Below are 64446 nucleotides of genomic sequence, written 5' to 3'. Positions count from 1 at the left end.
GTGGACCCCGCGCTGCCCTTTCCCAGGACATCCAGCTCAGCCTAGCCCATGTTGGGTTTCTTAGAGCCGGAGGCTGCCCTGGCGCCTCCCCTGCTCCCCCTCCTCACCCAGTGGGCCCAGCCTCTGAAGTGCCAGGCACTCCGCATACATTATCTCACTTAGTGTCACAGCTCCCTGCGTGCAGGCGCTATTCACGTGTACAGCGATCATCATGTTTATTCCATGGCGGCTGAGCCTCCCGTGCTATCGCGCCGTTTTTAGATGAGGAAACCGAGGAGCGGATGGGGTCAGGGGTGGCGTTGGTGTGTGGCCACCCACGGTCAGCACCCCTTTGGTAGCCGCGGGCTCAGTCAGGCCTGCAGGCAGAGCCGGTGCCTCAACGAGCTGCAGATCTCCAGACAGGCCTTGCGGCGCTCATCACAGTCGGGACCCAGCACGTCTAGCTTGCACACCTGCCGATTGACCTGTGCCGACCACACTCAGCCTGTGCCCAGGACTACCGGGTCCCCCAGCGCCCAGCCTGGCACCCAGTGCATTGTAAGGCCTAAAGTTTCAAATGTTGCCTTCACATCTTTGGATCTCACAGCCCCGTTGGTTTCCCCTGCTCTTGTCAGCTGTAACCCTCCACCCAGCAGGGAAGGCCCCCCCATCCCGCTAGTTCCCCCACCAGCCAGACCAGCCACACTCCACCCCAGTTCTCATCCTGAGGGGCTTCAGTTCCCTGCCAGCCTGTGAAATTATTCAAACTAGTACCCCACCCCATTACTACAAAGCCTGCGTCTACAGCCCCTGCTGGTTCCCTATGCTCCCCAGGGAAACACTGAGTGGCCTGAATGGCCTGAGGTGTCCTCCTCCTCCAGCTGTGAGTATATGTGGTTAATAACTGCTGTCCGTCTCACTGTCCAGGGCCAGGTGTTGTGTGTTTAACCATCTCATACTATTGAGTGTATCCCTCCCTCTGCAATGGGGTGAATAGGAGGTGATCAGAACACCAGGGCTGAAAAGAAGGATGAATCCAGCTCCTCTCCCCAGGCGACCCCCCACCCCCAACTCACCTCAGTCATCAGCTCCAGGAGGTCTCCCCTGGGGTCAGCTCTGAGGACCTCCACCAGCGTCTGGATAAAGTCTGAGCCCTTCTCATCCCGAAAGGCTACACAGCCCAGGCCAGGGGACCAGGGCCAGAGTGTCAGACTCAGGCCCCTGCCAGCTGCCTTCCAATCCCCAGGGGCCTATTGTTGGTGGAAGTGGGGGCAAGCACACAGGACCCCAACAGTCAGGCAAGAGAATGGGGCAGGGAGCAGGAACTTCTCGCTTCTGGATCAAATTGTTGCTTAATGTTTGTGTAGTGATTATACAATGGATTCAATATCGAAGAAACATTTACTGTGAACCTACTACGTGCCAGGCACTGGCCAGGGCCCTGAGGCAGACAGAACTGTCCTGTCCTCATGGAACTTATAGCCTAGAGGAAAGGATGCAGGTACGGTGCTTAGCAGAGCCAGCCCTCAATATGTGCTCACCATCGTTACTATTATCATAAATAATATACATGGAAGGAAGTCGGCTTAACTGCAACGAGGCTGGTGCCCCTGCACCCCAACAGCCAAGCCCCAGATGCCCCTAAAGCCACTTCAGATCTCTGGCCAGGAGGCTAGGCCCTGTGTAATGGGCTTTGTGAAGACCCATCCCCTTACCTTCAGTGGCTGCGTAGACCATCAAGATGTCTGCTTTGTTAGGGCTCCCTGGAGTGGGGCCCCTGGAGAAGCTGCCTGCAAGAGGGACCAATGCCTTTTACCCAGCGTCCTGGGACTCCACCAGCCCCAAGGGTCTCCTCCAGTCTTGCTCAAGGGCACACAGGGTAGTAGAAAGAGTGCAGAGCAGGAAAGACAGATCAAGTTTCAAATCTCAGCCCTGCTGCTTCTTACCAGCTGTGTGACCTCGGAAAAGCTATTCCAGCTTCCTGTCTCCAGGGTTGTTTTGGGTTCAAGTAGGGGAAGAAACTCTCGATTTTCAAAGGCCTTTGCCATTTAAGGTTTTCCTTCCCATCTTCTTGGCGAAGAGAGGAAGGAGGTGGCAGCAGGATCCCAGCTCAGAGCCCCGGAAGTGCTCTCCAGACAGCTCCCCCCACCAGCTCCGCTCAAGCCCAGGCTCCCTGAGGTAGGTAGACCCACCTAGCATATCAGCATAGATGTGGAGGACATCGGTCGGGGAGGGGGTGGCTGGTGGTGCCCGCAGCCAGTGCCACAACCAGGGGAGAGTGTGCGTCCCACGCCAGCGTCCCTGTGCCCTGCGGAAGGAGGGAACAGTCAGGTCCTTTCACTCAGGAGACACCTGGGGGTGCTTCCAGGGCTCTAGCCCCCAGCCCCCAGAGCTCCTGGGCAGGCTGCCAGGCTGGAAACATTCAGAGCACCGAATGACAGGTGCTGAGGGTGAAGTGCTCAAGTTCATGGACATGACCCCTAGGAGAGGCTGGGAGAGTGGGTGGGGAAAGGGCAGGGCTCACTCAGGCTTCTTGGAGGAGGTGGACAGCAAGTCCTGGGAGGCTGAGGGCTGGGTGAGGAGAGCCAGGGCTGCAGGAGGTGGGCTGGAGGGCAGGACCCAGCCAAGCCTCCAGGGCGGGCCCCAGGCCCTGCTCACCCCACGGCAAACCTGAAGCAGGAAGATCTTGGGGCCGCCCCACAGGGCCCTACAGCAGCTCAGCTCCTGCACCAGCGCCTCTGGCTGCACCTCTTACCTATCAGCCCCCAGTAGCTGCCCCTGAGGCCCCCCGTGGGCCATCAGGGCCACAAGGGCACAGCTCACAGGGCCCCTGCAGGCATCCAGCCACTCCCAGAAATGGGCCATCTCCTCCTGGAAAGCCTGGGGGTGAGGATGAGATCAGGCCTGGGCCACAGTCACGGCCTCCCTAGCATCTGGTGGCCCTCTCTCTGGGTGGTTTCTCTAACCCCCTGCCACACTACCTCCCACCTCCTTCCAGCCTCAGGCCTGGGGAGCAAATCCTTTTACTTTCTTTCTTTCTTTTTTTTTCAATTAAAAAAATTTTTTTTTGGCCGTGCCGCATGGCATGTGGGATCCTAGTTCCCTGACCAGGTTTCAGACCCGTGCCACCTGTATTAGCAGGCAGATTCTTAACCAGTGGGCCACCAGGGAAGTCCCACAAGTTCTTTTTCTAACCCCCCTGTTGCATGGCCTCATTGGAGGTGACGTGGGTCCAGCCTCCTGCAGCTGGTTCTCTGGCCCCCGTGGAGAAGCTGCACCAAAAAGTTAAGAGCTGTGAGGGGAGGGCAGTGAGCTGACAGGTGTCTGGGAAGGAACCTGAGACCCTCCCAGGAAAAGCCTGAGGGTCCAGCCAGGGCCTTGAGCAGGGGAGAGGAGAAATGGCCAGTGTGGGGGGCTTCAGGGTCCCTGGAGACTGTGCTTCCAGAGGCAGGGAAGTGGGTTCTGGATGCGTGCAGCAGGGAGGATGGAGGCTAGACTTGGGGGTGCACTTCCTGCCCACGATTGGTAAGAGGCTAAGGAGAGAGTTCCCAGGGTCCTGGTGGGGGATGCGCTTCCTCAGAGCACCACCGGAAGTTCTGGGCTTCCCCTCACCTGGGCTGTAGGGTCTGTCTTCAGGGTGGTCTCGAAGCCCAGGGCCTGGCACAGGCCCCCAGCGCCTCCACATCGTGTTGGGCCCCAGGCCGGTCCTGGATCACGGCCATGAGGGGGGCGCCCCTGGCCCCAGACAGGTCATACTGAGCGCTGGGGCTGGGTTTTGGCTACAGACGGGATTAAGGTGGATTCAAAGTGGTCTGAGGACCTCCCAGCTCCTCGCCTCCCCGCCTCAGGTCTCCCGAGCCTCTCTCCCAGTCGAAACTGTTGCCACAAAAAAGCAAACATGTATTAAAAAATAAAATAAACCATGATAAATGTCAAAAAAAAAAAAAAAAGAAACTGCTGCCACATGGTTGGACCCCAGCCCTGTCCCCCTCATCTCGGGCCCCCAGAGCTCCACGTCCCCTAGGCACAGTGCCCCCTTCAAGGAGCTCCCAAAGACTGGGCAGTAGGTAGCCCCTGAGGACTCTTCAGCTGTCCAGCAGAAGACCTGGTTGGGGGTAGGTCCCGAGGACTCCTCAGGCAGCCGCTCCGTGCGGGTGCTGTTATGGGGGAGCAGGACCTGGCTCCAGGGAACCTGGCTTGGCCAGGCTCCTGGCTACCACAGTCTCTTTGGTAAGAGACTGGTTTGACGCAGGTGGGGGTGTGTTAGAGACCCTAACCAGACCCTAACTCTGCCAGACACTAACCCTGCCAGAATGGAGGGAGGAGGAGACAGACGAAAGAAAGGGAGGGCCCGAGGGGGGTCCTAGTTCAGGCTGAACGTCACAGGATTCCCAGGACGTGGATGGCCTCAGGTAGACAGTGGCTGCACCATTAGCCATGCTGCTCCCCGGGGCCCAGGGGTCAGCGTGCACAGAGATGGGGAGCTCCCAGAGCGGGTCAGGGCCTGTCCGGGAAGGCTCGCAGGGTGGGCACCGCCTGGGGAGGCCAGGGAGAACTGTGGAGCAGAGCTGGGGCCCATTCTCACCTCCAGTGACCGCCCAACTGCCCACTGAGACCTTTGGGCCTCGGGACCAGACCTGAATCATCTCCAAACCTGGACCCCAGGGACCCACAGTCTGATGAGACAGTCACTGCCAGGTAAGTGTGAACAGGGGTGGATGGGAATACAAGTGTCAACCCAGGGATGGTGAGGGGCACGGCTGACGCCTGGAAGGGTCTGTGTGAGGCTAGGTCGAGAGGGAGGGATGCCAAGCAGAGGGAGCAGCCTGGGCAAAGGCACGGAGCTGAGAAGATTCTGCAACGTGTGGGGGACCCTGAGTGGGTTGTGAGGACGGGCGTGGGTGGGGGTGGGAGGCGAGGCTTTGAAGCTGACACCCATTGCAGACAACACGGCCTTATGTTGTGGAATGAATGGGTGGGGGTAATGGGTTCAAGACAACACAGCAGAGCCACAGCCCCCCTCCTGGACGCCCCTTGTGGGCCTTCACCTCGTCAGCAGCTGCAGCAGCGACCAGTGCCTTGGCCTCTCCCTGAGTCCCGTCCTATCACCTCTGTTTATGAGCTGAGCTGGACCCTGTCCTCTGCCCTGGAACCCTGCGTTCTGGGCCCTACGACCCCAGGCCCTGCTCTGTTCCCTGGCTCCAGCGGGCTGCTTCCTGGCTGGCACTAACACGCCCCCACCTGCACCAGGAGCCTGTGTCCAATCCTATTCTTAGCTCCTGGCCCACCTGCTATCTGATCTCGTTACACCCCAGTGTCTCCCTTCTGAGCCAGCCACCAGCACCAAAAAAATTTGTGCACGGCTCCCGCCACCCATCACCCCTACTCATTCAGGGCACCCACACGCGTGTGTGCGCGTGCGCACACACACACACAGAGCAACTGCCAGCCCGAAGGCATGGGGAGCAGTGAAGGGCGTCACCCCAGAGGTAGAAACCCCGGGCTGGACTCAGCTGTCCAGTGAGACCCCGGCGGCTTCATCTGGGAAATGGGGTCTGTCCAGTGACCTCAGGATGAAGCCCGGGTTAAATGGGGGGCAGAGAGGCTGGCACACACACACTGCGGGACAAAACATCTTGTCTCAGCCCGCCCCCACCGCCTCTCATGTGGCCCCTGAGGCCACCACCTGGTGAATCAGAAAGGACTCGGTGGGGTAGAAGGTGCTCTCAGCACGTGCCCACCAGCTCCACAGGGCCCAGCCTGGGGACAGGGAGGGGAGGGTCAGATGTGAAGGGCTGGGTGGGGATGGGGCATGGCCCATTTTGACTCAGCAGCACTCTCTCCCTAAGGGATTTGAGCACAGGGTCCAGCTTAGCGCTCCAGATCCTCTACGGGCAGCACGAGCCACCACCCTGACCAGTCACGGACTCTGAGCCTGGTTCCTCATTTCATCAAAGGGAGAGAGGGAGTGGCCTCGTAAAGACCCCACTCCCAGTCAGCTCCCTCACTCTCCTGCTGAGTAGGGAAGGGTGCCACCAGCTGTCCCATCCTGAGCTGTCCTCAGACTAGGGCAGGCACTAGCTGACAGGATGAAGGACCCAAGGCTCATGGCAGCCCTTGGGGCCCAGGTGACCTGGAAGCCAAGAATGTGGCTCCACCTGATGACCATCCAGCATCACGTGCCACTAGGACCACCAGGCCAGGAGGCCCAGGGGTACGAATTCCAGGTCCCCCCCAACCCCCAGCAGCCACCTAAAGAACAAGAACAGCCTGGAGGAAGTTTTCATGTTTATTCAACCTTTCTGCTGCCCTTTGAGGCCAGCTGGGCCAGCTCCTTGGGAGGGCCTGTGGTCTGTCCCTGTGAATGCCCTTCTGCAGGGAATACAGCGCCTCAGGAGTTAGTGACAAGGTGCTGATGGAGTGCTAGTGTTAAGTACCATAAACCCCGAGACTCCAGGAGACTGGGGAGCAGTGGGGGCAGCGGGCCTCCGCTGGCCCTGTTCTTGGTCTGCACAGTTGGCCTCTGTCCCCGGAGCCAGACTGGTGGAGGGTGACTCTTGGGAGCTCAGCTGGGGGCGAGCTGGCTGAGGGCAGAGGCAGGCAGCTTGCATGCTGCTGGGACAGGGCAGAGCGGTCAATGTCTGGAAATGGGAAGGGGTGGAGGCCAGAAAGCCCCTGTGGCCGCACCCAGGACCCAGGTCCTCATGGGTGTGGGCTGACTGACCCTCCCAGAGCCCAGCAGCACCCTGAGGCTTAGCCTTCACCCCCGTGGGAAGGCACAGGATGGCAGGAGAGAAGGCCCAGCCCATGGACCCAGCCGAGAAGGCCGGGAACAGAGAGCGATGGGGCCAAGCAAGGCTGACGGGGTTCTGGGATGGAGACCCCAGGCGTGCCCGAGTCCTCATACATCCCTGTGCCCCAGCTTCTCCCCTGTGCTCATGCCACCAGCCTGGAATGTGCCGGGGCTCCAGGAAACCAGGGAGCAAGAAAAACCCCAGAGCAGTTAGGGATATGGCCATGAGGTTACAGGGGATTCCATGCCTGGGGGGGCGTTGGCCAGGTCCCCAGGCGGGCAGGGCTGATGGGTTCTGCGCGTGGGGGACCCTGCAGTCCTGCCGGCAGCAGAGATGGTGGACTGGGCCGGGTGGGGACCCCGCCTGGGCCGCCCTTCCGGCCCTCACCCCACAGGCTGGGCCATCTTGGCGTGCAGGCTCTGGTGGGCGATGAGGTGGGCGCGCTGCTTGAAGCTCTTGTCGCACTCGCCGCAGCCGAAGGGCCGCTCGCCCGTGTGCACGCGCCGGTGGTCCAGCAGGTAGGAGCGCAGCGAGAAGCTCTTGCCGCAGTCACTGCAGCCGAAAGGCTTCTCGCCCGTGTGGATGCGCTGGTGGTCGGCCAGGTAGGCACTGCGGCTGAAGCTCTTGCCGCACTCGGAGCAGGAGAAGGGCTTCTGGCCCGTGTGCACGCCCTGGTGGCGCACCAGGTCCGAGGAGCTGCGGAAGCTCTTGTCGCACTCCTGGCACTTGTGCGGCTTCTCGCCCGTGTGCGTGCGCTGGTGGCGCGCCAGGTCGGAGCCCCAGCGGAAGCGCTTGCCGCACTGGCCGCAGCTGTGCGGCTTCTCGGCCGCCAGGTCCCGGAACTGCCGCCGGCGCGTGGGCGGCCGCCCCCGCCGCGCCCCCGCCGCCCGCCCCCGGGGCGCCCCCGGCCGGGCCTCGGCCTCCTCCAGCCTCCAGGACACGGTCACGTCGCCAGCAGCCTGGCCCGGGAGCGCCGTCACCACCTCCTCCAGCCGGGATCTCTCGCTGTGGCTCGTGAGTCCCAAACCTGCAAGCGGGGAGGAGGTGGCCTCTTCAGTGCCACGCGGTTCCAGGGACAGAGCTGAGGGGAGGCAGAAACGAGGCTCCCGGCCAGCGCCTGGGGCTCAGGTTCAGACAGCCCTGGGCTCCAGCAAACTCCAGCCTCAGCTTCCTCCTCCATGGAATGGGGACATGAGAAAACGACGACAGAGAAACCGTTCAGAGTAAGCGGCAAGGGGCTTGCTGGGCGTCTCCAGCAGAGGCACTTACTAACTACAGGCCTAACCAATCTACGCCCCCTTCCCACACTGCGATCCAATGTCCCACCCCAAGCCCTGGCTATTCAAACTCCAAAACTGCATAGATTGAGGTCATCTGTAAATGATCCCAACCCTCACCATTTGTTATCAGCAACCAAGGAACCACAGGGCTCAGCTAACATGGTTCCTCTCGCTACACGAGCTCTTGTCCTCTCAGCTCAAGAACAAATGGAAGTGGATCGGGAGGGATCTTAGCTGGTCCCACTGGGTTCCGCGGATTAAATGAGATGATCCCCAAACAGTGCTTAGGAAGGCCCTGACCTGGAGAGAAACCCAGCAGCGTGGCCTCTAGTGAGCAGGTGTCTGTCTGCGCCTCTTCACCGGGCAGGCTGAGGGGGCCTCACAACCACGTTTGCACGAAGTCCCAGCTCCGTCCCTTCAGTGTCCTTCAACCTCTCTGAGTCTCAGGTCCCTCGTCTATAAATGTGCACACGCTTTCATGCAGTGGGTTGTGAGGATCCCATGAGAAAATGCCTGTACCCGTGCTCAGCACAGTCCTGGCATGTTGCCCATGCCATCACAGGCAGAGAAAAGTGAACACCAGCACAAACGAAACCTCCAGGGGCTCTTAAAGAGATTCAGGGAAAGCCCTCTTTGGAGCCAGCTAAGCAAGGACTTGGGAGGAAGACTGAGGATTTCAGAAGGGTGTGCAGGGGTGGGGCCTGCCTGGGCCCACCCGCTGCTGCTGGGACTCCAAGGAGGCGAGAGCCTCCAGCTCAAAAGAGCCAAGGACCCCTAGGCCCCTCGCTGTGCCCACTGCTTACCCAGGGCAACGTTCTGGGAGTTCTCCCTTTTTATGTCCCAGAAGAGATCCCTCTGAGCAGGGTCCAGGGACCCCCATTCTTCCCGGGAGAAATAGAAGGGAATGTCTCCAAATGTCACAGGTCCCTGGAATGAGGTGAGAAAACCCAGTTCAAGGCTGCCCTGCTCAGGACTCCCCAGGCAGTCATGGGCAGAGACAGGAAGGGGGATGGGAAACAGGACAGGTCCGGGCCAGAAAGGATGGATGGAAGAGGCCTTGGTGAGAAGGCAAGACCCATTACAGGGACTCATCAGCATCAGAGGGGACAAAGGGACTGGTAACTCACCCCAGAGGCAAAGCAGGTATCTGTCGTCTCTCTGGTGCTCCCCTCTTTAAGAAGAGCCGGAAGCTGGGCTGCAGGGAAAGAATGGAGCCTCAAAGAGGCCAGCCCAGGCCGGGAGTGAGATCTCACACACTCTCCTTCACACACACACGTACACCTTGCCTTCTCAGAACAGAAATACCCTACTTGCTCCCTTGAGGGCAACGCCCAGGAAAGACCCAGGCCCCTGTCCAGCCACTCTGCCACCTTCAAGCTTACTCACCACCATGGCTGTGCTGCTCCCAGGGTACAGGTGGCCGGCTTCGTGTCCCTGCCTTCCGGGGAGGCCCCTGGGCCTGAGATCCCTGGACTGCAGCCTCAGGTTCCGCCCCCTCTGAGGGCATGTCCTGTGCAGGAACCACAACATGCTCATCAGCACCAAGACCAGATGGGGGAGACAGAGATTAACCCCTGGGAAGGAGACACGGGACACATCCCTCAGGAGGCTGGGTGTGGGGAAGAAGGTCAACACAGGGCCCCAGAAAAGACCAGATGAGAATGTGACACCAGGCAGTGCTATGTGCCCAGGGACACTCCCCGACCAAGCGTGAGGCAAGAACCAGCCCCCAAAGGCCAGAATCAAAGAGCCACTTAGCAAGGGGCCGTGGGGGGAGACCTTCCTGTCAAGGGCAGAACCCCACACCCCCGCCACACATTAGCATCTCCCCAGACGCTTCCAGTGTCAAGGACCCAACACCCCACAAGACAGCAGGGTTCACAGGGACAGCTCTACCTTCTCACACCCCCTTTGGTGCTCTCACTATGCACATCACTGTATCCCCAGGGCCTGGCCTAGAGCAGAACACAAATAAACGTTTGCAGAACCTGTGGAGCTAAAACCTGCCTTCCTGGAGCATGCCCACTTTGGTCCTGCTGCTGCCCTCCAAAGCCACCAAAAAGAAACCAGATTCACTTGGACAGTGTCTTTCAGAAAGGCCACACATTATGACAAGCTCCTGTGGACGCTCCCTCTGGCTCTCCATGTCCTCCCCCACCCCCAACCCCCGTCCCGCCCCCTGGAGGACTCATCTCTATAGAGATGGCCACCTCTCCTCAGTCCAGGTGCCATCCAGGTGCCCCTGGATGTGGGAGGGGCCCCTCACCTGTGGCCAAGCTTTCACTGGCTGCTTTTGCAGGTCCTCCACCAAGGCAACAGCTTCCTCGCCACTCCCCGGGCATCGTTCGCATACCCAGCCCTGGACGCCCACGGGCAGCACGCTCAGGAACTGCTCCAGCACCAGCAGCTCCAGGATCTGCTCCTTGGTGCGCAGCTCGGGCCGCAGCCAGCGGCAGCAGAGCTCCCAGAGCTGGCTGAAGGCCTCGTGGGGTCCGCCCGCATCCCCGTAGCAGAACTGCCGAAAGCGCTGGCGGCACGCCTCTGAATCCCTGCTGTCCTCTTGCTGGGCAGCATCCTGCTCCCAGGAGGAATCTTCTACCTTCACGATCAGAAGCCCTTCTCCCTCCCCAGGGGCCTGGTCCTGAGGCTCTGGGGGGGCTGCCATTCCCCTGGCCTAAGGCTCAGGGCTGGTCAGCCTCAACCTGGGCCTTCAATCTCCCAGAGGGATCCCCAGTGGCAGCTTGGTTGGCATCTGGACAGGCACTCCTGGGGAAAGAGCAGAATAGCAGGAGGGGGGCGGTACATGAGCAATCACCAGCCTTGAGGGACATCCAGGGACTCCAGCTCCCGTTCTTCCTGGCCTTGAAGGCTATTTTAGGCTCTCCTATAAAGCCTTGCTCACATGACTCTCTCCTACCAATACAGATCCGCGGCTCCTTATCCTCAGCTCCAAAATCCAAAACTCCCAGGTTTTCACCACCTGGTCTACTGACATGAGATGAGCATATTTATAACCTCCATTTATCTCACTTAATGTAAATGTTCATATGTTCTATGGGAGAAATATTAACGTATTTGTTCAGTTTGTAAAAATCTATCAAGCTGTACTTCTGATGTATATTTCTGTATATTATTCTTCAATTTAAAAAAATTCTTTTTAACTGGGAATTCCTGGCGGTCCAGTGGTTAGGACTCCGCGCTTTCACTGCTAGGGCCCGGGTTCGATCCCTGGGTGGGGAACTAAGATCTCGCAAGCCGTGCAGTGCGGCCAAAAAAAAAAAAAAAGTTTTTTTTTAAACTAATGTTTTGATTACTGAGTGTTGTACCAGATTGAGCTGGCAGCGTTATTTAATATACAATATATGTACTGTATTTTTCTCAAATTTTGGCTCCTAGTGTGTCAGCAAAGGGCTCACAGACACCATCCTGAGCCATTTATCCAGATACACATGAACGTGAGACATAGTTATACCTTACTGCTTCTCTTCACAACAGTCCTGAAAGGTGTGTATTTTGGAGTATTTTTAATTGCTTTTTGTTTCAACAAAAAAAGTGATACAAACCATTGTAATAAAAGAGGGGGGTTAGACAATACAGAAATACATAAAAGAGACACTCTCCCTTCCACACTGCAGCTGCACCCCCATTAACAGTGTGACATATGACCTTCCAAATCTTTCCCTGTTCATTTACTGGAAATATATCCATAGAAACCGGGGGGAAAGTGCTTTGTGCGTGTTTTTACACAAATCAGGTCTTACCGCAATACTATTTTGTCATTTGCTTTTCTACCCAACAATGCTGCTTCAGCCGCTCTAGGAGATTCCGCGGTATGGATGTACTCGTTTCTTAATGAATACCCACCCGAGTGAGGCATTCAGGTTGTTTCCAATTCTTTTCTACTACACACTAAGCACTTTATTTACTTTATTCTGAAAGGTACGTTCTCCATGCTCATCCTCCAGTGACCGAGGAGAAGGCTCCGCTCGGACAGAGCCAGGGACTCACCAGGGTCGCTCAGTAGGACTCGGCAGTCGGGAACGCGGACCCGGCCAGAGCCCCGCGCTCGGTCCCAGCAGCCTTGCCTGAGCGGAGATGAGAGGCGGAGGGGCGGGCAGCGGGTGCGGCGCCCCAGGCTTCGCCCCTTCACCTCCCTGAGGTGCGCGCCTCCTTCGGCCTCTGCCTCCGGGCGCCGGCCCCGGCCGCCCGGAGCCCTACGTTCGACCTCGGAGCCAGGCGGGCCGCGTCGCCTGTCCCGCCCCCCCGGACTCACACCGCCCACAGCCGCCCAGGCGTTCCCAGTTTCCGCCTCCAGGTTTCGGTGCCGGAAATTCGCGCGGGGCTCGCCGGGAAACGACACGGCGCATGCGCCGAGACAAGCACGCCCGACTACTCTCCCCAGGAGGCCGTTCGCCTACTATACCGGCCTTCTCCCTGACGGATGACCAATGAACGGTGAGAATTTCCAGGGATGGCCAATCAGAAGGCAGTGACGTCATGCGCGTCAACACCCGTGCCCCCAGGCTGAGGTCTGCCCCTAGGTTCGCGCTTTCTCCCTCTCGCCTTGTCTTTCAGTGTTCTGTGATCCTCTGGCCCGTGAAGGGTGAAAAGGAAAAGCCAAGGCTGGCCTGCTGGGTAGAGACGTCGCCGGGCCCAGCTACGAGTGGATTGCCTGCTCCGCCGCAAGGGATGCTCGGGCGTGGACTCTTCCTTCCGTCCCCTGCTCTTTCCGCTACACAGTGGGTCGAGAGCTGAGGGGGCCGTGGTCCAGGAGCTGGAACTCAGCCTTGGGAGACTCGTTTATAGCTTTTGGGGTCCCGCACCCACCCAAGTAGTCTTTAGCCGCTTCTAGCAGGGCGCGGAGCTTGCTGGGAAATGCAGTCCAGTGAGGGGCGGGGACCCTCCTGCGGCGATCCTCTGTTCCCGAGGGTCGACTAGGGTCTCTCAGCAGGACGCGGCCGTCGGGGACGCTGACCCCCGACCAGCAGATTTGACTGAAGGACAGCGGGGCTCTCCAGGCTGGGGAGAATCTAAAGCAGGCGGGCCGCGTCGGGGAAGCTCTATGCATTTGGACCTGCTCCCACCCTCTTCTTACTCCCCTTGGAGATATGAGGCTCCAGATCTTTTTCTGAAATAGAAAATCCTTTCTTGTGGTTGTTGTTGTTGTTTGATTATGCAAGTATTGCATCCTTAGTGTAGGAAAGAAAAAGTACGGAAAATTTTAAAGGCATCCATATCCACAAAGCTAGCTTCCTCACTCAGCTCACATGGCACTCCCTCAAAGTGGTTTTTCCCTAACCCTATGTAAACAGCACCCGGCCCCCCCTGCCATGCCTCTGCCCTGCCTTATTTTTCTTCCTAACTTTTATCACTACCTGACATATTTGTATATTTGCCCTCCACTACTCGACTATAATTTTCATGATATCAGACTGTTTTCACTGCCCTACCTCCAGAGCTTAAATACTGTGCCTGGCACAATATTTGTTGAAAAACTGATGGTTAAAATAACTGAAAGTTAAAAATATCCCTAATAAGGCCATTCAGAAATAAGCACTATTAATATTTTAGTCTTAAGTTCTACATCTATGATTATTTCTAAGGTAAATCTGGAATCATTCTATTTAATGAATTTTTGTTGGCTCAGAAGTCTATCAAAGAGGACTTCCCTGGTGGCGCAGTGGTTAAGAGTCCGCCTGCCAATGCAGGGGACACGGACGGGTTCGAGCCCTGGTCCGGGAAGATCCCACATGCTGCGGAACAACTAAGCCGGTGCACCACAACTACTGAGCCTGCGCTCTAGAGCCCGCGAGCCACAACTACTGAAGCCCGCGCACCTAGAGCCCATGCTCCGCAACAAGAGAAGCCACCTCGGTGAGAAGCCCATGCACCGCAACGAAGAGCAGCCTACACTCGACACAACTAGAGGAAGCCCGCGCCCAAAGATCCAACGCAGCCAAAAATAAATAAATAAATAAAAATTCATCTCAGATAACCGTAATGCCTTGTGGAGACACAAAATATTAAAAAAAAAAAAAAAAAGTCTATCAAAGATATGTTTCCAAATCAGCATCTATAAATAAAATCCATCTGTTGTGCAAGCTGCATAGTATTCCAAAGCATGGAAGTTCCATATTCCATTTCAAGTCCCTTACTCTTGGATATTTAGATTGTTTCCATTTTTCCATTTGCAGATGTTTACTACGTACACCTTCCTGCATTTGCTTGAACTACTTGCGGGAAGGGATGAGCCCAGGCTGTTCTAAGAAGACCGCTGAAGTGGATGCTACTGGGCTCCCTCTCCTCCCCTTACTGGCCCCAGTGGAAAACTACACAAGGAAGAAGGAACTTGAAAGTCCCTATTTCCAGTGTGCCCTTACATTGTTCTTCACCCTGTACTGACAAAGATTAACATCAAGTTGGCTTGCAAAGGAGAAACGTCCATGGGATCCGGCTCCATTACCACAAAGCAGGACAAAAAGGGTGTATTGGGGGTTTGAGGGACAATAAATTAATAACTAGCACACCTACCATATGTTCTATTGGGCATTGCTGATGGATGATAAATAATTTGTATATAATTATATTGAAATTGACCACCTTATTGTACTTTCCTTTCCTTCTGATAGTTCATTTTTCTATGATGTAAAAAGGGAAAATTTTCTTTCCAGAAAATTTATATTCATTTCCAGAATTTATACTCATTATTTTCTTAGTCTTATAGCATTGTCTAGAACTCCCTAAATATCTTGGGACTTCCCTGGTGGCACAGTGGATAGGACTCCGTGCTCCCAATGCAGGGGCCCCGGGATCGATCCCTGGTCAGGGAACTAGATCCCACATGCATGCTGCAACTGGGAGTTCGCATGCCACAACTAAGGAGCCAGTGAGCCACAACTGAGGAGCCCTGCAGCCGCAACTAAGGAGCCCATGTGCTGCAACTAAGGAGCCAGTGAGCCACAACTAAGACCCGGTGCAACCAAGTAAATAAATAAATAAACAAACAAACAAAAACCCTGGACCTGAGCCCCACCTTCCAGCTCTCTGGTTGAATGACTTTGGACAAGTTATTGGACTTCTTGGTCTGTTTCCTCCTCTATAAAACTGAGATGAAACCCACTGCTCAGACTTGTAGAGCGTTGAGGAAACATATATATGGTGCTTGGCCCCACGCCTGATAGGGCAGCTGCCACTGGCAGCTATTATTACTATTTTCAGTCCACTGTCCTGTTCAAGACATTTCATCCCTTATTGGCTGGGAGCTAACCGGAGCTGCGACTGCCCTGCTGGCCCTGTGATCTGCAGAGACAGGTGGGGTCCCAACAGCCTCCCTTGACGTCCTCAAGGTCATTTGGTGTCTGAATGTAATTGTGAGAGCTGAGCTGCAAACCTCGGACAATAAGCAAGCTGAGCCCACCTCTCCCCGGGGGGAAAAAAAAACGTAGAGAATGAGAAGCTTCAGAGCTAAAAAACCAGAAGGCCAGGAGTAAAACAGCCAGGCAGGGGCAGATAGGGCAAATTATAAAGGATATGTGCAAAGAGCCCAAGGAGGTGAGAAGTAGGAGAGGGAGCTGGCAGCAGCCTCAGGAAGGACCAGGAGGGGCAGGGTCCCTGGTAAGTGAGAAATCCTCACTGGATTACAGCTGGGTCCCCAGGGACGAAGGTGAAAACGTCCAGTCACAAAATGCAGGCCCCAGTGCCTGAGACAGGAGACAGGGAAGGCAGGAGGCACTGAGCATGAATTCCCATGCTGGCTCGGCCCTCCTCCCGGGTCCCAAAGAGAAGAGCCCAGGGAGGGTCCAGAGCTCAGTGGGCAATGCCTGGGACAAGTGACCACAGCAGCAGACCACCCCACCGGGTCCACAGTTTCAGAAGTGGCCAGCTGACTTCAGGTTTGGAAACCTCTGTGCTCAGAAGCCTTTGCTATAGGCTCCGGAATGGGTCCAAGCCAGGTGAAGGCTGGGGAGGAAGGTGCCCAAGCCCCCAGAGGGATGACATAGGGATGGCTGAGTGAGGAGACACTGGGTTGACCCCGGAACCCCCACTTCCCCCGCCAAGTCCGGGGTCAGCCTCCAGGGCCCCACGAGACAGAGCTATAGGCTGTCGCTCGAATTCCAAGGCCTTTAATTTGCAGTGAGCATGCCTGCTCCTCACCCGAGCTCCTCCCGTGTTGCCGCGCCCCACCCCCATGCCAGCACCTCCCCAACTCCCTTCCTGGGCCTCCCAGGTCACACCCCCGCAGCAGCTGCCCCCGTTCCAATCCCCCTCCTTCCCTGTCTCCGGGCCGGCCCCTGTCTCTCAGCCTCCTAGGTGGGGGCCGGAGGGGGCGCCGCCAGAGCCCCGGCTGCCCCCAGCATCAGCATGGCCAGGGCCTTGGGCCCCGCCGTGTGGATCTTCTCGTGCCGGTGCAGGTTGGAGCGCCGGCTGAAGCTCTTGCCGCACAGGGGGCAGGAGTAGGGCCGGACGCCGCGGTGGGTGCGCTGGTGGGCGGTGAGGTGGGAGCTGTGGCTGAAGCTCTTGCCGCAGTCGAGGCAGTGGTAGGGCTTCTCGCCGGTGTGCATGCGGTTGTGGGCGATGAGGTTGGAGCGCTGGCTGAAGCACTTGCCGCACTCGGGGCACGGGTAGGGCTTGACCCCGGTGTGTGTGCGCTGGTGGGTGACCAGGGCTGAGCTCTGCGTGAAGCACTTGCCGCAGATGGGGCATTTGTGCGGCTTGGCGCCTGTGTGGGTGCCCTGGTGGGTGACCAAGTCTGAGCGGCGGGTGAAGCGCTTGGCGCAGCGGTCGCACACGTAGGGCTTCTCACCCGTGTGGATGCGCTGGTGCTGGATCAGCGTCGAGTGGTGGCTAAAGCTCTTCCAGCAGGACGGGCAGGTGTAGGGCTTCTCGCCAGTGTGGATGATCTGGTGCTGGATGAGGTGCGAGCTGCGGCCGAAGCGCTTGCCACAGTCCGTGCAGGCGTAGGGCTTCTCGCCCGTGTGCGTGCGCCGGTGCGTCACCAAGTGCGAGTGCCAGCTGAAGGCCTTGCCGCACTGCTCGCACTTGTAGGTCTTCTTGCCGGCGTCGCCGTCAGGGGCCAGGCCCGCCTCGCTGCTCTCAGTGGCGGTCGTCTCCCCCTCTCTGGGTTGCTCTGGGAAGCGGCCCTCCTGGGCTTTCGGGATGCCGATGTCAGGCGGGGCTGGTTCCGACTGTGCCTCCTCCGCGGGACCCGGCTGCACATCGTCCTTGGCTGGCCCTGAGCTCTGGCCGCCGACTGCTCGCTGCCCACACCGTGGGGCGTCCCCCTGGGCTCTCCCCACCCTGCTTTTGAAGGACTTCATATCCCCAAAGGCTCCCAGGGACGGGGCTAGCTCCTCCTTGCCCACCTCCACGGCTCCTGGATAAAGAGGGATTCCAGCAAGGCAGAGGCTTTCATGAGGGCCCCGGGGGAATTGTGGAGCTAGAAATTAGGGCAAGGACCTGCTGGGAACCCTGGAAGCAAGAGCCACCCTCCACACAGGAGGGAGGGCTGGTGGCCCTGCCCCAGGAGGGGCTGTGTGTCTGCACCCCACAGGAAACAGCCCGCACTGACATGGGGCACCTGGGAGTGACAGCCACGACCCTACTGCCCCGCCCACCTGTCACCTCTGCACGCACCTCTCTTCTCCTCCTCCTCATCTCCCATCTGCTGGCAGGATCCCGAGGCCTCGCCCTTGCCCTGCACTTGAGAGGCCCAGAAAGGCCTGCTGAAGGGAAACCCTGCTTGGGAAGAGATGCTGTGCTCAGTCAGGGCCTTTCGGGCTGCACAGCAAGGAGAAACCACCCTCCACCTCCCCGGAGAGGTGATGGAGCAAAAGAAGAGGGGGTGCAGCTCTGCAAACACGGGGCAAAACCAAGTGAGCTCAACAGTCACTGGGGGCAGATGGCCATGCCCTCTCAGGATGCACACTCCGGGGCAACCTCCAGGCACACTCTTCTCAGGGCTGGGCCAGGTCAGCTGCTGGCCACCTCTATGTCACACTGTCCCCAGCAGTGAGTCCAGCAATGTCAGAAACCAGATGCAGTCTTCCTATCCTGCACCTGCACCTTCCCAGGATCACAGGCAAAAAGGGCTCCTGGGGGAGGGGCAGTGGGCAAAGAGAGGCCAAGTGGGAGGGCCTGCGATAAGAGGGCCAGGGACACTGACCACCCAGAAGTCAAAGACCAAAGGCCCATTTGCCAAGTACCCCAGGGTGAGGGCCTGGGAATTCTGGTCAAGTCAGGAAGAGAGCAGAGGGGCCCTGGCCTCCATGCCCTGATCCAAGCCCCATGGGAGGGAAGGAATGTTTGGACCAACTGGGTGGTTTAGGGCATTCGTGAGGCCTGCCATGGGGCTGTGGAGTGGATGCTGGTTCCCTCTGATCTCCCAGGACTTGCCTGGACCTGCTGGCCTGGGCCCCGGAGAGTGCTAACAATGGGTGGTGAGCAAACCAGAGATAATTAAAGGTGTGAGCACAGCAGCTGCTGTGATCCTGGGGCCCACCAGGGACAGCAGGGGTCTTGGCCCGCCATCAAAGTCAGAGGGTGGAATTACCAAGACCCTGGCTCCACCTGGACTAGCAGGTGTGCAAGAGACGTGCACTGACAGACAAACAGACTGAATGACCGAACGAACAACAATGAATGAATGAATGCTGATTTTTCCATAAGCCCTCATAAAAGTCTGCCGTGAAAACTAGAGCCTGAAACTGAGGAATCAAAGCCCTGGGACTTTACTGCTTACCATGAGAAAAACCAAGGGAGCCAAGGCCCCTCTGAGAAGAGGACACGGCCTTGGGGTGGATGTGACAGCTCAGAGTCAAAGGCCTGGAGCGATTAGCTGGCACTGCTCCCCATCCTCTGCGCTAGCAGCCCGGCCCAGAGCCAGGCTTTCTGCTCAGATACCTCTGAAGCTGGGCTTGGAAGGGGGGGAACTACTGGAATAAGCTAGGGAAGAACTGGAGAGAAGCACAGTCTCTAGGTCGGCACCGTCCAGCACAGCAGCCGCTAGCCACGTGTGGCTATTTCAATTCAAATCTGAGATGCTGATTAAAATGAGATAAAACAAAAAACTCAGTTGCCCTAGCTGCATTTCTAGGGGTAAATAGCCACATATGGCTCATGGCTACCATATCAGCACCGACCAGAACACATCCATCACTAGGAAGCTTCTATAGTACAGCGAGGTCTGGATGAACCACAAGAGGGGGTTCAAGCCCTGGAAAGGGAGGAGGAGGTGATGGCAGATGGCCCCACCGCTGACTTCCCAGGGCCTCAGGAAGCAGCACCCCAGCACGAGTGAGCCCTTACCCAAGGACAGCCCGTTCCTCTTCTGCAGGACATCCCTGTAGAAGCTCTGCTGTGTGTGGTCCAGCCGCCCCCACTCCTCCCGGGAGAGGTACACAGCCACGTCCTCAAAGGTCACTGGCATCTGAAACAACACGAAATGCCCACTCTCCAGGACACGCCAGGACGTGGTGGAGGGGCACGGTGGTGCCAGGACAAGGGCAAAACCCCGACTCCCATCCTGCTGACTCAAGTGAGGCTGGCCCTCGGGTGTGATGGTGAAGCAGGACAGTTGCCCAAGGAAGGCTTTTGGGGGCAAGAACAAAGCGCTTGTGTACAGCAGGAGACAAGAGACAAAAACAAGGATCCTTCTGTTCGGCACCACTGCCAAAGCTCAGGATCTCCAGTCCCCACCCTCAGGTCCAGCGCTCAGATCCGGAGGACGATTCAGAGACGCTGTCCCTCCACGTCCTTCGGCTCCAGCTCTGGATGGGGACACTCACCTGGGACCAGGCAGTGAGGAGCGCCGTGGCCATCCGCCGTTCTCTGGTCCTCCCCTCGTGAGAGAGCACAGGGATCTGGGGGGAGGGGAGGGCTGAGAGAGGAGAGAGGTCCTCAGGGCGGCCACCTCGTCCCGCTTGGCCCTCCCACTCCCCACACTGAGCTCATGCCAGGCCCACCAGGGACACCCACGGTGCCTCCAACTCCACCCCCGACCTGATCCAAGAAGAGGGTCAGTGGGCTCTGAGGGGCGGCCTCCAATGGGCAGGTGGGGCAGACATCAGGGTCTCCCCACCCGGGCTGAGCGTCTACCTGGGAAAGTGCCTCTCTCCACATCCCCATCCTCACCTCCGCCAGGCAGGAAATGCGCTTTCTCCTTAGAGCCCTGGCTTAGGGGCACCCAGCCCCGTGCTCCTTGAGCTCTGGCCTCCTGTGATGCCCCCTCAGGGTGCGGCTCTTCTGGCTCCATCTTGATGTGGGGTGACCCCTGAGCGGCTCCCAACGGCACTGTCCCCTCCGACTCGGAAAGCATTTCTTGACAAGAATGCCCATGACCTGGAGTCTAGAAATAACAGCCCCATCAGCACTGGGACAGAGAATGGGAGACACAGCAGAACTCCACGCTCGGGGACCTGCAGAAGCAGACACCGAGGGTGGCAGAACGCACACCCAGATGCAAGGCTGGCCCTGCTTCCGTCTCCGTCCCTAAGACCTGCACATCCGTGGTTCACCCCTGTGAGGCCGGACAGTGAGGGAAGGAGGGGAGGCTCATTGAGGCCCTGCTGGGTGCCCACAGGGCAGATGCCTCTTCCCAATTCGAGCCTCACACCTCCCACAGGAGTGTGGATTGTTATTCTTTAATATATGAGGAAACCGAGTGTAGTTGGCTGGGTTGAATAGTGTACCCTCAAAATTCATGTCTACTCGGAACCTCAGAATGTGACCTTATTTGGAAAAAAGGTCTTTGCAGATGTAGTTACGGATCTTGAGATGAAATAATCCTGGATTCAGGTTGGGCCCTGAATCCAATGACTGGTGTCCATATAAGAGGAGAGGACACAGGGGCTTCCCTGGCAGTCCAGTGGTTAGGACTCCCGCTTTCACTGCCGAGGGCCCAGGTTCTATCCCTGGTCGGGGAACTAGGATCCCACAAGCCACGCGGCAGCCAGAAAAAAAGAGGAGAGGACACAGAAACAGAGGAGAAGCCATGTGAAGATGGAAGCAGAGGCTGGAGTGATGCTGTCACAAGCCAAGGGACACCTGGAGCCACCAGAAGCTGAGAGGCAGGAAGGATCCTCCCCTAGAGCCTTGGGAGGGGGCCCTGCCGACCCCTTGATTTTGGGGTTCTGGCCTCCAAAGTGTGAGAGAATAAATGCCGGTTGTTTTAAGCCACCCAGTTTGTGGTCCTTTGTTACAGCAGACACAGGAAACTCACACACCCAGGCTCTGAGATCAGACAATGGCCCAAGGTCATAGAGCTTGGAGTGACTCGGCCAGGACTTGAACTCAAGTGTATAGGACTCACAAGTCACCCCAGTCACTCACAAGTTACTCACAAGTAACTTCTTGAAAGTGACAGGAAGACATGTGGCCTTGGGCCATTTCAGTCCTAACTCAATTGGTCAGAGCTGTCGGCAGTTTCTGATTTGGAAAAAATAAGTCCAAGCATACCTCTAACCGTGCTGAGGACTTGCACCCACCTAGGTCTGATGGAAGGGAAACTCCTCTCAGGCTCACCCCCTTTAGCACTGTCCCCCACAATGGGACTGCCAGGGTCCTCCCTCCCCTCTTCATAGCAGCCTCTGCCCCAGCCCTCTGGGAGGTGAGGAGCAAGCTTCTGAGTCAGGCTACTGGGGCTGGAATGAAGAACCACCGCTTACCAGTCTTTCAGTGCTGAGCAGAGCAGAGCACTGGGAAAGTCACTTCCCTTGCACCGGCCAGCCTTCTGCTGGGAACTCAAGCCTATCCCTCCACCTCCCCACCCACCTCAGTATATAAGACCCTCAGGCCAGGAGTCAAAGTTCCTGGGAGCCACACAGGCCAGGCGGCCTCCAGGACTCAGCTGCTCTGCCTCCACACAGATAATACGTGAGAAAGAGCTCTCCACTCCAGAAAGTTCTGGATAAACAAAGAGCAGTGCTGGTAATTATTATTATTACTCTACTGTGTGAGCTGACAGAATCCAACATCAGCAGAGAATGTTGTGGACACGTGAGGCCCACTGGGTGTTACAAAGGCATTATGGAAGCGAAACTAAACTGCGGTAAAAATTCTTTGTGCTTCTATGGTATGAAAACAGAACTGACACTTGATTTGTACTTGAACTTACAGCCACTGGAAACCCTAGCTGAGGATTTCCAGGTTTCTCTGACCTAGGTTCTAGTTGCTGTGGGTGGTGGTGTTTTATATGTTACAATAATGAGCACCTACGGGCTGATGAGCTGCTCACGGAGGCCTCTCGTGCCTATTATCTTCTCCGAGCCTCCCAACCACCTGGCAAGAAAGGTGGGAATGGCAGGCACATGATCCGCATTTTATAGATGACACACCTGGTTCCCAGAGGCCAAGGGACCTGCCCAAGGTCGCACATCCCGCTGCAGCTGACTCATGTTCCCCCAGTCCCAAGCTTGGTGACCCTGGTCTCCCCGCAAGTCGTATCTACACACACACAGGCAACAGGTACAGGAAGGGCTATGTGCTCAGACCCAGAGAGAGAGGAGATGCAGGCCCAGGCAGAGGGGAGTAGAGGGTAGACTGAGGCTTGCCCATATACTCTGAGCACTGTTCAGAGAGCAAACCCCACCCACAGGACCCCTGTGCAGCCCCCTTACTATCTCGTGTAGCCTTTGGTCTACTGACTACCGAATTCACCAGGCAAAGCAAAGCAGTCCCATAGAAGTCGATTCCCAGGTGGAAGGTATTTCCCATCATACCACCTTCTCTTCAACATCCGCCCACCGCATCTACCAGCCCTGCTCCCACGGTGAGTCTAACTCCTCCACTGGTCCAAATGCCCTGCCTTGAAAATCCCCTTCCACTCCAGTTCCTTCCAGTGCATGCCTCCCTCACCCAGCACCCCATCCATACCTCTTGGGCTCTCTCCTTGTCCTGGGTAGCACGGATGCCTCCGCCATCCGCAGACATTTTCTGTCTCAGAGCTACAAAGCTCAGCTGAGTCGTTTCTTGGTCTTGTTGACCAAGTCCCCTCCAGCTTCTGGCCAGGAGCCTAGAGGAGCAGAAGGAAATCAGCCAGTGTCTCCTGGACATCCCTGAAGCCCCCCAAATTCCCACGCCGGACCAGATCCATCCCTGGTCCCAATCAGAAATAAAGCCTCCGAGACGCCCTCCAACGGTCTCACTCTCTATGCTGTTTTTTGGTCCCTCTCTTTGACAGAATGCTATTTTGTATTATCCCGTTTATCGTTGTAGCAAGAATCTCAGAGCAACTGGGTTAAGGAAAACCGGGGTGACTTGAAATCTGAATCTCCTGTCATCAGGAGCCGAAAGGCCTGCAGAGATCCTACGAAACAGGTGCCGAGTAGGGCCCCGCCCACCACAGCCAGCTCCGCGGAGGACACACACACACACACACACACACACACACACACCCTGCACACACCCTGCGTTCGACCTGACTCGGTCCCGCCTGGGATCCAGAAATTGAGCTGCCCGCTCTCAGTAGCCCTCCCTGCGGCTGCAACCACCCGCCCGGGCCGGGTGTCCATTCTGCTCACGGTCCCGCACAGATGCTGTCCCTCCTCTTTCCGAACCCGGGTCCAGGCCTCCTCTCCCTGCCAGCCCGTAGCCTTCCACCTTTGACCCCGTCCCCTCCTGCCAGCTGGCCACCCGCGCGGGTCTCGGGATCCAGGAGCCCTCCCAGCCCCCCTCTCACCGAGGTGGAGGCGGAGGGGTCACCTCGGGCGGCGGAGCCCCCTCCCCCGGGGAAGGGAGTCTCCGCAGCCTGCACCGGGCGCGGGGAGCCGGGTGGAGACTGGGATTAGGGACAACAGGAAGTCCCTCCCAGATCCCGTTCCCCGCGCAGCTGCAGCCCTACAGCGTTCCCAGCTTGGAGGGTTCCGGGTCTGGGGTCCCGAGGCCGGCTGCACCTGCTCTCGGCCGGGAGGTGACTCCCAGATCCGCGTTGCCGGCTCACGATCGCTTTACCTGGTACGTACTCGTGACACCAGCCAAGCAGGGGCGCCAAAGTGGGAAAATATATTTTGTGTAAGGATTTTGATATTTGACGTTTCAAATTGCAGCTGTCGTTACAGGACGAAGGACACTTTGCCGAGTGGAGGGACATGGTGGTCCTTTTCAGTACACAGAGCTTCTGAAAGTCTTATGCGTGTCTCCGTGGAGACGTCCCTGGATTTCATTTAAGGCTCCCAGACCGGTCAGCAGCTCCTCTGGGTTCCCGCCAAGACTGGCATGGAGTTCTCTCTCCCTAAGAGCAAACTTAGGAAACGAAGAGACCTGGGAACTCCCCAGTACCCACCCCTACACCCATGTCTCACACTTTGGAAAGATGTGGCATCAATCTGATTTTTCCAGACGCTGCCCTCCGCACCCCCCCCCGACTAGCTCCCTCTCAAGGCTAGGGATAGAGGTGACAAAGGGGTCTGACCCAGCCATGCATGGGGTCCCAAACCCTCAGACATCCCTGGTGGCTTCAAAGTCCACATTCTCAGCTTCTGTCTTCCCTTCAGACCCTGAGAACTAAGGCTCCCCAAACGGGAGAACAGAGACTGTGCTTCACTCCCTGGGGCAAGGCACCCATCTCTCCTTAACAGGGCACAGGAGATGAGTGTCAGGAAAGGGGTGAGGGCCAGCCCTGTAGTCAGATTCCAGGAAGATTCCTGCTGGAAACGTTCCCAGGCCCCCTGCCTTCGGCCCATCAGAGTCCTCTGAGATGCATCCACTTCACCCAGGAAGACAGGCACCACTGGCCCTTGTACCACCCCATCGGTGTGCTGTGTGCACTCACAAGGGTTCAATTTTTTTTAAACTTAGTTCCCAACGCTTAAAAAATTAGGAGGGTTTTGGGACTTCCCTGGTAGCGCAGTGGTTAAGAATCCGCCTGCCAATGCAGGGGACACGGGTTCAGAACCCTGGCCCGGGAAGATCCCACATGCTGCGGAGCAACTGAACCCAGGCACCACAACTACTGAGCCTGCGCTTTAGAGCCCGTGAGCCACAACTACTGAGCCAGCGTACCACAACTACTGAAGCCCGCCCGCCTACAGCCTGTGCTCCACAACAAAGAGAAGCCACTGCAGTGAGAAGCCAGAGCACCGCAACGAAGGGTAGCCCCCACTCACCGCAACTAGGGAAAGCCTGCGTGCAGCAACGAAGACCCAACGCAGCCATAAATAAATAAATTTATAAAAAAAGAAAAATGAGGAGAGTTCCCATAAAATTGATTTTCTTGAGAAACCAGAACAACCAGAGCAACCCTGGACCCATATTCCTCCATTCCGGACCTGATCTCAGGGTGCTACTTTTGGTTCTCCACTTGGTCCTTGCAGCATTTTGAGTTTGCAACTCTGCTTTTGGAGTTCAACTTGTTTTAGGAGTCCTAGAATTCTTATTGATTCTACTATCACTTTGATGAAAGAAAAATTACCCCCAGGGTTTGGCTCTGGTCAGTATTTCCAGGTGTTTTAATCCTCAAGGTAAAGAGAGATGAACAAAGTTGTATCAAAAGTCAATACTGTTTTCAAGACAGAGAGAATTATAAACTGAGAAAAAGCCACAGAGGGCCCTGGAAAAGATGAAATGCGCAGTCTGGGAGCCAGACTGTGTCAAGCCAGTGTCCAGAGTAAAGGAACTCAACCTGAGGTGGACCATCTCACACATGGCAGTCCCAGGAATGCACCAAGTCCAGAAAGAATGGGTGTGTCCTGATTCCTGGGCAAACGTTTCTCTACCAGACAAAAGGGGCTACAGTTCAGGGATACTGAGGAAGCCCAGAGGTTTGGATCCCACCATGGGATCACCTAAGTTAGACCAAAAGAAGTCTCAACATTTATTTAACTGTTCAGAAAATATTTATTGAGCATCCGCTATGTGATAGATATTAGCTCCTTCTTGGAAATGAGAGGAAACCCTTCTAGGGCTGGCTCTAGGCCTGAGCAGGTCTAGGAGGAAGGATTATTGATATTTGCTTTGTGGGAATTGCAGTCCCCGAAAGACTTCAGACCAGGGCAGGGTGAGTCAATAAGTAGAGATCAAAAACCTAAATGCCTTCAGCAACCAGGCAGTACCATAAACCACCAGTGCCTTGGGTGTAAGACTGGAGTGGGAGGGACTTCAGGGGCCTCAAGAAACCATATTTTGTTTAAAGGGGGCGGTTGGGGGCTCAGTATTGCCCAAGCATGAGGCTTTTTCAAGAGAAGCCAGAAAAGAATTCAATTTCTATGTGAAATATCCTGACTTTTGAATGTTGATGACTAAAAACAAAACAAAATTAAGAACTCCATACAATTCCAGCAGAAAACATCTGTTTTCCCGCTCACAGGCCACCAGGTTAGAGACGTACTTACCTCAGGAGCCTGTTTACAAGGCGCTTATCGGAGCTTCAGGCACGGGAAACACTCAACAAATGCCAACCAACTCCACTATCCTGCGGCTTCAGTGAGCTTGAGTAAGAAAGAATACGCCACCTTTAGTAAATAAATCGTGATCTACCCTCAGACTGGCCTGCGAGCTGATTCAGGTCTTAAAGAGGACCTTACAAAAAAGCAGCCAGAATAATAAAAACTAGAAAAAAGAATCATCTGATGTAAGAAAAACAAAAACAAACGTGTGCTAATGAACACCGTTAAGCCAGGCTGGAGACAGGGCAATGCAGAGATTTAGCCTTAGGAAGGAGAGACGATAGGGGCAAATAAAGGAATGTAAGAGAAGCCAAGAAAAATAGGAATAATCGAGTAAACAGCAGAGCAAATGTTAACCATTGAAAAAGAAGAAAAGGAAGCCAGTACAAGTGTTAGGTAGGTGGAACCCCGGAAATAAAACAAATTTTGAAGAAAAATAACAGAACTCCCAGGGCCGCTGGAGACCAGGTCGTGAGAGTTCAGGTGCCCGGCGGCCCGCTCACCGCCGGAGGCGTGTAGGCAACCCTGCGGCGCCGTCCCCTGATGCGAGGCGGACGCAGGGGCAGGCGTTCGGAGCCACAGGAGGCCCAGGAGCCCCGCGCGCACAAGTCGTCGCTGCCCAGCTTTGCAGCCCGGAGGTCAACTATGCGGGGAGCGCGTCTCCCAAGCAACAACTGCCCCGCCCCACCCCACGGGAGACGCCGGTGATTGGCTGTCGCCTCCATGGCCCCGCCCCTCCACGGCACCGCCCTGCCGCCCTTACCTGCGCGCTGCCGTCCGCGCCCCCGAGGAGCAGTCCCGCCGAGGGCGAAGGGTCACCCTGGTGCTGCCGGACCCTGGCCGGTGTGCCCGCGTTTCCCGTCCGGCTGCCCCATTCCAACTTCCGGTTTTCCCGGGTCTCTCGTGGAGCCCGCCTGTGGGCCAGGGGCACGGGGGCAACGGGGGCGGTGAGGACCGCGGGGCGTACACCCGGGAGCCCTCGAGTTTCCGGTGGGAAAACTGCGGCTGGCTGAGCGAGGGCCCTCAGCCTGAGAGCGCCGGCGCCGGGGTACCCGGGAGCACGAATTCCGGCCCAGCGCCCCGTCCAGCCTCCCAGGTCAAGGGTCTCCGCACCTCACACGTTTTGAGTTTTGTTTTGTTTTGTTTCAAAAATGGGAGTATATGCTGCTGACGTGCCCCCTCTGTGTGCGTGACACATATTTTAGAGATGTTCAGTATAAAAAACATATAGAGAAAAAACAAAACATGTAGCATGTCAAAGCCATACACAGCCATACATTATGGAGTGGTGAAAGCAGATTTTATTCGGTAACTACGGACGGCAGGGCAAAGAGCTGCGCTACATCCGATGTGCTGCAGAGGTGACTGGGTGTTTCAAAGGGAGAATGGGGGCGGGGGGGGGGGGTAGTGAAAAGTCACAAAGAGCCAGTCAGTGAAGCTGCAATTAGGCCGGGTGTGTCTGCTACCTGGCAGGTGTGGGAGGCACGAGCCTATCCTCCCACACAGAAGGGAGACAGAGGCCCTGTCCCTCCTGATGAGTACATTTCAAGGGAATGGCTCTCAGGTCAGTGACAGATGCTTCTGGGTTATAAGAGACACATATTCACAATTATAAGCCCTTTTTAGTTAAGTGCTCTAAGAAAGGGAGGCTAGGGGCCCATCATCAGGCATTAGCTAGAACGAACAGTAAATTTTCCTGGCAGCTTTGGGCTTTCTCAGGCAGGCATTTTAATGGGGGGCTGGGGTCATCATGGCCTTATGCTGCTAGAAGCTATGCTAAAGTTTGGTCAAGTCTTAGGGCAGGTTTGGACGGATGGTTATGTGTCAAGAGTTCTACTGTTCTCAAGCGGTGCCTTGCTGTTTTTCAACTGTGGCATATTCTGTTGTATGGCTACATCACAGTCTCTAACCAGGAGCCTACTCATCACCCAATTCTTGATGCCCTTGCCTTGCAGCAACTGGAACTACCCAGCAGCTCTTATTGTGGAGGCTTTGCTCCTTTCCAGTGGGTGAACAAGACTAATATCTGATCTTGCAACAGGGCAGGCCAGAGAGGCTGCCAACCCCAAACCTGGCTCCTGGATCTCAGCTGTGATGCTGGCCCAGAAGCCTGCCCATCACAGTCAGCAGAAATGGCTTTCTCCTGCCCTGGGCAAACTCCAGGAGGAAAGGAGGCTCCTCCCTAGGCAGCAACTCCAGGTGCTTCTTACCATGATTGTCAAGGCTGGCAGCTTCAGCCTCAGCCAGGCAAGCCATGAACACCAAGGCCAGAAAAGCCCCCAAACTTAGTAGGGTTGACTGGATATATTCCCCAAACACCCACATCCCACCTTCCAGAACATTTTCTCTACCTGGGAGCTAAAGACAGCTTACAGTACAGGCAGGGAGGGGATTCTCTGTTGAGACCAAGCTCAATAGTCACTCAACTTGGCTCTTTGGAGGTAGATAGTAGAGTAAATTAAGTTACTTTCCCTATAGAGGTTGCTGCATTTTTAGGAAACCAGGACACTATCATCATCCTAAAATACCCTTCGCTGTTGCTGCAGTCACCTCCTGCTATCTGATACCTAAAGGGTGCCCCAGTCTTGGGTAGAGTTTAAGGTACATTCACTCACGAAAGCTAAAGACACTGAAGCAGGTGGGGATGGGAGCACTTAGGAGGCATTCTGACTGGCTCAGCTCAGAGGACCCCTCCTGGAGGCCCCTCATGGGAGCAGATGACAATGGCACTCAGGCACCCACCCTTGATGTCCTTTTCAGCCCTTCCTCCTGCTGCACTCTCTGCCCCCTACCCTCAGCTCTCAGACTCCTTCCTCTACATGGCATGTGGTCTTTCACTAGTGTCTCTTCTATTTTTTTTTTTTTTTACTCCGTTGGGTGTGAAAAAAAATGTAGAACTTCCATTAGTTTTACTTTCTCTCCTCCTTTTAAAAATCCTATTTTTGTGAATGCTTTATAATGTGAAAAAAATCAGGGTTCCATGGAGAAACGGCTGATCCTAGGACTGGGGCAAGAAATGCACAAGATGAGTCTGCAGACAGTGGGAGGGAAAATGGTACAAGCTCTCTGGACAAGCGTGGCAGAATCTTCTGAACCTGACCATCCACATACCCTGTGACACAGCGATTCACTCCTGGGCACAAACCCCGCAGTACGCACTTATGTGGTTACCAGAGACCTACAAGAACTGCTAAGCGTGGCCTCAAACTGAAAACCACCCCCGTGTAGACACAGTAGAATGAACAAATAACACAATGGGGGAATACTATTCAGGGAATAAGCAACGCGTGGATGACTCCCTCACTGTGGAGTAAGGTCAGATGAGAGTTCCTATTGTGTGACTTCACTTACACGGAGTTCAAAGACAGACCAAACAAATCTGCTGTGGTTGGAAGTCAGGATAGAGATTATGGGGGAAGGGAAGTGACCAGAAGGGGGCACCAGCGTAGGCCCGAGAGTGCTAGTAGATTCTGATTTGATTGGGATGCTGGCTAAAGGGCTGTTTTTGCTTGGGGGAGACGCATCACGCTCTTCATTTTTGGTTTGCGCACAATTTCTGTACATTACACCTAAAAGTTTACTTAAAAAAAAAAAGGAAATGAATGAAGAGAAACCATAAGACCATTGCTATGATCCAGGCAATAGATGATGGTGACCTGGACTTGGTAGCAGCAGTGGAGGTAGAGAAACACAGATATGAAAAATATTTAGGCTATCAGACCTACAGAACTTGGAGACTGATGAGATGTGGGAATGAGTTAAAGCAAGGGGGTCAAGGATAAATCCCAGTACCTGGCCTGAGCAACTGAATGGATTGTTCTACATTTACCGAAATAGAGAATACCAGGAAAGACAAGGTCTGATGTGGAATATTCCTTCAATCCACATTTAGTGAGTGTTTACTATGTGCCGGGCACTGGGGATACAGCAATGAACAGCAGCAAAGCCAGCCTTGTGGAGCTTGTGTTTAAGTGGCTGGGTGAGGGACTTCCCTGGTGGTCCAGCGGTTAAGACTCCGTGCTCCCAATGCAGGGGATCCGGGTTTGATCCCTGGTCAGGGAACTAGAACCCGTATGCATGCTGTAACGAAGATCCCATGTGCTGCAACTAAGACCCAGCGCAGCCAAATAAATAAATAAATAAATAATTTTAAAAAAGTCATACAGTGGTTCACCCTCTCTTCAGTGCTTCTCAGTCATTTCTACCTTAGCTGTGAGATCAGAGTAAACCTAGCCCAGAATCCTGCCAAAATGTGTTCTTAAGTCTTTGTTCTGTCCTGAATTCTGTACCACCTGGAATTAAACCAACTCATTAAAAAAAAAAAAAGAATGAAGAGGAACTGGCAAAGTGGGGGTGTGAGTGAAAGCATCCATTCCAGGCCAGGGCAGGATCAGACTGGCATGTTTAGGAATTGAAAGGCAAAGGAAAAGAAGACAGAAGATGAGATCCATGGTAGGAAGGGGCTGTGGGATGAGCCCCAGGCTGAGCTGTCTGGATTTAGTTCTAAGTGCCATAGGAAGCCACGGAAGAGCTTTGAGCAGCAGAGTGAAGGGATGCCATTAAACCATCTGCCCAAGTCGCACAGCGGCAAATGGCAAAGCTGAGACTGCAGCTCGGGCTTGCAGAGCCTATGGCTGGCTCCTACCAAAGAGCCAAGATGAAACACCTGGGAGATAGCTAGTTTACAGACACTGAAGAAAGACCAGGACAGGTGCAATGCTCACTCCTGTTCTCATCAAAATCCCCAGTGCTTCTGTACCAGGGCTGGTCCTTAGTGAGGGGTCTGGCTGTGCCATAAACACTGCAATTACTCCATCAAGATTGCAACCACCCAGAGGAAAATGCTGGGGTTATGGCTGCAGGAAAAGATGTTACTAATGCAGTTAAGAGACAGACATTTAAGCCACTGGATGAACCAAAGGCTAATCAAGGGATCATAGTGTTTTTAATAGTAATTCTTCCCAGAGCTGGAGAAGGATTTCTCCCTTTGCCCTGAATAATTCTAAATGGAGGAATCCTAAGGAAACTGAAAATACAAGGAAATTTGTTTTTCTTTTGCAATCTCTGAAGAGATAAGAGGAAAGAAGAAGACCCCATCACTCAGTATTTTCAGGTGCTTTTGCTGACCTGGATAATACTAAACTTAATTTTTTTCATATTTAATAAATAAATGGTAAGTTGGGGTTTGTTTTTTGTTTGTTTGTGTTTTTTAATAATTATTTATTTTATTTATTTATTTTTGGCTGTTGGGTCTTTGTTGCCGCACGAGGGCTTTCTCTAGTTGTGGCAAGCGGGGGCTACTCTTGGTTGCGGTGAGCGGGCTTCTCATTACGGTGGCTTCTCCCGTTGCGGAGCACGGGCTCTAGGCGCATGGGCTTCAGTAGTTGCTGCACACGGGCTCAGTAGTTGTGGCACGTGGGCTCTAGAGCACAGCCTCAGTAGTTGTGGCTCACGGGCTTAGTTGCTCCTCGGCACGTGGGATCTTCCCAGACCAGGGATTGAACCCGTGTCCCCTGCATTGGCAGGCGGATTCTTATCCACTGCGCCACCAGGGAAGTCCCTTTTGTTTGTTTTTTAGACACCAATTACTTCCCCCCAAAATCTAAGGTAACAACTAGAATAGTTTAAGTGTGCATTTTCAAGATAATTTTAGAAGATATTGATATATATCCTAAACAGGTAGATTTATATGAAAAGTCCTTTGAAGATGCGTTTATCATTTTTACTAAATGGAGTAAAGTAACAATCCAGCAACTTCACAAGAATTTTCGTCTCTCAGTGGCTAACACTCTGGGAGAGGGGAGTGTATTGATATTTTCAAAGATAAAGATGAATTTGAAGGGACCTAAATGTTCAGCTCTTTTTTTTTTTTTGCCTCGCCACGCGGCTTGCAGCATCTTAGTTCCCGGACCAGGGATTGAACCCGGGTCCGACATCGAAAGCGCCGAGTCCTAACCACCGGACCGCTAGGGAATTCCCTTGAGCCCTTTATTTCTGCAAGGTAATTTGAGTTAATAAACCTTGCCCCCGTGATCTGGTCCTGCCCGGTCTGAAAGCCTCAAGGGGGCAGCACTTGTCCCTTCTATTCAGCACTGGGTACCCGGGGTCAGGGACAATGCCCGGACACACTCGGGGAAGCAAATATTTCCCGAATGAATGGTGCGCGCGCGTGGTGGGCCAGGAGAGCGGGTATTAGCCAAAGCCCATACCTGGGCCGAGAGCTAGGATTGAAGGAGGCCAAAAGCTAGTGTTGATCTTGTCTCACTCCAGGCACTTGCCTTTCTGCCTGGATGCTATTTCTGGGGGTTAGGTCAACTTGGTCTCTGCTTTTCTGACAGATTTCCAGGAAAGGTGTGCACCTGAGTCGAAGGCCTGGAAGACAGCGTCAACAGCAAACACCGAGCCTTCCCTCTGTGCTCCCAGCCAGCTCCCCCAGGCTCTCACCTGGACGCTCCAGGCCCGAGGCACCGAGACCACCTTACCCGAGGAGGCCACGTTCCTTCCTGCAGTTCTCCCCCATCATGTCCAGACAGGGCCCGCAGCTCCCGGTCGAGCTGCCCCCACTCCCAGGGGTCAGACACGGCCTCGTCCTCGAAGGCCGCAGCCATAGGTGCGCGCGTCAGTCCTGGAGGCGGGGCAGGGGCGGCGGTGCCCGGGGGAGGGAGCGTGATGGTCCAGCCTAGGTATAGGGGTACAGGAGACGCCTCCGCCCCGCCTCCCAGGCCAGGCCCAGCGGCGGGGTTTCCTTTCCACATCCGGGGTGGGGTTTCATAGTCCCGCCCTGGGTGGGTTTCATAGGCCCGCCCCAGGGAGGGGGGCTCAGTAGCCCCCGACTGCCCCCGAGGTAGAGGGAGTCCGCGCGGTGGAGTGCCAGGTGCGGGGTGCCAGCAAACCTCGGAGGGCGGTGGACTCTCTGCCCGGCGGTTCCTCATCCTTTTTGTCCGTCCTCACGTGTGCCAGACGCTAGGCTAGGCGCGGAGGATGCAGAGCTGACAAGGGAAACGGACCACTGTCCGCAGGGAGCTTTGGTCCAAAGAGATCCACGCTAGACAATTAAAATAAAGGAACAGGAGAAGCCCAGGTGCTCTTAAGTGCAGGAGAAAAGACCCGGCCGAGGAGCCAGAGCAAACGCAGGGTCTGGCCGCCCGTCGGGGCAGCCTCTGAGCAGGTTGGAGCCCTGAACGCTCAGCGAGGCACCGCGGACTCCCCAGAGGGAAGTGCCCATCTGGCTGGAGCCAAGGGCATGACGCAAAGAGGCCCTTTAGAGCAAAGGGAAAGGCTTGACTTTGGAGTTAGAGTTGGACTCAAGGCTGTTGGTGAGGTCACTTCCCCTCCTGGGAGCCCCTGCTTGGTCATTGGTAAAGCTGGGACAAAAGCCACCTCTAAGGGTTCTTGGGAGGATTTTAGGTGGCAGTGTCGACCAGCGCCCTCTCTTCCCGATCACATGGTCCTGTTCCATTTTCTAATTAGCACCTGTGGTTTGCTCCTGTACCCTGGCGTGCAAGCCCCCTGGGGTCAGGGACTGTCCCTCACGTTTACCTCAGTATCCTCAGTGCCCGGCAGACATCAAGCTTTTTTTTTTTTTTTTTGGCCACACCTAGCGCCATGTGGAACTTCCCCGACCAGGGATGAACCCGCACCCCCTGCAGTGGAAGCACAGAGTCTTAACCACTGCACCACCAGGGAAGTCCCAGCAAGCATTTGTAAATGGCAACTCTTGTCCCCCAAAAACGTACAGGCTGACAGACTGCCAAGGGGCACAGGGCCAGTCCTGATTAGGAGGGGGGCAGCTGTTACTTGGAGGGGTATTTAGACTCTCAAATACAGGCCTGGGTTGGAATCTGGATCCACTGCTTTGTCTTTATTTCTCTGGCCCCGCCCTCTCCCCACCCCACTCCCAAACTGGGAGGTTAAGGGTTAACTCTAGGAAGCCCCCCTCACCACCTGGATGGGATTGGGGAAGGGAACTTCCTGTTCCATTTTCCCGGAGTCCTTTCGCAGGTTGGCCGAGGCTGACTCTGGCCCTGGGGGCCCTCAGAGAACCCCTCAGCACCTCCACCTCTGTAGTGGGAACCCCGAGTGGTGAGTTGCAGGGAGGCCTGGGGTGCAGGCTGCCAGGACAGACTTAAGGGGTTCGTTGTAGATTGGAGAGAGAAAGGGGGCTCCAGGCCTCTGTGGTGGGATGGGGGATTAGGGTGCTGGAAGAAAGCCTTGGGTGGATGTGGTTGGTCTGTGCCCGGGAGACCAGGGAGACCAGGGCCGGGGAGTACCGGCGGACCTGTGGCAATGGGGACATTCGGGAGGGTCGCTGGACTTCCTGTGACGTGGGCTTGCTGTACCCACTGGGGAGTGGAAGGCAGGCTCCACGGTCCCCCAGGTGGACCGGACTCATCGACTCAGCCCAGCACTGGAGGGGAGCCCGGCCAACAAAGACGAGCGATCCAGGGAGAAAGGGAGAGGTCCTGGCCGAGGACCCCGGCTCTGGGTGCTCCCATTGTCTGGGTGGGTCTGGTGGCAGCACCTCCACCCCAGGCTGGTCTAGCCTAAGCCTCTCCGCCTCTCGAGGTTCCAAATTAGCTGGTCAAATATCGGAGGATGGCTGAAGAGCTCCCCCTGCAACCCAGCCCACCCCCCACAGATGCGCATATTAACAGAGCTTTTGTCCTGGAGACTTGGGGGGAGGGAGACACTCTCCGGGGCCTTCGTCCCTTGAATTCCACCTCTTTCAAACCTTTTGGAGAGACCTCCCCTGAAGGTTCCGGCGCCCCACATGCCTAGGCCTGAGGGCTGGAAATTGGAATGCCCTTGTTTTTTCTGATTCATGCTGTAATATTCTGGTTAAGACTAGGCAAATCGCACAGGGTGGGAGGGGAATTGGGTCCTTTTCTGTTTCTGAGCTTTCGCACCATAAAATCAGCGTTCTCCCCTTAAAGCAAATCTTGGCTCTCCCTGGTGTGACCTTGAGCAAGTCACCCATCCTCTCAGAGCTTGGTCTTTGCACCTGTCAAATGGTGAAATTATAACTTACTGCGTGGGCTGGAGTGGGATGAAGTGACCCTTCACTTCAGCGTGGGCTGAAGTGGGATGTAAGCAGAGCCCATACAGATAAGCACTCAGTACATGCCAGCTGTTAATACAGGGTTCCTGATCACATGTGATTGGTTCTCTAATTATTTTGCTCATGCTACCAAAACACAATAAAACAAAAACCCATTTTCTTGAACATTTCGTAAAGACCTTTTCTGCACCAGACATTTTTGCATGCATTCCTCAATAATTACAACTGCAAGGTAGCCAGGTGGGTGGTGTGTGTGGAGTCCCAGAAGAGAGGTGCCAGTGGGTGGAAGGAGCCCCATGTGCCAAAGTGCAGGAAGGAACGGACGTTGGACAAGGCTGTGGGGGAGAGAATGGAGGTAGGGGAAAGCTGGGGAGATTCTGGAGTGGTGGGGGGAGACTGCAGACAGGCCGGAGGGAGTGGGTAGGTGGGGGAGAGGGAGGGTAGGTGGGGGAGAGGGAGGGAAGCTGGGAAGATGCTGGAGGGAGGTGGAGGGAGGCTAGGGGTGGGGGGCTGGTCAGGTGGCCAGCACGTAGGCCTGGGTCTGTGTTTTAGCATCACAACCCTCTCCCCTGTGCGGGAAGTGCTAGGCCCAGACTTAAAACACACGGGTTTCCTTTGTTGTTTTACCACATCATACCCCACTCACCCCACCTGAAAAGGAGGTTCAGAGATCCCTCAGCCCTGAATGAAGGGGACTTAAACTATCCAAAGCTCTTGACCAGGCTGACTTCTCCCTGGCTCCATTGTCAAGGCTGGGCTGTCTTCTTGGGGAAATGTCTGTACCTCTGAGTCTGGGTGTCCTGGGCTGTAAAATGGGTCAATGATAGGACGAGCTGTTAGCTGTGGTTGTTTGTATTTTTACTCAGTAATGAGAACAGTAAGGTGTTCTCATTAGGCACACCCGATGTGTACTCTCTAGCGGGTGTCGGGCACCGCTCCACTCCCTTTATGTGGTGGGAAGTGATGCAGGAGGGTTTCTTCCCATTCCTCTGCCTGGGATGTTCCTGGTGGGGGTGGGGGACAGGTTTGGGAGAAGCTCATTTGCAGTCCTGAAGCTGGAGAGCAGGGAGGACAGAGACACGTTGGAAATTGGGTTTCCATATCCTCCATATCCGAAGAATAAACCTTCTGGGTTGTGCTGAATAACTGAACTGAGTCCCCTGTGGGTGCTGAACTTGGGTCAGCTCCCCCTAGGTAGGTCTCGGCTACCCCAAAAGGAAGGAATAGTCCTATGGAACCAGTGCCCTCTGTTGGTGAGTTAGAAGCACTTTTCTTTTAATGCTAGCCAGACTCACAGGGTTGGGATGGATACGTCCCAGAGGGGTAGACCAAGGAAGAATCCAGAACTAAAAAAAAAAAAAAAAAATTAGGAAAGAAAGGGAAATGACTGCCTCTCCTGCCATCACCCAGCTCCCAAGGGTGCACCCACTAGAGGCCTCTGAAGTGAGTGAGACTGCTTTGGCCTGCCTTGGGAACACATCTGTCACAGACTTCTGCAAGCAGTAAGCTTCAGTCCCATGTGGAGACCCACCCACCCATCCCAGCTCCCTGGCTCATCCCAGCCTGTCTCTAGGGATGGAACCCAGGGAGGGAAGGAGATTGGAACACCAGGTGGGAGCTCAGCCCTGCACTGGTCAGCTGGGTGGCCTTGGCCTTGACTGCTGAGAACCACCTCCAGAGCCAGAAAGTGAGGGTCAGGAAGTCTGGTCAAGGAGCGATCACATGCATGAACTACTCCCCCCTCCTGCCAACCTTTTATCTTTAAAATTCTCAAACTTCCAGAGAAGTTGAAAGAGCAACGCAATGAATGGATGAATCCATACACGCATCTCCCAGATTCAGCAATTGCTATAATTTTGCCACATTTGCCTTGTCGATCCATAAATGTGGCTGAATCCTCATGCCCCTTCACTTCCAAACCCTTCAACATTTTCTAAGAATAAAGAAATTTCCTACATACCACAACACTGGAATCTCATCTCAGAAGTTGGTAGTCATCTCCATTATCACCCATTGCTCCACTCATATTCAGATTTCCCCAACTGACCCCAGAATAGCTTTTAGAGCCTTTTGTTTTTTGTTTTAAATCAGGATCCAATCAAGGTTCGTGCATTTGGTTATATCAGCTGTTAGTCTCCTCTAGAGCAATGTGTCCCCTATAGGCACTTATTTTTCATAACAGACTCAGAAGAACCTGGGCCACTTGTTTCCCATAATGTCCTGTCTTTGGGATTTGTTTGGTAGTTTCCCCAAGGGACATTTGACTTGTTTGTTTGTTGTTGTTGTTTTTTTTTTAATAAATTTGACATATAACCTTAAGCAAGTTTAAGATATACAGCATTTATATATTATAATATGATTGTAATGTAATGATATGTATCATATTACGTAATTATATTGTAGTACAATATTATTGTCTGTATTTGTTATACTGTGCATTAGATCTCTATGGCTTATTTACTACTTGTTACAAGTTTGTACCTTTAAACACCATCACTCTTAGCCTCTCTGCCAACTTGTTTTTATTCCCTGCAATGCCCTTTAACCTGGAAGTTGGGTCTAAAGGCTGGATTGGATCGCGATGGAACATTTTTGGCAAGGACCCATCTTCGGTGGTGCCAGGTACTCCCCATGGCACCACATCAAGAGGCAGGGAAAGCCAGAGTGTCCTCTCTCAGGAATGCCAACTTTGATCACTGGGGTAAAGTGAGGTGAACTTCTAAATGCTGCAGGAGGGAATGAGAATACTGAACAATCCGTGTTCTCTGCCTTTTGGTGTGTTGGTCAGGCTGAGCCACTACTCGTGACCAGTTCGAGAAACGATTCCTCTGGAGGCCACATCTGTAGGCATCCCTTAACGCCCCAGGTGTGGGAGCCGAACGGGAGAGAGACCCGAGAGTTGGAGCAACCACTGTGAGGCGTCCCCAAGGTGAAGGATGCTTGCAGAACCAGGCCCGGCTGCATGGGAGCCAGAGCAGCTCGGAGCAGTCAAACTGGAGGAGGAGGAGGCTGCCGGCCAGGAGGACCCCAGGCGGCCAGAGGCCAGGCCCCGGCCCGAGGTGGCTCACCAGCTCTTCAGGTGCTTCCAGTATCAGGAGGACATGGGGCCGAGGGCATCCCTGAGCCGCCTCCGGGAGCTCTGTAGCCACTGGCTGCGGCCGGCTCTGCACACCAAGAAGCAGATCCTGGAGCTGCTGGTGCTGGAGCAGTTCCTGAGTGTGCTGCCCCCACACCTCCTGGCCCGGCTCCAGGGCCAGCAGCTCAGGGATGGCGAAGAGGTGGTGTTGCTGCTGGAGGGTGTCCAGAGGGAGTCCAGCAATGTGGGGCCGCTGGTAAGAGGGGGGCAGCCAGGCGGGCTGGACAGCAGGTGGAAAGACAGGGACTTTATCACCCCATTAAGAAATCACTGAGCTGGGACTTCCCTGGCGGCCCAGTGATTAAGACTCCGCGCTTCCACTGCAGGGGGTGTGGGTTCGATCCCTGGTCGGGCAACTAACGTCCTGCACGCCGCGCAGTGAGGCCAAAAAAAAAGGAAGTCACTAAACCCCACTTTCCTTCCTCTGCCGGCTCCTTCTTGACCTCCTAACTCCCTCCCCGTCTGACCCTCACCTTTCCTCAGTCCCATGGCCCTAGGGAGTTAGTAGGACTTGGTTTACCGTCCTGTCCGTCACCTAACATGGATGTGTTCTGAACAGGATTTTAGTTTTAATGCTGGCAAGAATTGTCCCCGTGCAGAGGTCACCTTGGAGGAACAGGGGGGCTCTTCCCAAGTCTCCAGCCACAGCCCCAAGAAGGAAGTGCCCTCAGAAGGGCCTCCAGCCCTGGAGCCATCGCAGGAACTCTCGCCATCCCAGCCAGTGCCCTCCAAGCCTGCTGAGATGGGGGCCTGGAGATGTCCCCCAAGTTCAAAGCAGCCATTGAGCCCAGGTCCCAAGAGAACATTGCAGGCCACGCAAGAGAGCGGTGAGGATCTGGGGCCTAAGGAAGGTGGAGGCCTGGTGTGCGGTGGGAGCTGAGGGGCCAGGTGGGTGAGGGTGGGGAAGGAAGCGGGCAGCCTCCCTAGTTGACAGGAATGGGGGAGAGCCAAGATGCCTGTCACGGGGCCCTGACGATGGGTGCACGTCCTCGGAGCCACATGGTGGTAGGACTGGCTTCTAACAGCTCTTTCTTTTCCCCCCAGTGCTGTCAGCCCCCCAGGGCCCTGAGCTATGGCCAGAGGAGAACTCTGGAGATCAGGAGCTGGCAGCTGTGCTGGTGAGCCGAACTGGTCCCCTCACTCCAGGTGGATCTCACACCCTGGAATGTTCTCTGCCTCTGAAGTTTTAGCAAATCCATGTTTTTCTTAATTTAAACCTTGAAAGTTCTTCATTCCCCCTCAGGTCCTAAAGCCCCATTCCTCACTCACTGACAATCTCTGCCCCTCCTTTGGTCACAGGAGTCCCTAACCTTTGAAGATGTCCCAGCAAAGAAGGCTTGGCCTGTGCATCCTCTGGGTAAGAGGCCTTTTTCCCAGGTTTATGACCACTGAAGGGTTTTTCTTTGCCTGTCAGGGGTGGTCCCGACCTGACTTTTTGACCTCTTTGGCAAAAAATGGACTATTTTGATGAGGTAATATATACTGATATATATATCTATATAGATATATATTGATATGTCTGTATCTATACAGGGCTATTTTAACGCTCATTGGGTCTAATCATCAACCCCAAAAACTTTGAGCTTTTAAAATAGGTAGTCGGGAACTCCCTGGCCATCCAGTGGTTAGGACTCTGGGCTTTCATGGCCGTGGGCCCGGGTTCAATTCCTGGTCAGGGAACTAAGATCTCACAAGCTGTGCAGCATGGTCAATCAATCAATCAATCAATAAGGTGGTCATGGCAAATACCATATGATATCATTTATATGTGGAATCTAAAATATGACACAAATCAACTGATCTATGAAACAGACTCACAGACATAGAGAACAGACTTGTGGTTGCCAAGGGGAAGGGAGTGGGAGGGAGGGATGGATTGGGAGTTTGGGATTAGCACATGCAAACTATTATATATAGACTGGATAAACAGCAAGGTCCTACTGTACAGCACAGGGAACTATATTCAATATCATCTAATAAAACATAATGGAAAAGAATATATCTATAACTGAATCCATTTGCTGTACAGCAGAAATTAACACAATATTATAAATCAACTATACTTCAGTAAAATTAATTACAACAGCTAAAATAAAACAAAATAAAATAAAATAGGTGGTCATGGGAGGGCTTGCTAATGGGTATGGGTCTCCATTTGGGAGAATGACATAGATAGTGGTGATGGTTGCACAACATTTTGAATGGACCTAATGGACCAGAATTATACACCTTAAAATGGTAAACTGTATGTTATTTGGTTTTTACCCACCCTCTGCCCACCTACCAGCTTTGCAGGATTCTGGGATTCTTTCTGCTCCCAGGCACTGAGGTTCTGGCGATTCCCAGAAGCGCCTCCGAAAAGGTCTGACCTGTCCTGTTTTCTGCTTCTTTCCCAGGATTTGGAGGCAGAACCCCAGACGAGGGGTTTAAAGAAGAGGAACCGAAAGGGGTGTCCTGGCCCGCTGCCATCTCAGCAAAGTCTCAGGCAGAGAGTCCCAGGGTGGCGGAAGAGCCCCACACTCAGTCGCTCTGCCCGGGCCCTGAGGTGGGCGGCCCCGGTGGAGAAATGTCCCCTCCCGACAGGAGTGAAGTTCTCGAGGTCAAAGTGGCTGGGGGCGCCCCCAAGTCGGAGCCGGAGATAAAGTTCATCTGCACAGACTGCGGGGTGAGCTTCCCACAGCTGGCCCGCCTGGAGACGCACCAGCTGCGGTCTCACCCGGGCGCGCGGTCCTTCCTGTGCTTATGCTGCGGGAAGAGCTTCGGCCGCAGCTCCATCCTCAAGCTGCACATGCGCACGCACACGGATGAGCGGCCGCACACCTGCCACCTCTGCGGCCACCGCTTCCGCCAGAGCTCGCACCTGAGCAAACACCTGCAGACGCACTCCTCCGAGCCCGCCTTCCTGTGCGCCGAGTGCGGCCAGGGCTTCCAGCGCCGGGCCCGCCTCATGCAGCACCTGCTGGCGCACGCCCAGGACCAAAAGCCCCCAGGCGCCCCGGAGACCAAGACCCCAGCGCCCCCCGAGCTGGCCATCGTCCTGTGCTCTCACTGCGGCCAAACCTTCCAGCGCCGCTCCAGCCTCAAGCGCCATCTGCGGATCCACGCCAAGGATCAGGGCCACCAGTGCTCCGAGTGCTCGGGCAGCCTGCGTCCCGGGCCCGAGCTCAGGCCCTACGTGTGCGGCGACTGCGGCAAGGCTTTCCGGCGCAGCGAGCACCTCGGGGCACACCGGCGTGTGCACACAGGCGAGCGGCCCTTCTCCTGCCAGGTCTGCGGCCGCAGCTTCAGTCAGAGCTCCCAGCTGGTCTGCCACCAGCGGGTGCACACGGGCGAGAAGCCCTACAGCTGCCCGCACTGTGGGAAGCGCTTCATGCGAAGGGCCGGCCTCGCCCGCCACCTCCTGACCCACGGCGGCCCGAGGCCCCACCACTGCGCCCAGTGCGGCAAGAGCTTCAGCCAGACGCAGGACCTCGCCCGCCACCGGCGCAGCCACACGGGGGAGAAGCCCTGCCGCTGCAGCGAGTGCGGCGAGGGCTTTAGCCAGAGCGCCCACCTGGCGCGCCACCAGCGCATCCACACCGGGGAGAAGCCTCACGTCTGTGACACGTGCGGCCACCGCTTCCGCAACAGCTCCAACCTGGCCCGCCACCGCCGCAGCCACACGGGCGAGCGGCCCTACAGCTGCCAGAAGTGCGGCCGGAGCTTCCGGCGCAACGCCCACCTGCAGCGCCACCTGGCCACCCACGCCGGGGCGGGGGAAGAGGGCGCGTCTGGGCAGGCCGAGCCCCCCCAGGAGTGCCTGGAGTGCGGCAAGATCTTCAGCCGCAGCTGCAACCTACTGCGGCACATGCTGGTGCACACGGGGGCCAGGCCCTACTCCTGCACGCAGTGTGGCCGCAGCTTCAGCCGCAACTCCCACCTGCTGCGCCACCTGAGAACCCACGCCCGGGAGACCCTGTACTAGCTTCGCCTGGTTCCGCCAGGTCTGTCCCGCGTGCATCTCCCCGGTGTGCCTGGCCTCCAAGGCTGCAGTGGATGGCACTGCCCCCACACCCCAGCCACCTCTCTCTGGCTCCACCGACCCTGCACAGTAGTTCTTCCCGTCCCCACAGGGAACTCTTCCAGGCCTCAGGAATGTATTTTAAAATACCCAAAGTAAAACAGCCTTCTTGAAAGTGGTCCCTCTTTATGTTTTTTTTAGGTGCACCAAAATGCCACCTTTTACCCTCCCCACTGTATCACGGTGATGCATTTCTCCTTCCCCCACCCCTTCAAAAGCAGGCTGGATGGCAGCAGGTCCAGGGGGAGTTCCTCCCACCTGAAAAGGCTCAGACTGTTTGTGTGTGTGTGTGTGTGTGTGTGTGTGTGTGTGTGTTGGGAGTTGGGGGGAGGGTTTCTGTCACAGGCAGCTCTTGGTAAGGCCAACCAATCTCACCCCGGAATTTTTTCTCCTCTGGAGTCTACCACTAACCCTCTGTGTCCAATACAGTATCCTCCAGCCATATGTGGCTATTTAAATTAATTAAAATGAATAAAACTTAAAATCCCAGATTCTGGATTAATACGGGAAACCTCTTCTTCTGTAACATTGGTCACTAATTCTAACTGAAAATGCTAACAGGAAAAACTAACCTGCCCACAGCCAAGTCAGGTTGACAGTTGGGGACCCCTAACCATCATACTCCTCTAAACCTAAAGCTGCCTTGTAGGTTTGCCCCACCTTCTTCCTGCCCATCAGGCTGACTTGGTTTGCCTCTCCCTCTGGTGGACAGATTTTAAATCATGTGACTTCTGGTAAAAATACAGGAGAGAAAAGCTGCCCACCCCAGCTCCAGAGCACACATACACCTCCTGCTTTTGTCTGTCACTTTTCACTCAAAACATATTGTATTTTAATTACTGCCCCTCCACCAACCTGACACATGACTGCTCCTTAGCAAATGCTTGTGGAAAGGAAGTGAACTCATCAACCAAAGCTCAAGGGACTGAAGGAGAACCAGCCCCAAATCTGGGGAAAGTAGAGGTGGTTCTCAGGCACAGTTGGGAGGGAAAGCTCTGAGCCTAGGGAAGGTCCAGCCCTTCAGGGGTTGGGAGGAAGAGTGGGTTACAGAGAATCCCCAAAGGCAAAGCTCTGTGAGCACGCCTGAGGCAGGAAGTCAGGGCTGGGTGGGGTGAGGTTGGAGAGATTGGGGGGAGGGGAATTTGGCCTCAGAGATGGTGAGCATGGCTGGCCCTCAGGCCTTGCTCCCGGATCTCCCAGTCTGCATTTGCAGGCCCAGGTGAGGGAGGCCACAGGCCCAGAGACCCCACTCCCCGCCTCCTACTCTGCCTTCCCTCCTGGCCCAGGATTGGGTGCACCCTCCCTCCCCACCCTCCCTGGCTCCTGGGGCTCTGATCTTTGGAGAAAGACCAAGGAGTTGCGAGGCCCCAGCTGGAGTGGTGAAGGCCCAAAGAGGGAGATCAGGAGAAGAAAAGAGGGGTCAAAGCCCCTCCCCGGAGCTCCCTGTGCCCCAGGAGTGTGCATTTATTGAGCACCTACTATGCCTCAGGCACCACGATAAGCAATGCACTGGCCTGAGATGGTCCAGTCCTCACCACAAGTCAGTCCTTGACCAGTGTCCCTAGTTACAGATTAGAGAGGCGGGTGGCTTGTCCTTGTTCACCCAGAACCAGGACCCCCACCTGGGTCCATCTGACCCACGAACTCTGGCTGTCACCACTGGGCCCCCAGCCTCCATCCCCACAGGCACTCCATTTGGTTCAATCAACTTCTATTAGGATTTCAGCACTACAGCGACAGGCAGGTCAGACCTGGAGAAGGAAACCCGGGTGGGGAGAGCTTGATGGGCAGGGTGGTGTCCTCCCTGAAGGACAGGAGGTGAGGGAGGTTGCAAGGATGGGTCAAGGGTGAGCAGGAGGGCAAAGGTCGCTTCAGAAGATTCTTACTGAGAAGGGGAAAATCAAATTGGCTTCTACATGAGGCCAATCTCCTCCCAGACCCTGTGGGGCTCCCTAGACCTGGATGAGGCTCTTGAAGACCTGCCCCACAGAGGAGAAGAAACGCTTCAACTCTCCCCAGATGGCCTCAACCGCACTGCGCAAGGCCTGTAGGCCGGCAGCCACCTTCTGCCTCAGGCAGGCAAGCGCAACAAAAAACTTCCGCTTCAGTTCCTGCAGCCATTCTCAGAACTGCCTCAGCGCTCTGTCCCAAAAGCTCTTCCCCGGCTTCTGGTCCCCTGGATTATCAGTACCAGAGGGCCTCTGGATTCTACAACGGAATTCCTGCTGCACTTCACCAAGCAAGGGGGTGAATTCCTGCAGGGATGGGAGGCTGTTCAGGGACCCCCCTAGGGGGGATGCAGCCCCAGGTCCTGACCCTGACTAAGGCCTCCAAGCCTTTGTGAGAGTCTGGGACACAGAAGCCCGCAAATGGAAACTGCCTGCTTTCCTGCCAACAGCTCCATAGACACCAGGACTTTTCCCAGAGGCTGGGCCTGGGCCCTCAATTCCCCTCGAGGCGTAAATCACCATGGTGAGGTGTACCTGCCTGTTGGCGTACTGGCCTCTGAGCCCAGCACCAGGCCCACGGGGCTCATCATCGTGAATTCAGGGCAGGGCTCTGGCCACTGTGTGCTGGGCGGGGAGGCCGGTGCCAGCAAGGCTGCACCTCCTGAGCTCTCAGGGGCCATCCCTCCAACCCCCACTCAGGGGAGCTATGTGCACACATGGCAGTGCCAACAGCGAGAGAGAGCAAGGTGGAGGGGAAGCAAGGGGCTGTGACAGTGGCTCATACTAACCAGTACATTGTTGTGAACTTCAGCATCCACAGCTTCAAGCAGGTTCTCACTGAGTTGGTCCTGGGGAGAGGAAGTGTGGACGCTGCACACCTGCCCCTGCCGCTGAGGTCTGTGGTCCCCACTGTGGCCTCCCATGCGTCCAGGTGAGTCCAAAGGGAGACAGTAGCCCAGATAACCTGGCTGATCCAACCCTGGGGGCTACTCTTTGGGGGAGGGGCAAGGCCCAAACTCACCTCCAGCTTTGCTAGGACTGACTCGACCTGCTGGGAAAACAACGCTCCGTTTAAAATCCCCCCACCCTCTCTCACTTTCAGTCTCAAACCCCAAGCCCCAGCCTGTTCTCATCTGTGCCCCCCTCACCACAAGGTGAGGGTTCAGCCCACGTGCCTGGGGACCAGGAATCTGGCATCCCTGCCCTGCCATCAATTGCCCTCTGACTTGGACACCTCCCTCAGCATCCCTGGGCCTCTGTATCCCCCACCTGTGCACTCACCTGCCACACAGGTAGGAATTTTGTCCAGTGTAAGGACTGGGTGCTGAGCTTTCACCTTCATCATCACCATCATCAGAAACCACCCACCACACTTAAACTGGGGAGGCAAGGGGAATAGGGGCGCACTGACCCACCTGTGTGTCTGCTTGGGGTTGACTTTGGAGGTCATCACAGAAGTCGTCCACACACTCATGCTGTGAAGAGAGACAGAGTTGGGACAAAGAGGCCTGGTCCTTCTCCCTCCTGCGTCTCAGGTGGGCCAGGACATTCTCAGCTTCACCCAGCAGAAGCCAGGCCTCCTGCATCCCCCAACCATACATGCGGAAGAGGTTCTTACCATTTTGGCCCTCAGAACAGCAATGTTATCTGGGACTCCCTGTGGAGGTAACAGTGACACTCAGGCTTATGTGACCTTGACAACTCCCCCAGACCTGTTACACACACACACACACACACACACACACACACACACACATACAAGTAGGACCATTGCCGCTGAGTGTGCAGGGTCAACCTGGTTCCCAGATCCCTAGCCCTCCATGGTCCCGGTGAGAGCTGAACGGGGAGGAATTGGCACTGTCCTCTCCTGTCTGAGGCTCTACCTGACTGCTGACCCTGCAGGCCCCCGGGCCCCAGCCCCTCCCCGCCAGACACTTGGCTCCACCATGGAGGTGGGAGGCGCCCCACAGACCCCTCACAAGACTCCACATTATGGTCCCAATCTGGCACTGTCCACACTGCCTTCCGGCCCCTGGGTGGTCAGTGCCATTCACAGCGTGTGCAAGGCACCTGTCTGCACACTTTGTGTCACCAGGGGCACCACCCTGTCAGCCCAGTGTCACACACAACGGGGCAAAAAAACACCTTGGGGGCCAGTGGGAACAATCTCCTGACCCTCTAACTGAGCCTGACCACTCAGCCCTGGGTCATCCCGCAAAGACCACTCCCCGATCCCTGTGTTGCGTGGCTCAGAGCTCCCTGGAGCATCTGGTCACCCTCAGAATTGAGGTGGGGGGAGTGGTGTGGTGGGGGGAGGGGGGAAGGCACCCCAAAGGGAAAGAATAGACAGTGAGGCCAGTGCAGGCTTCAGCTGCTAATCCAGGCACCTGAGAAGAATATTTTTAAGTTTCTCGGAAAGCACTGCCCAGCCTCTACCCTCGGGTTTCCAGGGTGTAGACAGGGTCCAAGGGGTTGGCTGATTCCTCTTACACTGCAGACCCTCCATTTCCAGCTCCCCCACGAGCATGTCCAGTCTAATTCCTAAAGTGACACCCTTGTCCCATAACTCCTCGGTGCTCCTGCACACACAGACACGCACACAGAGCTGCCCCCCATAACTGACCTCCCAGACAGGAATACTGGCCCACAACAGGACCTGCTCCATAAAGGAAGGGGCTCAGAGCAAAAGAAAACTGTAGGGTCCTTTGTCCACAATTATGCAGCATTTCAAGACGGTGACAGCAGAGCATTCGAACAGGGTCATTGTGAGACTGGGCCCTGTTGATGGCACAGGTCACATGCCTTTGACCCTCTGCTTCCCCAGTGGCTCCCCCAGGGCCCAGGGAGGGTGGGACAGAGGCAGGTGCATGTGGACCATTCAGCAGGGGTGGGGGCTGGGCTGGTGGGGGTGGGGGACACGGGGGAAATGAGACTCCAGGGCCCAATCTCCCCCCCATCACTCCCTCTCGCTCACTTTGGAGAAGCACATGGTGGCTCCGGGTTCTGCTGCTGTGACCTGGTGGGAGGAACAGGTGTGAGGAAAAGGGTTTCAGAGAAGCAGCCTGTCCCACCACCCTGGAAAGTTCTCTGGCTGCAGGTTAGCCCCCTCCCCCAACTTTTGCTTCCCCTGAGCCAGTGACCTTGAGCTCCTCCAGCCAGAGTCCCAGCTGAGCTGTCTGCTGCCCCCTGAGATCCACTGATTTAAGAGCAGAAGAGAGAGGGGCGGGGGAGGGTGGAGCCACCCTGGGGCAGGATGCAGGGTCAGCTGTGTGTGTTTGCGTGTGTGTGACAGAAACAGAGACAGAGAGGGGAAGAGACAGAAGGAAGGAAAGACAAAGTGACAGAGGTCTGAGGGGCGTGGATTGAGGAGGGCATGTCCCTTACACTAAGGGTCCCTGGCTCTCGCCCCTCCACCCTGAGCTGGGATGGGAATCTCTGAGCCCAGCACGGGCCTCACCCCTGACCTATCAGCTCAAGAGAGGGGAGGGGCAGAGGGAAAGTCCAGACTTGAGACAGCAGCCTGAGGAATCTTCTGGAGCTCTGGAGAAGGACGTCACCCAGCTGCGGGTTAAGATATGGAGGATGCCCCTGAGCCCTCTGGGAGCCCCCCAATCCAGAGCCACCACGGCAGGGCTCTCCCTGGCCCTATCTCTCACAGCCTGGCCTGCCTCCCAGCTGCAACCACAGCCCCTCACAGCCCAGCACGGCCATGGCCTTGCTGACTGTATTAGTGACCCAGAGCTGCCATAACAAACTGCCACAGACCAGTGTCTAAACAGCACAAATTTATTCTCTCTCGGTGGAGCCTAGAAGTTGAAATCAAGGTGTCTGCAGGCTTGGTTCCTCTGAGAGCCCTGAAGGAAGGATGTGTTCCAGACTTCTCTCCTAGGCGTGTAGACGGCCATCTCCATGTTTACATGGCATCCTCCCTAGACATGTATCTGTCTCCTAATTCCCCATTTTTATAAGGTCACCAGTCATACTGGATTAGGGCATACACTAAGGACCTCATTTTAACTTGATTCCCTCTGTAATGACCCATCTCCAGATAAGGTTGCATTCTGAGGTAGTGGCGGTTAGAACTTCACCATATGAATTTGGGGAAACACACTTCAACCTGTAATATCCTTGAAGAAGAACAGGGTTCCTTAGGGGCCACTCGTGTGAGCCCAAGAGGGACAGACCTACAAGTCCCACTCCTTGGTGAAAGCCTCACTTGGGTTCACTGGACCCCAGCTAACATCCCCTGCCCCTTAGGAGCCCATTCAATTGTCTGAAAACCCCTTTCCCCACCCAGGAAGTCCAGATCTTCCCTGAGCCATCTTTGAATTCCAGGGTGGGAGGGAGAGAAGGGAGCAGTTCCCGCTTCAGCTGCAAGTCGTATTTCTGGTTTCATCTCTGGAAACCTGGCTCCCTGAGACGTGACACTCGGCCCCTCCATGTCTGTCTCGTGAAGGCCACCATCTGAAGGCATTTTGTGTTTCATCATGGACTGAGCCATTTTCTTTAGAGCTTTAGTGAGATATAATTCACATACCATACAATTCACCCAGGAAAGTGCCCAATTCAATGCACAGAACTGTTCAACCGTCACCACCACAATCAATTTCAGAGCATTTTCATCATCTCAAAAAGCCATTCTGGGGGTCTCTCCTGGCGGTCCAGTGGTTAGGACTCCATGCTTCCACTGCAGGGGCATGGGTTCCATCCCTGGTCGGATCCCCTCATGCCACGCTGCTCAGCCAGAAAAAAAAAAAAAGCCATTCTACACCCCTAAGCCATCATCCTCCAGTGCCCGCTACCAGGCAACCACTAATCTACTTTGTCTCCATAGATTTGCCGATTCTCGACATTTCGTATAAACGGACTCATACAGTATGTGACCATTTGTGTCTGGCTTCTTTCACTCGGTATAGTGTTTTCAGTTCCTCCATGTGGAAGCGTGTACCAGGACTTCATTTCTTTTTATGGCTGCACAACATCCCACAGTAAGGATGGACCACATTTTGTTTCTCCAGTCATCCACTGATGGTCTTTTGGGTTGTTTCCACCTTCTGGCTATTATGAATAATGTTGCTATGAACATTCATGCACAAGTTTCTGTGTGGACATGCTTTTTCTCATGAATTCCACCTAGGAGTAGAATGGCTGGGTCGTACAGTAACTATGTTTTTAACTTTTTGAGGTACCACCAGACTATTTTCCAAAATGACAAATCATTCAATATTCCCAGCAGTAATGTATCAAAATTCCACACATCCTTATCAACACTTATTATTATGTCTTTTTGATTCTAGGCATCCTAGTGGGTGTGAAGTGGTATCTCACTCTGATTTTTATTTTCATTTCCCTGATGATTAAGGATGTTGAGCATCTTTTCACGTGTTTATGGGCCATTTGTACGTCTTCCTTGGAGAAATGTATACACTGATCCTTTGTCCATTTTTATTTTTTATTTTATTTAATGATTTTTTAAATAGTAGGTTTTATTTTTTTAGTTAAATATTTATTTATTTGTCTGCTCTGGGTCTTGCGGCATGAGGGATCTTTGTTGCAGCATGCGGAATCTCTAGTTGAGGCATGCTTGTGGGATCTAGTTCCCTGACTAGGGATTGAACCTTGGCCCCTTGCATTGGGAGCGTGGAGTCTTAGCCACTGGACCACCAGGGAAGTCCCTTTGCCCATTTTTAAATTGAGTTATTTGTCCTTTTATTGTTAAGTTGTCAGGGTAGTGTATATATATTGGATAAAAGTCCCTTATCAGATATATCATTTGCAAAAAATGTTTCCCCATTCTTTTCACTTTTTTTTTTTTAAGAATTTATTGTACGTGAAATAAAACACATGTCGCATACCCTTTAACTTCATCACCATTTTAAGTTCACGTTTCTGAGGCATCAGATATATTCACCTTCTCGTGGAGCCATCACCATCATCCCTAGAACTTTTCATCTTGTAAACCCAAAATTCCGCAACCATGAAATTCTCACTCCCCATCCCCTCCCACTGCCCCTGGCACCAACATCCACTTCCGGTCCCTGAGTTGTTGACTCCAGAGCCCCCATTGGGTGGAATCCTGCAGTGTTTGCTGCAGGGTCATTTTGGAAGAGCTGACTTGCAGTCTGAAGCTCTGCCTGTTTGCACCTAAAGAATCTGCATTTAGGGAGAAAGTGTATGAAGAAGGGGGTGTACAAGGGACAAGGGTGTCTGGGGTGACTTTTCACTTTTCTGATGGTCTCCTTTGAAACACAAAAGTTTTACATTTTTATTATGGGACTGTACTGTTCTTTAAATAATATAATTCAATTTAATGTGGCATTTTTGTGTAGCAAACTTAATGAAGTCTTAAAGGCTGGAGAAGAAGTTTCCATCATAGCAGTGAAAGCAGCCTCAAATTTCACATGGGACACCCCTCCTCTGGGCTCCCTTCAACCAACTTTTTGGGTTCCTCCTCCCATTCATTCTCATCCACCCTGTCTCCCATCAACGCTGGATTCCAACCTCTTCTGCAAATCAGAGTGATTTGGGTCTGTCAAGTTCCTGCCACCGAACTTCACCCCAGCTCCATCAGTGCTCAGAAGAAACGAAGGACTTTCTCTCCCGTCATTTTTATTGTCCTCCTGGTGGGGCTGACAAGCTCTTCAAATACAAGTTTCCTCCTCCTCATACTTCACGAGGATCCTAACAGAGGCCCAGATGGCTTTCTGGTGGCCTTGAATTCTCAGGTCCCAGGCTGGTTGAAGACACCTGACTGTCATCCTCCTACTGGTCTGCTGCTCGTGACCAAGGTGGGCAACATCCCCACTGGCCTCAGCTCTGGGCAGCACTGTGGGGCCGCTGAAGCTGGGTACCAACCAAAAAAGTGGCCGCTAAGTGACTCCACACATGGGGGGTGGACCTCTCTCAACCAAGGCCATCAGCTGGGCTTTGTAGACAACAGGAAGGGGTTGGCCCCTGGGAGAGAGAACATGGCAGAGACACAGAGATGACAGCCGCTGGCCCAGCTCCCTTGCCCAGCAGGGCCACCCCTACCCCAGCTTGTTCAAATGCAGATTCATGGCCCCAGCCCTAGAGTGAGCATTCAGAGTGAGGGCATGGAATCTGCATTTTTAAGTTTAGTGGGTCATTCTGCTGTGGAATATTCCAAAAGCATAGTTGCAGAGGCACTGATTTAGATCCTGAATTCTGTGGAGAGTGGGCGGGGGGGAGGTTGCAGGGTGGTCAGTGAGGTGGCCCAGGTTCCACCCACTCATCACCCAGGAAGGCTGAGGAGCCAGTGACCCTGGACTGAGAGGGGACCAGTCCACTGTCTTTCCACCAGCATTGAGCTGTCGGAGCCAAGCAGTTCAGAAGGAGGTGGCAGGCTCAGGTGTGGAGGTGGGGAGAGGTGTTTTAGGGACAGGATGGTGTCCTATTGAACGTAGGCATTTCTGGTGCCAGCGTGGTGACCAGAAAGAAGTCCACTGGGGCGGGATTCTGGAGTATCATCCATGTGGCCACTGATGTCACCCAGAACTTGGGACACTGGTGCTCAGGGGTGGTCTCAGGGCTGGGTTTGGGGTCCCCACCAATATGGCTTGACTGGGACTTCATGGAAGCTGGACAGGGTGAGAAACGTCAGAGCAGCAGGTGGAGAGCCGGCCTGGGGTTCAGCGTCCCGGGCAGGCCTGTCCTGTAAAGACCCGAACAGCTTGGGACAGCTGCTGTTGCCAGGCGGGTCCAGGGCTGCAGGGAGTCAGCCGGCTGAGCTCCGGGAAAGGCTAGGTATTCCGGGAAAAGAAGAGTCCTGCGGGGTCGAAGCCAGGCCGGAGTCCGGGTTGCCAGGGGAGGGGGAGGAGAGAACTAGGAGGCCAAACACGTGGGTTATTCAGTGCCAGGGCTAGTCCTGTCACCACCCCTTGGCCTTCCCTGGGCTTAACTCCACCCGCATCCGCCCAGCTGCATCCTCGCTGAGCTCCGCCCCCGGGGACAGAGGGCCCGCGGTGGGAGATCCGGTCCCTTCCGTGTGGTGGGCGGTCACCCCTCAGCGGGAGGCGAAGCCCCCCACCAGCAGGGGCAGCAGGGACAGCAGGGGGGGCACGGACGGCCGCCCTGCCGCCTGACTGATCTCGCACTGACAGTCGCAGGCTCCTGGCTTAAGGGTCGCTTTGGGGGGTCTGGGGGCGGGGCAGTCCAGAAACTTAGGGCCCATTGGTTGGGGGGAGTCCTGCTCGGCTTTGACGCTGCCCTTGCGGAAGCGCCAGTAGTGGGCGCCCTTGAAGAAGTAGGTGTCACCTGCGGGGAGGGAGCAGATGCTTCAGGGGCTGGTCCAGGCCTGCCCCTCCCCCCTCCCCCCGTGCGGCTTCTCTCCCCAGGGCTCTCCAAACCCCCGGGACGTCCTCTAGCTCCCCATCCCTCGGCCTCTCCCCGCGGGCGCTCTCTCCCACCTGTGTTGCTGACGGTGACGTCGTCGGGGGCGTGCGGTGCCCCCTCCCAGAGGCTCAGGTCGCGCGGGTAGCCGGGGTCCGGGCGCGCTGCCGCCTCGTCGTACCGCCAGTACCGCCTGCCCCGGATCAGGTAGGTCTTCCCGTTCAGCGGCCAAGAAAACACGGCGTCCACCTCCTCCCCCGGGGGCAGCCCCAGCTCCGTGAGCGGCCGCGCGGCGCCCTCCAGCTGCCGGTCCTGGAACACCCAGAACTGCGGACCTGAGTGGGTGGGAGGGAGGGGCAGGTGAGCGGCGCTGCGCGTGTCCGGAGCCAGCCACGCCTCGCGCCCCACTCACCGCTGAAGAGAAGGATCCGGCCGTCCGGATGCCGGGCGTAGGCGGCCTGGATGACCTTCACCTGGGCCGGCAGCCCCTCCCAGAAGCGGTGGAGCCGGGCGGGCCGGGGGGACACCAGCTGTCCCGAGGGCTGGAGGCGCCAGAACCATGGGCCTACAGGGGAAGAAGGGGTGGGCATGTGGGCGTGAGATGAGACGGCAGGAGGTCTCCCCCCCCGCCCCCCCCCCCGCTCAGTGTGTGGCTCGAACACAGCGCTAGGTTTCCCCTCCCACCGCAGGGTGGGCAGGTCCATCTGAAAATCAAGGCTGCAGTGGCTCTAGGGTGACCGGCTGGTCCAGGGCTTTCCCCTTTTTAGCACTGAAAGTCCCGCATCCCTGCGAACCTCACAGCCCCGGCGGGTCACTCTAAGTGGGTAGGAAGCCAACTATATGGGGTCGGGGAGGTCCGAAGTCACTTACCTTTGAAGAAGAAAGTTTCGCCTCGGATGTTGGCGATGGCGTCAAAATGGCCATCACATCGATCAGGAACGGGTTGGTAGGGGCTGGGTAGGAAAAGTGAGGTGAACAGAGAGGGTTGGGGGACCCCTCTCCCTTTACTTAACCTGGACGGCATCCTACAAGGCAGGGACTCTTACCTGCCCATCTCGTGGAGAAGGACCCTGAGGTTAGGGAGCTCACCCAAGGCCTCACAGCAGGAGGGATACTCACCTGTCCGGGGGCAGGGCAGGGGGTGGGGGAGGAGGAGCCAGGGGTTTCCTTGTGGGCTTGTCAAGTGGGGTTTGGGGTGCTTTCCCTGTGGAGAAACCGTTAGAGAGCGGTGAGTCCCCTGACCCTGCTGCAGAGGCTACCCGGCGAGCGCCCATCGCTCCTTGTACCGTAGAGCTGTTGCAGGCCTTCGAGGTCGTCCTGGGACAGGCGGTACTCGGTGGGGTTGCCCACCGGGCCCTGGTAAAAGGGCCTCATGATGGAGTCGGGCGCTGAGGAGTGGCCCAGGCCCAAGGCGTGGCCAAACTCATGAACAGCCACGGCAAACAGGTCCGTCCCCTCGCCATCTGGGGAGGGAGGGAGAATGGGCTGGAGCTGTGCCCCACCCCGACCCCTAGCACTCCCAGGCCCCGGGGAATGGGGCCTTCTGCTGGGCAGAAACAGCCAGGAGACCCTCAGAGGTGGCCATGGCCTCCTCTACCCAGACACCCGCCCCCCACCCCCAGCCATTTTATCCTTCCTCTCTGCATTCACTTATTTGGTAAATGTTCTTGAGTAGCCTTGTTTGGCAGTGCTACATACCGGGGTGCCGGTCTGAAAAGACCCACAGAGCAGGTTGGGGGAAGAGCAGGAGGAAACAGTGTGGATAGAGGAAGGAGCAGCTTTACACTGATGAAGCCCCTTCCCCCAAGAAGGCAACATACAGAAACATTCTGGGGGAATCAGGAGCCTCAGGGTGTGTGCAGTTCTCTTAAGGGAGCCCCAGCCCTTGGAGTACCCTTCTTACAGCTCCAGTCTGTTGGCAGAGGCCCCCCACCCCTCCTCACCCTTCCCACTCCCACCCACGGGGAATGTTGGTCAGACTCCATGGCCCCACTCCCACCCCATGGTCCGCCGCCCCAGGTCCATCCCCCCCCCAGTGCCCACAACCCCTCAGTCCTCTATTTCCCCTCCCCCATCTCCCTCTCCCACAGCCTCCACCCCCACCCCCACCTCCCTGGGGTCCTCGCCTTCCCTCCCCACCACTGCAGACTTCATCCCTCTCAGAACACGAGGCTCCAGCAGGCACTCTCCAACCACAGCCTGCTAGCCCCGGCGCCCAGCCTCTCTGACCACAGAAGCCTCTTCCTTGGGGACACAGCCCAGGCGCCAGGACCGAGCTTATCCACACTCCCAGCTGCTGGCCAAACCCCAGCGCCTCATTGATTCCTGAGCCAGTGAGAGGCCAAGGAGGGACAGAGACAGCAAGAAAGGCAAGCAGCCCCGCCTGGAGGTACGGATTTCCCCAGATGTTGATCTACTTCATGGAAATTTCTAACTAGAGTGAGCAGTGTTGCATGTGGGTTTATTGGAAGTAACCTGGTGAACTGAAAAGCAAATTTCTCTCCACCCCTCAAGGCCACTAGGCGAGAATCTAAGGATGAAATGAGGGCTTCCCTGGTGGCGCAGTGGTTGAGAATCTGCCTGCTAATGCAGGGGACACGGGTTCGAGCCCTGGTCTGGGAGGATCCCACATGCCGCGGAGCAACTAGGCCCGTGAGCCACAACTACTGAGCCTGCGCGTCTGGAGCCTGTGCTCCGCAACAGGAGAGGCCGCGACAGTGAGAGGCCCGCGCACCGCGATGAAGAGTGGCGCCCACTTGCCGCAACTAGAGGAAGCCCTCGCACAGAAACGAAGACCCAACACAGCCAAAAAAATAAATAAATAAATAAATAATAATTTTAAAAGGTGCTAATAATTAAAAAAAAAAAAAAAAAAGAAATGAGTGAGTCATAAGCAGAGTAGCAAACACTTGTCCACATTTACTTTTCACAAACCTCTATCTCCTATCCCCATTTTACAAGTAGGAAACTGAGGCACAGAGAGGTCAAGTTAAATGACAGAGCTGGTACCCTGGCTGTGCTGTCCTGCAGCTCAGCAGTGATTTCAGATGTCTTGGTCAAACTCATAAGTACTGATGAATTCCCATGTTGACTGTGGATTTTCTCATTGCACTGAGTGCTTTTTCTAAGAAATTGGAGGACGTTTGGTGTCTTAATTAGGTAGATCCTTTTCATATCTCACCACTCCCCCCCACCCCGCCTTGCCTCTCCTTTGGCCGCACCCCTTTCTTGCACCCTTCTCACGCTATTCAGCTGGGGAAATTACACAACCATGCAGATCCAGCCACATGAGACTTCCGGTGCCCATCTCTGGGGGTCCTCGGCACCTCCTCTCATCCTTGCCCACAGCCTCAGCAGGCAGCTCCTTTGCTCTCTCCTCTCAGCTTCAATTCCAGACTTATAGCCCCTTCAGCCGCTACCCAGCCCCAGCCCCAGCTCCCAACTCTTAGATGACAAATGCTGACAAATGCATTTCCTATTTCATCAAGACAGGCCGCTGATGTAATCTGTAACTTCCTGTGCATCGGGCACAGAGCTTCATCTCCCCCAGCTCACCTCCTGCCTCTTGCCGTGCCCTGGGCGGAGGTCCTTGCTTCGCTCACCTCCTCCAGGACAAGGACAATGCCCCACCCATCCGTTCATCACTGCATTCATGCATGCATGCATCCAGCTGTCCCTCCATCCATCCGTGTGTCCGTTCATCCATCCATTTATCCATCCATTAATCCATGATCCATGCACCCATGCCCCACCCCTTTCTTTCTATTGGCTCATCCACTGTCCCTGAGTGCTCAAGACTCCCTCATCCTAAGACACCCCCTGGACCTGTCTGCCCCCCATCCATATCCCTTCTCCCTCCGCAACAAGTTCTTTGGTCAGTGGTCTGAACTCAGCCTTCAGTTCCTCAGCTCCTCTCATGCTTCTGTGGTCTAGATTCTCCCGGCACCCACCAAGCCTGTGGGCACTAAGGTCACTTTGTCCCCAGAAGGCCAGATCCAGGCGTAAGTAACTTACTGGATGATTTGCTGCCCTGCTCACTCCTGTCCACTTCCTCCTTTGCTTTTGTTCTTGGTCACCTTTCAGCCTGGTTTTTCTCCATTTCCTTTCATTCCTCCTTCCCTGCCACCCTCCTCTTAATTGTGGGACGCCCCACAGCTCTGAACTTGATCTTCACATTCTACATTCTGCTGGAACCTTACCCCCAAGTACTGCCAACTCTCAAATCTGCCACCAGACCCAGCTCATAGCAGCTGGCAGTGAACAGACTGCCCTGTGCTGAGAGCTGTAGGTGAATTATTCGTCTAACCTGCAAGCCCATGGGACCAGCACATACTATTATTATCCCCATTTCTCAGATGAGGAAACTGAGCACATTGAGGTCAAGTAACTGATACATGCAGCAGGCAGAGGAACGCTGGCTCAAGTTCCACTTCAACCCGGAGATCTTAAATGCTGCATTACACAGCCTCCCTATGGTGGATTTGTCTATCTATGCTATCTGCACCTCACCCAAATCCTCTACAGAGCCTGTGTGCCCATCCTCCGCCGCCCCCTTCCCCAGGAAATGGCTCTCCCTCCTGGCCCAGCCTCCCCTTCCCCGAGCAGTCTGCAGCCAGTGGCTGATCGATGTGGGGGCGGGGGGGGGGGGTGGCTGGACGAGCTGGGCCCCCTTCCTCCAGGCAGAACCAACCCTGTGGCATTATTTATGCTCCAGTGTTCCCTGCGGGGTCAGGCTCCTGTCCAGCTGAGACCACATCCTTGCTTGGCTTCTTTCCCCAATCCTCTCCTGCTTCCCTTTCCCCTGAGAACATGCCCCCAAAAACTGCTTGCACAAGAATTTTCCTCGCAAGCTCCAGTTCTGGGGAACCTGACCTAAGTTGGAAGAATCCAAATTCTAGTGCAAGATACCCGACCACTAACGCACCACCTGCACTGACCAGCCAACCAGCACTGCAGGCACACGTCCCAACCTGAACTCACCCCTGCCTTCCCGAGTCTGCTCCTCCTCCTCCCCCACTTCCCACCTGCATTAACAGGACACCATCCTCCAGGGGCCTTGAGCCAGAAACCTGGCTGGTACCCAACCATCCTCACCCCCTTTGCCCCCAGAACCCAGTCAGATCCCAATCTTTGCCCATCCTGACTAGACTCCCCTCAGAGCTGCCCACTGCCCTCTGCCCCCACTCCCATCCCCCCCACCATCTCTCACCTGGACCCCAAGATAGCTTCCTGCCTCCCTGTCCCTATCTTGCCCCCCACGGCAGCCAGTGGTATTTCTAGAATGCAAAACCTTCCACAGCTCCCACTGCCTTCAGAATCCTATCATCCAGACCCCGCCATGTGCTGTCCAAGACCCCTCGTGGTGTGAGACCTGCCCTCCAGCCTCTGCAGTCCCCTCCCAACACCATATTTTTGCCTTCCAGCCCCAAATGTCCCAGGCTGTTTCTCCCCCCAGTGCTCCCACCCCTGACTCCCCTGGCCTCGGAGAGCTCACTGGCTTGTGCTTTCTTATGTGTCCCCTCTCCCCCACCCCCCACCCCCCCGCCCTGCATACGCCGGGAGAGTGGGACCTCGGGCACCAGTTGGCACTCAGTATATATGTGTGGAACAAACAAAGTCACCACTTCCAGGAAGTCCCCGGCACTCAAGAGCTTTGGATCAGCCTTCCTTTGAGCACCCCCAGGCTTGAGGACTTCCTCTGTTGTGATTCCCTGTGGTTGGGTCACCATGTGTAGCAATTGCCAGTTACTCTTCTGACTCAGCTGCTGGCAGAGCTGTGTTTTTGCCCCTTTAAGTCCTCAGCCCCACCTTGGAGCTGAGCATCTAACAGGACTCTGTGATGGGCAATTTTCTGTGTTAACTTGGCCAGACTATGGTGCCCCGATGCTTGATCAAACACCAGTCTAGATATTGTTGTGGAGGTTATTTTATAGACATGGATAACGTCTATATTCAATTGACAGTAAGTAGAGCAGATCACCCTCCATAGCGTGGGTGGGCCTCGTCTAATCAGTTGAAGGCATTAAGAACAAAAACAGGTTTCCTGGATAAGAAGGAATTCTGCCTCAAAGACTGCAACATAGAAATCCCGCCTGGGTTTCCAGCTGGCTTGTTCTGCAAATACGGGACTCAAAAGTGCACCATCAAGTCACCTGAATTTCCAGCTTGCAGGCCTGCCCTACAGATTTTGCGCTTACCAGCCTCTGCAATCCTATGAGCCAATTCCTCAAAATAAATCACTTTCTACACACACACACACATATCCGACTGGTTCTATTTCTCTGGAGAAGCCCAACTGATACAGCCTCCATAAATAAAGGTAATTTAAACTTAATTCTTAAGGACAGACAGATGTGGGGAGAGGATCTCTCAGAAGAAGGGAGATTGTACCTTTTGACCCAAAAGTCCAGGTCTCCTCATCATCGAAGTGAGTGTCCCCAGAGATGGAGTGCTCCCCAGGGAAGAAGGCATGGGCGAGGGTGCCCCCCTGCCCGTCGAAGGGGTAACTGTCCTGGTGATAGGCCCGCGCAAAGTCGATGAGGATGTCAGGCTCCATCAGGCCCTGAGAACCCACTTCCTGGAATTCGAGGCCTGACTCAACACCCCAGGTGGTCAAGGCATGGTGCATGAGGGTCCGCACTGTCTCCTGGCTCAGCACTGAGCCCTGGGGGAAGGAGTTTACCCTGGAAAGAGGAGGGGCGAGTGAGGGGGGCCGAGGAGAGAGAAGGCAGCCACTCACTCGAAGCTGGGTCAGGCAGGCCCAGGGTGGGAGAGGGCGCCAGGACCTACCTCCACGTCAGGGTTCGCTTCTTCCACACGCTGCCACTCAGAGCATACCGGCGGCGCCGCCTGACCAGCCCCGCCGCCCCCAGCACATCAGGCAGGGAGCAGCGGGGCTTATGCATGGTGGCCACTGTCACAGGGTCTGGGGGAGAGGTTGTGGCAGAGGGGGGTCACCAGTAGGCACCAGCTCACTTTCTCCATGGGGAAACTGAGTCTCATAGCGCTTCAAACACTTGCCCAAGGAGGCCCCACATCTTCGATTGGAACCCAGGCCATCTAATTCTGGAAGCCAGCTCATACCAGACTATGACACTGCCCTTCTGGGTAGTATCACCCTCTGCACGGCCCAGCATGGACTCAGAGTCTCAGGCCAGGATCTGGGCATCCTGCTTCCCTGAGCCCTGGCCACTGGCCTCTAGAGAAAGGAACCCTGGGGGTGCAGTGAGAACTCCTCTCTCGGAGGCTGGAACCCCCTGGGAGGTTGCCCATACCTCACACGCTAGCTCCCAAGTCCCCATCACATCCAGATAAAGTTGAAAGTCCCCAGGCCAGCTGGGTCTCTGGTCTCCTGTGGCAAGCCCCTCCTAGGTCAGATCTCCTGGAATCCCCTTTACCAGCTTGGCTCCATCCCCAGCCGTCCCCTCACTCCAAGTGAAGGTGGAGGTGAAAAAGAGCAGTTGAGCACATCCTGTTGCCAAAAGGGTCCTACCTCCCCTCGTAGCTGGACAGGACCCCTCCACCTCTCTCTTCCTTTCATTTAACCCAACAGATGAGCCTCTCAGCTCTACCTCCAAAAGATACACCCTGGATTCAGCTGCATCTCATCACATCGTTGCCTGAACACTACGTGCCTCCTTCCTGGTCTTCCCACCCTCCATTCTCCAGCAGTAAGCAGAGGAAGCTTAAAATTGCAAATCACATCAAGTTGCCTCTCTCCCTCAAACCTGCTCAGGGTTTCTTATCACACTTGAAATCAAACCAAAACACCTTTCACGGCCCCTGATCAGGCTCTTGTTTAGCTCATCAGTCCTCCTTTCATTACAGGCATGCAAGCCAGTGTCTGCCACAGGGCCTTTGCATTTGCCTGGGACAATCTTTTCCCACATCTTCCCATGGCTGTTTCCTCCTCTTTGTGTCCTACTAATTCTTCAAGTCATATGAGCTCCTCCCAACTCATATGACATCTTTCAGAGGGGCCTGCCCTTCCCAGACCAGCTGCCTGAATACCATTAGCATTTTATTTTCATCAGAACGCTCACAGTATCTGAAATTAGTTTGCATATTTCTGTTCTTGATCTGTGTGTGTCTCCCTCTAGAATGTTAGCTCCATGAAAGCAGGGACCTCATCTACCTTGTTCACCACTATACCAGCGGAGCCTGAAATGACCTCACATGTCATTTACCAAGAAGAGATTCCTGATAAATATTTACTGAAAGAGGAATATCTTAGGACCTCCGAGTTGGGACCTGAGGTCAGCATTTCATAGCGCCCGTGATTCAGATACACGGGAGGTTTAGAAACTGCGGTTGGTCGGGTGGGCAACAATGGTCAGGCTGGGTGCGGAGGCTGGGCTGGGGGAGGGGGGGGCCACATACCCAGGACGCCTGTCTCCGGCAGACCCGCAAACCTCTGCATGACCTTGATCGCATCCCGAAGCTTTGCAGGGCTCTGCAGCTGGGCCTGGGCAGGGTGAGGTGGCGGCAGGTAGCCATAGCGGGTCAGCCAGTCCTAGACCAGAGGAGGGAACGGGGGAAGCAGGAAAAGTCGAAGAGATGGGACTTTCCCTTCCCACCACCATCCTGGAAGCCCCGCCTCTCACCAGACATGGATAATCCAGAGTCCTCAGCCCCGGGTACTGGCCTGCTCCCCATCTCAAGGTACAGGCCCTCCAGCCCTGGGTTTGCCCTTGTTCATCTGTTCCCAAGAGTCCCCACCTCCCCACCCTAGCCCCTTTCCAGATTTCCAAATTCGGGTCCCAAACCTCCTGACGGATCCAATAATTCGGGTCCCCTGTCTCCATCCCCGGTCACTCTTTGGACATTGGAATCCGCCCCCAGCTTCCTCTGAACCCGGGAGTCCAGGCCCCGGCTTCCCTCTCCCAGCCCCCCTGCAGGTCCAGGAGCCCGCGAGCCCCGGCACTCACCACGCCCAGGCTCACGTCCTGCGCGGAGGGCTCCCGGGCGCGCGCGGGCGGCGGCAGCAGCGGGAGCAACAGCGCCAGGAGCCGGAGCATGGCGCGGTCCTGCCCTGGCGGCCGGCGGAGCTCGAGGGGCCCTGACCCGCGCCGCCCTGGGGATCCGGGGGAGGAGATCAGGGGCCCAGAGAGGCTCAGGGGACCCGGCGCGGGATGCGAGGAGTGGGCGAGGGGATGGGGGGCCGCTCGGGGATCCGGGACCCTGGGAGGCACGATGCGGGGGGCACAGGGGCGTCCAGCGGAGGGCCGGCAGAGTTGAGAGGGTGCGGGAAGGGGGCGGAAGCTCGGGCTCCGGGTCCGCGACGGCCGCCTCTCGGGGATGCGGGCCGGTCCTGTCCGCGCCGACGGCCCCTCCTCCGGACTGGAGCGGCGGGCCGGGCGGGGAGGGGCGGGTCAGGCGCACCCCACTAGGCGAAGACGGCGCAGCAGGAGAAAGGGCCGGATCTTCGGTCTTCCAGCGAGACGAGGCGGGCCTGGTGGTGACGCAGGACCCCTCCCGGACCCAGGACCTCTCCTCCGAGCGCTTCAGAGAGCGCGGGGCGCGGCCCCAGCCGCGGCCGCAAGTTTCTCTTCCCAGATCCCGGCTCCGGTGGGACTCCCCGGAGCGCCGCTCGCTTCTGCTTTCTCAGATCCGCGAAGCCGGGCCCGGGGGAGGGGCGGCTCGGGGTCCTCCCCTTCCCCCAGCCGCCCTTCCCGGAGACCCCAGGACGCTCGGCCGGCCAAGCGCAGGGGGGATTTCCGGGCGGCGGGAGGCTGGGCCGCTTCCCCCTCCGCGGGGCCCTGGCACGCCCCCCGCCCATCTCGGCCCGCGGCCCCCGTGTGCGCGCGTGTGGCTGCCTGTGGTCACCGAATTCATTCCCCCAACCACGTGGGCTGCGCGGGTCTCTGCTTCCTACGCGGTGGTCCTAGCAACTCTAGATCCCAGACCGGGGGGCTACTTCGGGGCAGGTACTAGGCATTTAAAATCCAGTAACATCCTCGCAGGAGCTGGAGCGCCGGCCCCGGGCCGGGAGCGCAGGGCGGAGGAGGGGGTGAATAGGAGGAGATCCCGGAGGCACAGCCGCCCCTCACGCCCCCCGGGGAGCCGGGTGCTGGGAGGCCGAGCAGCTGGAGAAGGATGAGGAGGAAGGTGGGGGTGGACTTCCTGGCGAGGGCGGCTGAGTGAAAGAGCTCAGTCTGTGGCGCAAGCAGGGCAGCCACGGGACCCCATGTGTGTTTTAAACAAAATAAATAGTGAGCAGGATTAGCAAGCTAGAGATGCAAACTAAAACACTGCGATCCTGTGCTGATCGCTGGGGCTGCCATAACAAACTACCACAGACCAGGTGGCCTGAACAACGTGAGAAATTTATTTCCTGACAGTTCTGGAGGCCGGAAGTCCAAGATCAAGGTGCAGGCAACGTCGATTTTTCCAGGCTTCTCTCCTCACCTTGCGGGTGGCTGTTTTGTCCCTGTGTCCTCACGTGGTCTTTCCTCTGTGCCCACGCAGCCATGGTGTCTCTTTGCGGTCCATATCCCCTCTTCTCATAAAGACACCAGTCACATTGGATGAGGGCCCACTCTAATGGCCTCATTTTACCTTAATCACCTCTTTAAAGACCTATCTCCAAATCCCCACATTTTGACTGGGGATTAGGACTTCAACATACAAATTTAGGGACACTGGTTCAGTCCGTAACGGATCCCGTATGCAATAAAAACATCCACGCCTCCTCCTGGTGTTTCTCCTTTGCTCTCACACACTACCACACTCACAATGTTTAACCTCTGACACCAGATGTGTGGGGGTTTTCCCCACATCGGGCAATTCTCTGTGACACCAGCTGGGTGTCCTACGATTCTTCAATTCTGATAGTAACCAGAGTTATTGAAGACCCCGCAGGTTAAGGGTTCAGTCCCACGAGACTGCCCCCCATTTCAGATGCCAATCACAAGTAGGAGGTCTCCAGGTCACCCCAGGTTCTGCCAAGTTGGCTACAAATCAGAGGTTCCCATGACTTCCCCCTCCTTGGACTTGATTCTTTGCTAGAACAGCTCACAGAACTTGGGGAAACACTTACTTACATTTACCAGCTTTTTATGTAATAAAAAAATAGGATAAGGAATATAGATGAACAGCCAGATGAAGAGATACATCGGGCAAGGTCTGGAAGGGTCCCCAGCCCAGGAGCTTTTGTCCCCGTGGAGCTGGAGTGTGCCACCCTCCTGGCACGTAGATATGTTCACCAACCCAGAAGCTCTCTGCACCTCATACTTTGGGGACTTTTATGGAGGCTCATCACGTAGGCATGATTAATTATTAACACTATCCAGCCCCTCTTCCCTCCCTGGAGCATGAGAGGTGGGACTGAAAGTTCCAAGCTTCAGGTGACCAGCCCCCATCCAGGAGCTATCGAGAAGCCCACCCAGAGTCACCTCATTAGAACAAAAGACACCCCTATCACCCAGGAAATTCTGATGGATTTAGGAGCCCTGGGTCGGAAACT

General features: G+C 55.6%; 5 protein-coding genes and 1 long non-coding RNA gene across 13 annotated transcripts; 2 read left to right on the top strand and 4 right to left on the bottom strand.

The window, feature by feature from the left end:
• Window positions 1–6255: 6255 nt before the first annotated feature.
• ZNF213 (zinc finger protein 213) lies at window positions 6256–12256 on the bottom strand. The gene is made up of 6 exons (XM_061209320.1): window positions 12062–12256; window positions 10320–10819; window positions 9440–9563; window positions 9181–9248; window positions 8857–8980; window positions 6256–7800 (listed from the first exon to the last, which is right to left on the bottom strand). Exons 2-6 carry the CDS (start codon window positions 10716–10718, stop codon window positions 7157–7159), a joined length of 1359 nt encoding a protein of 452 aa, XP_061065303.1. The 5' UTR covers window positions 10719–10819; window positions 12062–12256; the 3' UTR covers window positions 6256–7156.
• Window positions 12257–16285: 4029 nt separating this feature from the next.
• On the bottom strand, window positions 16286–27080 carry ZNF205 (zinc finger protein 205). Of its 8 annotated transcripts, none has more exons than XM_061208892.1 (9): window positions 26934–27080; window positions 26377–26472; window positions 23999–24289; window positions 22922–23060; window positions 20183–20396; window positions 19837–19928; window positions 19358–19478; window positions 17687–17791; window positions 16286–17426 (listed from the first exon to the last, which is right to left on the bottom strand). In XM_061208892.1, exons 4-9 carry the CDS (start codon window positions 22976–22978, stop codon window positions 16360–16362), a joined length of 1656 nt encoding a protein of 551 aa, XP_061064875.1. In that variant the 5' UTR covers window positions 22979–23060; window positions 23999–24289; window positions 26377–26472; window positions 26934–27080; the 3' UTR covers window positions 16286–16359. The 8 variants fall into 8 exon arrangements, with proteins under 8 accessions (XP_061064875.1, XP_061064876.1, XP_061064874.1 ...); XM_061208893.1 differs by having other exon boundaries at window positions 23999–24278; XM_061208891.1 differs by lacking the exon at window positions 23999–24289.
• Window positions 27081–38589: 11509 nt separating this feature from the next.
• Window positions 38590–42588, top strand: ZSCAN10 (zinc finger and SCAN domain containing 10). Its single transcript, XM_061210340.1, has 5 exons — window positions 38590–38820; window positions 39184–39451; window positions 39678–39742; window positions 39924–39981; window positions 41021–42588. The coding sequence occupies exons 1-5, from the start codon at window positions 38590–38592 to the stop codon at window positions 42586–42588; spliced, it is 2190 nt and encodes a 729-aa protein (XP_061066323.1).
• Window positions 42589–44636: 2048 nt separating this feature from the next.
• On the bottom strand, window positions 44637–46219 carry IL32 (interleukin 32). Its single transcript, XM_061209848.1, has 4 exons — window positions 46049–46219; window positions 45655–45681; window positions 45422–45481; window positions 44637–44750 (listed from the first exon to the last, which is right to left on the bottom strand). The coding sequence occupies exons 1-4, from the start codon at window positions 46217–46219 to the stop codon at window positions 44637–44639; spliced, it is 372 nt and encodes a 123-aa protein (XP_061065831.1).
• Window positions 46220–52585: 6366 nt separating this feature from the next.
• MMP25 (matrix metallopeptidase 25) lies at window positions 52586–62005 on the bottom strand. The gene is made up of 10 exons (XM_061208713.1): window positions 61910–62005; window positions 61362–61494; window positions 59772–59907; window positions 59373–59665; window positions 54269–54445; window positions 54102–54186; window positions 53853–53935; window positions 53395–53547; window positions 53060–53317; window positions 52586–52907 (listed from the first exon to the last, which is right to left on the bottom strand). The coding sequence occupies exons 1-10, from the start codon at window positions 61997–61999 to the stop codon at window positions 52657–52659; spliced, it is 1659 nt and encodes a 552-aa protein (XP_061064696.1). The 5' UTR covers window positions 62000–62005; the 3' UTR covers window positions 52586–52656.
• On the top strand, window positions 53052–55606 carry LOC133103320 (uncharacterized). The gene is made up of 3 exons (XR_009703256.1): window positions 53052–53189; window positions 55181–55371; window positions 55497–55606. It is a non-coding gene; the product is annotated as an uncharacterized LOC133103320 (long non-coding RNA).
• Window positions 62006–64446: the final 2441 nt, after the last annotated feature.

Source organism: Eubalaena glacialis, chromosome 13, assembly GCF_028564815.1.
Source record: "Eubalaena glacialis isolate mEubGla1 chromosome 13, mEubGla1.1.hap2.+ XY, whole genome shotgun sequence".
Lineage (NCBI taxonomy): Eukaryota > Metazoa > Chordata > Mammalia > Artiodactyla > Balaenidae > Eubalaena > Eubalaena glacialis.
The sequence above is the reverse complement of the archived record's forward strand: the minus strand, read 5'-3'. Positions and strand labels throughout refer to the sequence as shown.

Excerpts from the sequence above, each read along its gene's own strand:
- ZNF213 (XM_061209320.1), bottom strand. The coding sequence starts at position 10,718 with ATGGCAGCCCCCCCAGAGCCTCAGGACCAGGCCCCTGGGGAGGGAGAA. Across the intron at positions 9,249-9,439 it reads GGAGCAGCACAGCCATGGTG|CCCAGCTTCCGGCTCTTCTT; the intron begins GTGAGTAAGCTT and ends CTTTCCCTGCAG. Across the intron at positions 7,801-8,856 it reads CTCCCAGAACGTTGCCCTGG|GTTTGGGACTCACGAGCCAC; the intron begins GTAAGCAGTGGG and ends CCCCGCTTGCAG.
- ZNF205 (XM_061208892.1), bottom strand. The coding sequence starts at position 22,978 with ATGTCTGCGGATGGCGGAGGCATCCGTGCTACCCAGGACAAGGAGAGA. Across the intron at positions 19,479-19,836 it reads TCCTCACTGCCTGGTCCCAG|ATGCCAGTGACCTTTGAGGA; the intron begins GTGAGTGTCCCC and ends GTGTTGTTTCAG. Across the intron at positions 17,427-17,686 it reads TGAGGAGGAGGAGAAGAGAG|GAGCCGTGGAGGTGGGCAAG; the intron begins GTGCGTGCAGAG and ends CTCTTTATCCAG.
- ZSCAN10 (XM_061210340.1), top strand. The coding sequence starts at position 38,590 with ATGGGGCCGAGGGCATCCCTGAGCCGCCTCCGGGAGCTCTGTAGCCAC. Across the intron at positions 39,452-39,677 it reads GCAGGCCACGCAAGAGAGCG|CCCCCCAGGGCCCTGAGCTA; the intron begins GTGAGGATCTGG and ends CAGTGCTGTCAG. Across the intron at positions 39,982-41,020 it reads TTGGCCTGTGCATCCTCTGG|GATTTGGAGGCAGAACCCCA; the intron begins GTAAGAGGCCTT and ends CTTCTTTCCCAG.
- IL32 (XM_061209848.1), bottom strand. The coding sequence starts at position 46,219 with ATGCAGGAGGCCTGGCTTCTGCTGGGTGAAGCTGAGAATGTCCTGGCC. Across the intron at positions 45,682-46,048 it reads AACCCCAAGCAGACACACAG|GTCGAGTCAGTCCTAGCAAA; the intron begins GTGGGTCAGTGC and ends TTTTCCCAGCAG. Across the intron at positions 44,751-45,421 it reads AAGTTCACAACAATGTACTG|AAGGTGGCTGCCGGCCTACA; the intron begins GTTAGTATGAGC and ends TGCCTGAGGCAG.
- MMP25 (XM_061208713.1), bottom strand. The coding sequence starts at position 61,999 with ATGCTCCGGCTCCTGGCGCTGTTGCTCCCGCTGCTGCCGCCGCCCGCG. Across the intron at positions 54,446-59,372 it reads CTGGACTTTTGGGTCAAAAG|ATGGCGAGGGGACGGACCTG; the intron begins GTACAATCTCCC and ends CTCCCTCCCCAG. Across the intron at positions 53,548-53,852 it reads CGAAACTTTCTTCTTCAAAG|GCCCATGGTTCTGGCGCCTC; the intron begins GTAAGTGACTTC and ends CTTCCCCTGTAG.